At 36.5% G+C, this 72,089-nt stretch overlaps 2 protein-coding genes and 1 non-coding gene across 4 annotated transcripts; 1 reads left to right on the top strand and 2 right to left on the bottom strand.

The window, feature by feature from the left end:
* The first annotated feature begins 19,425 nt into the window (after nucleotides 1-19,425).
* LOC141603049 (small nucleolar RNA R71) lies at nucleotides 19,426-19,532 on the top strand. The gene has a single exon (XR_012524947.1). It is a non-coding gene; the product is annotated as a small nucleolar RNA R71 (small nucleolar RNA).
* A 3,557-nt stretch (nucleotides 19,533-23,089) lies between these two features.
* LOC141601207 (uncharacterized) lies at nucleotides 23,090-23,662 on the bottom strand. Its single transcript, XM_074421471.1, has one exon. It carries the CDS (start codon nucleotides 23,660-23,662, stop codon nucleotides 23,090-23,092), a length of 573 nt encoding a protein of 190 aa, XP_074277572.1.
* A 13,985-nt stretch (nucleotides 23,663-37,647) lies between these two features.
* On the bottom strand, nucleotides 37,648-51,132 carry LOC141599926 (protein ZINC INDUCED FACILITATOR-LIKE 1-like). Of its 2 annotated transcripts, none has more exons than XM_074420052.1 (17): nucleotides 50,418-51,132; nucleotides 48,491-48,531; nucleotides 48,291-48,351; nucleotides 48,097-48,199; nucleotides 47,886-47,988; nucleotides 47,557-47,610; nucleotides 47,423-47,485; nucleotides 47,157-47,206; nucleotides 46,952-47,027; nucleotides 46,699-46,881; nucleotides 46,246-46,333; nucleotides 45,595-45,680; nucleotides 45,365-45,472; nucleotides 45,104-45,148; nucleotides 44,938-45,026; nucleotides 38,291-38,334; nucleotides 37,648-38,191 (listed from the first exon to the last, which is right to left on the bottom strand). In XM_074420052.1, exons 1-17 carry the CDS (start codon nucleotides 50,566-50,568, stop codon nucleotides 38,091-38,093), a joined length of 1,446 nt encoding a protein of 481 aa, XP_074276153.1. In that variant the 5' UTR covers nucleotides 50,569-51,132; the 3' UTR covers nucleotides 37,648-38,090. The 2 variants fall into 2 exon arrangements, with proteins under 2 accessions (XP_074276153.1, XP_074276154.1); XM_074420053.1 differs by lacking the exon at nucleotides 50,418-51,132 and adding an exon at nucleotides 49,735-49,770.
* Between the last annotated feature and the right edge of the window lie 20,957 nt (nucleotides 51,133-72,089).

Here is a 72,089-nt window from a genome sequence, read left to right as displayed (position 1 = left end):
GAGGATCGCTGTGTTGGGCACAAAGTTGATGGCCTGGTATAACTCGTTCAGGTGCCGTTTGTGCCCATGAGCGGACCCTCCGTTCTCGTTGCCCCCGATGACGACATGGATCACTCATATCCGTTCGAAGACGGATTTCTTTCCTGAACTGTCGGCGTCAGTCTTTTGGCTTTTGGCAACGTACTTGCCGAGGCTCCCCTTCCGGATCAGCTCTTCAATGGCATTCTTTAGATGTCGGCAGTCGTTGGTTAGATGGCCGGTGTGGCCGTGGTACTCACAGTACTGGCTCGTGTCACCGTCGCTTTTTGGCTTGGGGGGTCTCTCCCATTTCTGGCCCTCGTTTTTGCTCAGGGCGAAGACCTTGGCGGCTGATACGACGAGAGGGGTTTTATCACTATACCGCCTCTGGTGGTACGTTCCTGAACTCCACCCGGCGCCCGCCGAGTCCTGTTTCCTGTTGGATCTGTCCGATCGTGACCTATTATTCTCACGGCGTCTTTCATCGGACCGTGACCCGTTGTCGTCACGGCGTCTTTCATCCGGGTTATCCTCCCGGCGACTCCTCTTTTCTGAGTGCTCGACCTCGCTGGGGCCTACCCAGGTCTTGTGATAGTCTTCTACCTTGATGGCTTGGTCAGCCAACTTTCTGGCGGCGTCCAAACCCAGGCCTCCGCACTTGATGAGCTCATTTTTCAAATCTCCCCTTGGGAGGCCCTTCATCAGCGCGAAGGCCGCCAGTTCGGGATTGATTTCTCGAATCTGCTGGACCTTTCCGTCGAACCTCTTCACATAGCTTCGTAGAGACTCGCCTCCCTCCTGTTTGATAGTTAGGAGGTCCGATGTCTCCACGGTCCTTCTCTTGTTGCAAGAGTACTGGGCCAGAAAGGCGTCCCTTATGTCGGCGTAATAGTATACCGAGCCGTCGGGAAGCCCCTTGTACCAACTTTTAGCCATTCCATGTAGAGTTGTTGGGAAAACTCGGCACCAGACCTCATCGGGCTGCTCCCATACCGACATGTAAGACTCGAAAGCCTCAGCGTGGTCGGCTGGATCGCTATCTCCCTTGTATGACAGAGGTGGCAACTTGAGCTTAGTTGGCACCTGAACTTCAAGGACGTAGGCGCTGAGAGGCTGTCTGACCACGTGCCGAACGACACGCGGCGATCGGCTCCTCGCATTCCTAGTCCGGCTCCTCTCCTTGTAGCGGGAAGGACTCCTTCTTCGGCTTGGACTTCTCCTCCAACTCTGTTGAGTCGGGCTCCTCTGGCTCCTTTGGAGTGAGCCTCGTTCGTGCGGCGGGGACGCTGTCCTCCCACGAGTGCGGGAAAGACTTAGGTCTACCGCGCCCACTTTGTGCTCCCCTGGCGTCTTGACTGGGTCGGCTTCTCCCAGTGCTCCGTTCAAATTTCTCGGAGTCACGTTTTGGGCCCTGGTCTCCTGGACGATTTCCGCCGCTCTTGTCGGCGTGACAGTGTGAGCGGGCGTATTACTGATTAGGTCCAGGAGCATTTTCAGTTTTGCTACGTCAACCACATGTCCCATGATGGTGACCTGGTTGGCTGGCAGCGGCGTGTCGGGTATTATTGGCATCCCGAACTCTGGTTGGATTACTCCGCCGGTGGAGGGCTGCACGACTCCAGAATTGTTGAAAGTATCATCTTGGTAGAAAGCGGTTTCATCGGTCACGACTGCGTCTTGTTGTTTCGACATTTTCTTAGCTTTTTGGGTGGGTTTTTTGTTGTTTTTTTTTTGTTTGGGAATGAATGTGACTAGCTTCTAGTGTCTTTCCCCACAGACGGCGCCAATTGTTCCGGGTGTAATTCCAGAGCAAGTATCGTTACCACCCGTGGCTTGTAGAATAATGTCTTGAGTTGAACCCCTCTTGCCCTTATCGCTCCTCTCGGCCTCTCCTGCAACAATGAACGAACTGAGGGCTTGGCTTTGTGCCAAGCGTACTCACTCCGACGCTCAAGTCAGTAAACTTAAAGGATTAAGCTGTGTTACTTGGCTAGGTATGTATTGTAGAGAGATAAGGGAGATGTTACCAGATGAATAGTGTATTTAGGCTAAGTTGTGGGATCCTTTCCTCAATGAAGGTTGAGGAGTATTTATAGGCTTTCACCTTTTGTCACGTAGTGGCCAAGTGGCCAAGTGGCTAGCAGGTGGAAAGACTGATCTAACCCTCGGCCGAGGGACCTATGGCAGGCCGGCGGGCCATGTTGACTCACCGCCGAGGGGTCTTGGATATGAGTACGCGGGTATGTGTCCCGGCTGGCAGGTTGTCATGCCGAGACCCGGGCTAACAGGCCGATGGGCTGCATCGGCTAGTCTGTCTAAGTCGTTGACTTGCTGTGGATATCTTTGACCTTGTTCAATATGTTGACTTGGTCAGCGGTGCAGAATATGCCCCATCAGTTTGATTTCACCTTTTCAGGTGGATACGTAGGCAGTCCTTTCTTACACAAGAAGGATTAAACCACAACACCCAAACAAAATTAACCAAACCTCAGAACTACGATCTGGTTTGATTTCACTTCACATGAATACGTAGGCAGTCCTCAAGAACACAACCATCCCTACTTCCAACTTTCAATCTCAATTATCAACCACCTCAACCATCAACTTTCAACCTCTATTTCAACCTTCCAGCCTCAATTAACATCCCTTCCACAACCAACACCTCTATACTGGCCTGGGGGCTCCTTATTGTCGCCCAGCTTCTCTTTTACCAAAATTCTAGAGTCATATTCTCATCCTGGGGGCTTCTCTTCCAAGATGCCACCCCCTCTTTATTCCTTTAAGTCTAGCTAGTACTCGGTCCGGACAATGACAAAGATCTTAGATCAATTCTCCAAGTCATAGTGCCTCAAGAGGGGTCTCTTTTACAGCAAACAGTGGTGAAAGAAGTCCTAGTAGACAGATAATCCATGGCTCATGCCTTGCCTTTATATGCCTTCATCATTCTTTCAATTCTTCTACCATTGGAACCGATACGCATTGTCACCCACACTTGGCTAGGGGTTGCGCATACTTAAACAAAGTCTGTCAAAGTCATCCCTGTGTTGCTTCAAATCTAAGTTAGTGTCGCGTCAGTCAAACCGAAGTCTACATTTCGCATCGCGTCCTAGTAGATCTGTGTCATGTCAAGTCCTATGTCTAAAGCCCATTTGAATATGCATAACGCATTACAAACGACAAATTTCTTTGAACAAGTTTTAAACAACTTTTATAAAGAAACAAGTTTTGCAAAACCTATGTGTTTCCTCATTCGAGGTCCATGTAATAATCGCTTACGTGCATATATTAGATTGCATTCTTGTGCGGCTACTAACCATGCAGGTAAGTATCAGAAGCAGTACTTTATCAAGACCTCGCTTGCCACAACGAGCGAATATTCTTTGACAAGTGTTTCGACACACCTCTATTCTGTTCCCCCAGCGAGAGTACACAGACAGATATTTCCTCTCAAGACATGGAGATCAGTTCCGATCATGTTCCCCCAGCGAGAGTACACGGACAGACAATCATCCCTCTCAATACGTGGAGATCAACATCAACCCCAAGACTTGTCGAAGTTTGTTTGAAGACGACCCAAGCAGATTTCTCCCAGCAGTTCTCGCTTACGTCCTGCTACCCTTGACATTTTTTGTTTCCTCACAGAGTTCGGCAAAGGTGTCGCTCTCCAGAAGTTCCCAAACCAGAGCCTCCTTCCTTAGATTCGTAAACCCAAAGTTAGGATTCTTACCCCCTAGATTCTTAGATCCCAAAATGGCTTCCTTCAGGTTCATAATCCTTTAAGATCCCACACCAATACCAGCCTTTCCTTTTAGGTTCATATACCCATGTTCATACACCTAGCTCTTTAGGTTCCCAAACTCCCTAGATTTCATATACTTATACCCTTTAGGATCGTATTCCTTTAGAATCACCTTTTCCTTTTAGGATCATAAGCCACTAGAATCACCTCCCTTAGAGTTCCTACACCCAAACCTTGGTTACCCCTTAGGTTGAACTTATATTTGACCTCCTTCCCGTCGATGTTTTCCTTTAGGGTCCCACACCCTAGCACAATCCTTATATATCTTTTAGGTCTTACCCTTAGCTCATATGCTTACCCTTAGCTCCTACGCTTAACCTTAGCTCCTACGCTTAACTTTAGCTCCTACGCAACTCCGGAAACGTCTCGAGGAAGAAGTCTCAGGTATGGTCTCTTCTTATGGCTGGCGAGCTTCCTTACGTAGTCTAATGGACTTTAAACGACCCTCCCTGATAGTCGACAGACTCTAAAATGTTCCCGACGACAGGTCCTTAGTTCAGACCCCTTGAACCGCCTCGCGTCGCCATAGTCGTCAGGTTGTAATCTTCGATTGACCTGATGGCTATACTTTGACTTTTACCTTGTCCAAGCCTCAGTCAAAGTGGGGGCTCTGTAGATACCTCATTTCCGCACCTCCCGCCAACCACCCAGTGATGATTGGGCCGCATGTTTAGCATATGTCGCGATTTTATAACGTTTCGTAAATCGGTTAATAAAAGGTAACTCAAACACTTGTGTCTACCTCATGGTTGTCATCTAGGTGTCATTACGGTCGTTTTGGCAGTAATTAGAGTACATTTGGAGTCTGGGTCAAAAACCGTCTTCATTTTCTATAAACCGTCAAATCCCGAGTCAAAAGCAATGTGCTTGTCTACCTAAGGTTAGGATGTCATAAAATGTAGAGAATATACCTCATTTTGAGTCCCATGTCACTTCATTAGGCTAAACTAAAAGTTTACATTACAAAATGTGCATTTTATTTAGTTAAAATGACAACCCGATCTTTAGGCCCGCTTTACGAGGTGATAACGACTTTTTTGGGTCTAGCCTATTTCACAGAATGTTCTAGATCTCTTGCTTAGCTTTCCAACGCCACCGAAATCACCTTATTCCGAGTCTTGTAGAGAACGTTATGCATAAAATACGACAGGCTGTCAAACGCGCTTTCTTGCACGGGAAGAACCCGCTGAGGAAAGGACGCAGCATGTGCTGCGCCTCTTCCAAGGGACGCAGCAGTTGCTGCGCCTTTTCCTCAAGGTTTTCTTTTTGTCCAAGTTTCCGTATTTAACCTAAGTCGGTTGTTTCCGGATCTTTCCTTCCGTATCCTAGTCTTACCATAATTCCCGTCGTGTGATTAGTATAAATAGAGACCTTCGTTCCACATATTTCTCACGCGAGTGTCCGCCCTTCTCTTCTCCCTTTGCATTCTAAGACCACGCTCTTGCTTATTGGTGCCTACGTGCTTGAACTTTCGACCACGTAAGCTCGGATCCTTCCGAGTACCAGCATCGTTTTGGATGACCGATCAATTTGACCAACTCCACTACACCATAATCAATTAATCAATTCAATTTGCTTTTAAATCCTTCTTCAAGGGCACTTTCATATTTGCATTATAGATCGAGTCGAGTTACCACTAAAAAACCGATTTAGTTAAATCTCGCGACGCTAACATGTAAGTCTGAGGGTGTAAAATCCCAATTTTATTTAATGTATTTTATTTAATGTATTTATTTTCTGTATTATAATTAATGTAAGAATTTATGTCATAAGCATGCTCGAAACCGTCTTTTAAAACCCTTTTTAACGGAAGTAACACAGATCTGACGTGGGGAAGAATCGCATCAACTGATGCGCCTTCTGGAAAGGGCGCAACATCTGCTGCGCCTCTTCCAGGGGCTGCTTTCAGTTGATGCACTTCTTCTTCTTCTTCTTCCTCGGGTTTTTGTTTCTTTGGTCTTTTATTTTTCTTTCTTCGTTCTTTCCCTTATTTCACCTAGTAATTTTCAAATTAGTTTTTATGAATCCATTTCAATAATTTTCGACTTAAATCCCTTATAATTAATATTTGCGGGTTTTCGTCACAAATTCAAACTCGGATTTTAGAGACTCGATTCGTTCATATCAAGTCCCTTGATTTCGTCTTTGATACATGTTTTAAATCAGTTTTCTTCATCAATTCGTAATCTTTTGTTTCCACCATTAACTTCAAGTTTGTAAATAAATCAATTACAACATCGCAAATAATATCTAACTTATAATAATTCGTTTTAAATTATTTTCTTTCACTTCATGACCATCCCAGATGCATGTAAATCAATTAATCACTTCTACTCGAGTTACCAATCAATAAATCAATGTAAATTAACCAACGAACATTAAAAAACCGCGAGTCTGCTTTTCACAGTTAGAACCCAACACAAGAACAGACGCAGGAAGTGTTGCGCTTCTTCCAGAGGACGCGGCAGATGTTGCACCTGTTCTGAGGTGGTTTCTGCCTCTGAACTCTTCTCGTTTTGACGTAGGGTTTCTAATTAGGATTTTAATTAACCATTATTCTTATTATTTTCCAAATTTCCATATTTTCCATATTTTCCTTATTTTCCATATTTTCCTTATTTCCATATTTTCCTTTTCTTCATATTTTCCTTATTTTGCCAAATTTTCTTTTTCTTCAAATTTCCTTATTTTCCAATTTTCCTAATTCAAATCAATTTCCAATTTCCTTATTTTTTCCAATTTTCTGATTTTCATTTATTTTATTTCTAAAACTCTTTTGGGCATGTTTATGACGTAAATTCAAGTTTATCAATTGTAATTTATTTCTTTATTTCGTATTCGTATTTATTATGTATGATTTATTTACTTGGCATTCACATGTAATTAATCTAACATTCACTTCGACCCCAATTTATGTGCTAAATTAATTGTTAACCGACTTAGTTAATTCGCACATGTTAGGATTAATCTAATGGATGTTGGATTGCATGCATATAATCGACAACATATCGAGTATGGACGATTTTCCCTAATCATTAGTAGAGGCCGCTATCGAGGCGGGCGGGATTAGGTGTTCGATCAAAAGAGCTTCCTAATACGTACCCTTACCCCTTAATCTAGATCTCTGTGAACATCCGTGTTCATTGGCATCCACGAGAGTCATTCTAGACATAGAATGCTAAGGGTAACGAGTTCTTGGTGTTCATGTCACTACTTTGTGTCTTGACATGGCACGAGGTATTCGAACGGTTTCCAATTTTCCACAATAAATTGGTGGTGACTCCACAAATGCAAAAGCTTGTTTCCCAAGTGCCCCAGTGGCCCGTGTCCACACTAGGTTGCTTCTAGAGTGTGTCGTGGTGGCCGGTGATGGAGTTCTATGGCAGTGGTGGTCGAAAAAACGGTAAAACAGGGAAGTGTGTTGTCGGGGTGATTCTTGTGGTTAGTTGTTATTGTTGAGTCAAGTACCGGTGTTGTGGGCCGTTAGGGAGGTTTCATGGATGGTTGTTGGGTACGGTGGGTACGGTGGTGGCCACGGGTGGTCATGGTGGCGGTCGGGTGGCGAATGGGTTGAGTGAGCTGTTTTCGTGTCGGGTTTTCGGGGGCTGGTTAGGGCGTGTGCATGGGTTTGGAGGGAGAGCTTTAGCCGGTGATAGGTGGTTGAAGGGGTTGTTCATGGTGCAGGCAAGGGTTTGGTTGTATTGGGTGGTACCGACGGTGGCTGGGGGTGTCGTGGGAAGCGGCTTAAGGTGTGGTGTTGGACACGAGTTTTGCCTTGTACAATGGGTGTATGGGGGTTCGTTTTCATGTGTTTTGATCATAGGTGGTTTGTATTTCTGTCACGTGTTCCTTGTGGTTGGGTTGAGGTTGACTTATTTGTTTTAAGACGGGTTTTACTTGAATGACTCGGGATTGAATTTGAATCGGGTTTTAATATCGTAGACCTTTAATAATAATAATTAATTAATTTGAATAAAGAATATAATTTATAATTAAATAATAATAATGGAAGGTAATAATTAATACTTGGAAATTATAATATTTTGTATAGGTGACGGAATTGGTTGAACGGATTTATTGAAGATTAATAATTCCAGTTGATTGCTTTTATTGGATTGCTGATCAGATAGGATAACTACTCAACTTGTCTTGCTAATTATTTGATAAGGGGAATTGTGAAACTGTGTGGATAATTGCCATTGGATGAATTGTCGGATGTGAATTATATGTCATGGAATTATATTTTGGTTATTGGTTTATTCATATTGTTTATTGGATACCTCAGATTTGGTCTGAGACGAGTTATGGTTATTGTTAGTATTACATATCTTTGAGTGGATACCTCAGCCTCGTGTTGAGATGGGTTATTGTTATTGTATTGTTATTGCTATATATCGTAATTGTTGGATACCTCAGTTTTATACTGGGATGGTGGATACCTCAACTTCGGTTGGGATGATGGATACTTCAACTTCGGTTGGAATGATGGATACCCCGGGCCAGGGATTGGCGGGATGAATGGGTGTTTCGGGTGTTACAAGTATAGTATTTGCTTATTATTAAATCAGGTTGGATGTCAAAGCAGGTGCGAAAAATATGGTGTATTTCTATGTATATTATTCGTTCCACATTGAAAAATAACGGAGGTGTTATGAATATAATATGTACAAAACAAATAATATTTCATAAAGTATCATAAATAATATTTTTTTGATATAAAAAATAAAGTAAAAAATCTTTTAATTATTATAATATACATTTCGTAAATTATATTCAAGTTATTTTTCTAATTTTTATATAAAAACTTTTTACATTTCATTTGAAGAAAAAAGTATCGTTAAAAAAATTATGAAAATAGTATAATTCGTGGTAAAAAAATGTTATCATTAGAGTATAGATTTCATATTATTTGCACATAGTGAAGATGATATACTTCTTAGTATTTTATTATTCCACATTGAACATATATAAATCATAAAATTGTCCCACATCGAAAGATTAGAATAAGGTGAGGTGATCCTATGATTATAAATAGAAGGCATCCTTGGAATTTATTTATCAACTCAAAATCTATCTCAAGTATTGTCTTAGATAGTTCTTAAGAGTTTGCATCATTATCTTCACAATATGATATAAAAAATAATGTGGAGGATGTTTTAATTATTATAATAATATTTCCTATATTAAAATGGGTTATAATGTTTATAATATTTTAATTATTCAATTTAATGATAATGAGAATATAAAAATGAGTTAGGTATGATTTCATTACAATGTGACCAACTCATTGAATATTAGTCAAATAATTAAGAAGAAAACAGTTGAAGAAATCCAAGTATAGCAAAGAGCTCATGGTTCAGCTACCATCTTAGCTCTAGGAACTACCAACACACTCATAATAAAATGCTACAAAAACATTTCCTAAAAGACCCATAAGCCATAACGGCTTAAGTAGTCTTAATACAAAATTTATTTGTATTTTATTATCACGAATTTTTAATTGAGACGGAATTATTCGTCTTCAATCTTTTTTTGTTTAAATAGTTACTTAAATTAAAAGACTTATAAACAGAGTTCATACATCAATTAAGGGGGAGTAGGAGGCCAGACTCCAAAGAACAAATCGTTATTAAATCGAGTTGGATGTCGAACTAGGTGCGAAAAAGATGATATACTTTTTAGTATGTTATATGTCACACATTGAAAAATAATGTAGATGTGGTGAACATACTATGTATAAATAGTAGAAAAGGTGGGGTCATCCTATTATAAATAGTAGAATTGTCCCACATCGAAAGATTAACATAAGGTGTGTTGATCCTATTATTATAAATAGTAGAATTGTCCCACAGCGAAAGATTAACATAATGTGTGGTGATCCTATGATTATAAATATGAGTCATCCTTGGAGCTTAAATGTCAACCCAAAATCTTTCGAGTCTCTTAAGTATTGTCTTAGATAGCTCTTATAAGAGTTTGTATTATTACCTCCACAATAGTGAAATTTATTTGTATTATACTTTTGATTTTGGTGGTTTCAGAATTATATAATTATATATAGTTATATCATCTCGTTTTCTACTCAAATTTAGTAGTTTAGCAATAAGTTATTTACTTTTAAATTTTTAAGCTGAATTTTTAAATAATGAACATATATCAGTAGTATAATTATTATATAAGATACTTTAAAAGTAACATTACATAATGTTAATTTTTCATGTTAAGTTTTCAAGTTTTAACATTTTTTTGCATCTAGAGAGTCCAACCCTTAAAAACTACTTAATATTTATAAGAAAAAAAATGTTAATTTTATACGTAAGAAAAACTTTGGACTTTAAATAAGATTAGTTTGTTAGCAATAAGATAAAATCGCATGAATGTTACCTATATACGTGCGAAAAACTTTAGACTCTAGATAAGATTAGTTTGTTAGTATTTGCTCATTATTAATCAGATTGAATGTTGAACATACGAATATTAACATATTGTATTTGCTTATATTATTAAATATAATAACTATTCGATATAATGAGTAGCAATTGTCCGTATTTCGGGATTCGGGTTGGATGTCGAGCTAGGTGTGAAAAAGATGGTGTATTTTTTAGTATGTTATTTGTCCCACATTGAAAAATAATGGAGATGTTGTGAATATACTACGTATAAATAGTAGAAGTGTCCACATTGAAAGATTAGCATAAGTAGGGTGATCTTATGATTATAAATAGAAGTCATCCTTGAAACTTGGAGTTCAACCCAAAATCTTTTGAGTCACTTAACTATTGTGAAAGAGAGCTCTTAAGAATTTCTATTATTAACGGTTAAAATTAAAATTTAACAAACTATAATTTTGTTGTCACTAAATTGTATGTTTGCTTATAGTGGCCAAAAACATAGATTGGTTTATCTTTTACGCCTTTACGGTGGAATGATAGCAATAAGATGAACATAGGAATATACATTACATGTGCCTTGTGAAAGAAAGAACATAAAAATGAACTCTGTGTATCAATAATTAGAAGATTAATCATAAAGGCTATCAAAGCGCTCCGATTCCCTTACACTTATGAGGATTAGTACTTAATAAATTTTGCTAGAATTTGAGATAACAAAGCTTTAGAGGCTATCTAATGCTTAGAATCAAGTACGTATCAAGAGACCATAAAGGATTAGGATATTTTATTTTATTTAGAATTATGTGACTCCCGGATTTGAACTTCGAAACACCTGTTCAATAATGTTCTATAACTTAGTTTTAGAATAATTAAGGTCATTAACCCGTACGAAGTACATGCTTTCAAACTAGTATATAGTATTAGGATCACATGAGTCCGCCACCTAAGTGTGGGTCCATAAGTCCTCTTTAAGACCATTGGATGAGGGAGTTGGAGGTTGGAGGGTTGAGATTGAAAGCAAAAAAAGAGGGGATTAATGCCTAATTAAACACTCCCCTTCTCTACTTTACTAATTCACATTAATTAAATATTAATCCACTATATAACATTAATTTTTCCACCCACTTCTCTCTCATTCACACAATTCATTTCTCTACTCCCTCTCTAAAACCCAAATTAATTCAAAACCCAAATAAATACTCCCATCCTAACAAAAAAAAAACAAATTAATTCACACACCACTACCACCGACCTACGCATCACCGGCCACCACCTCCGCACAACCACACACCCTCTGCTCATCACCACCCGACACCAACACCACCCACAAACCACCCGCCACCCCCACGACCAGCACCACCCGACACCACCTCACGTCACCCCTACACTTACTGACCATCACGACAACCCCACAACCACCACCATCGCTGATCTCACTCCCGCGCCCCCAACCACCCTCTTTCTCTTGGCCACCAACCCAGATCTGCACCTCCCACCAACAGCCTCCTCCATATCCCGCCAACACCACCAACAACGAACATCAAACACCAGTCGCCACCTTTTCCAATTTTTTTTTAAAATAACCTAGATCTACTAATTGACGATGGTGAGGGCGGTGGTGTTGGTGTGCGTGATTGGCGTCATTGAGGGATAAGTGCGGTGATGGGCGGCTGTAGGTGGCGACGCACGAGAGTGAGAGAGGAGGGAGTAGATCTGAGTTTTTGTACAATAATACAAGATTATTTTTTTAAAAACAAATGTGTGGAAGGTGTTTTAAAAAAAAACAAAAAACGATTACAATATTTGAGTCTTGATTTCAGATCTACTTTTCGTCCTTTTTTTTTTAATCTAGTTACGAAATTTTTTAGATCTTGTTTATATTTTATGACATCTTTTTATTCTAGTCCTAGATCTACTAAATAGATCTCATTTAATTTGTTTGTCAGTGGTCGGACTACGGTTACACTCATAAAGGACCAAAGTTACACTCGTAAAGGACCAAAGTTACACTTGTAAAACATGAAATTTACACTCGTAAAACTTCAAATTTACACTCGTAGACCTTCAAATTTAAACTTAAAATACTACATTTACACTCGTAAAGCATCAAATTTACACTCGTAGCATGTTAAGATTATATAAATTCCAATTTTTATATAGAAATTGCTTAAAAAATCAAATTTACATCTTAAAATATAACATTTACACTCGTAAAACATGAAAGTTACACTTGTAAAATGTTAAAATTATATAAATTGGCTTTCACCGGACGAGAAGCAAAGCATAACCTCTCAAATTTTCCGTCATAAAAAAACAATCAAAATTACACTCATAAAACATCAAAGTTACCCTTGTAAAATGTTAAAATTATATAAATTCAAAATTTCCGTCACAACAAAATCAAAATTACACTCGAAAAACATCAAAGTTACACTCGTAAAATGTTAGAGTTACACTTGTAAAATTTTAAATTTGTATAAATTCAAAAATTTTATATACAAAAACCGCATTAAAAGATCACATTTACACTCTTACAACTTACATTTACACTCATAAAACTCCTACAATATCTGAGTTACAAAAAACAGCCTTAAAAGATCACATTTACATTTCTACAGTTACACTCATAAAACTCCTACAATATCACATTTACACTCATTAATCACTCAAACTCAAAAGTGATTAAATTAGTGATTAGAGAGTGAAAAAGCAATTAATTATATGATAGAAATTGATTAGTGAGATTATTTTTTTGTTTCCTTTAATCTCAACCATCCATTTCAATCCAACTAATAACAATCTAAGAAAATCGAATCAAGTTAACACCGTCCCCGGCAACGGCGCCATTTTTGGTCGGACTCACTTGGAGCTTAATTTTCGGTTACTTGTCGTTAGGAGCACCTAGACCAAAACAATATTTATAACTTCACAAACAACTCTACTATTAGTAAAGAGGCAAGTAAAGGTCGGATCCCAAGGGACGGGTATTGATGTAGGATTTTCGATTGCAAGTAGCGGTGTCTAGGGGTGTCACGATTTGGGTTGAGATAAGAAGATCACTAAACTAAATAGCCATAAAAGTAAACAAGCAAGATGATTAAAATGAGATGTAAACAATTGATTAAAAGCACTAGGGTGTCATGGGGTCATAGGGGATTCATAGGAATTGATCATACAAACATATTCTCAAATTATAAGCAAGCAATTATTGTTGTGATGGATCGAGTTGGTTTATATTTTACAATCCTAGGAAGGTTTGGGTCCCGGAGCCGAATCGATTAGATTGTACAACACCTACAAGTCGACTTAATCATCCCTACTCAACTATATGCATGGTCTAATGAGACTCGAGTTGGTTTATGTCTTACAAGTCTCATTGAAAAGGTAAGTGATGGGTAAAAAATGTAAGGATTCATAGGCTCGCATTTCATCAAACATAACATGTGCATAAGTTGAGATCACAACAAGCAAGCAAATAGATTATGAAAACATATTAAATTAAGCATGAATCATCCCCCATGTTGGTTTCCCCTAATTACCCATTAACCCTAGTTAAGAAAACTACTCACTCATTATCAAGTTTGATATGTTAACAGGGTTGTCAATCATATTAACAAAGCAAAACATGATGAATAAATGAAGATGATTAACAATAATTAAAAAGGGATTAAGAGAATTATACCTACTAATGATTCCAAAATAAAGCAAATGCAATCCTAAATTCGCATTGTTTTTACCCCATAAATCAAAATAAAGCCACATAGTCATTAACATAAAGAGAAAAAAGGAGATTGGAAAGATCATACCATGCGGTCTTCAATATCCTCATGTCTCGGATGTGGCGTAGTCAATCAATGTGAACAAGGATGAACAAACACAATATATACAAGACTACACTATAAAGGAAATGAACATGTTTTTGGAATTTTTAAATTTTTCAATTTTTTGGATTTTTCGAAAAAAAAATTTGATTTTTTTTGGATTTTTGAATAAAAGTCAAGTTAGAATTTCCCATCCCCACACTAGTATGGGCATTGTCCTCAATGGCCAATACGATAAGAAATTATGCAAGCATGATGCATGATTTCTAAAGTAAATGCAAACTATACTAAGCTACACTACATGATGCATGGGTTTTTGCTATGGCGGAGAGCATAATTTAACTTAGCTCCCGATGCATATGCTTGGACTTCCCCAAACCAAAATAGACACTATTTCTAATGTCTTGAATTTCGGGGTAGTTCATGCACATGGAATTCAATGCATGAAACTACAAATTGTCATTTTGGATTTTACAAGTTGGGAACAATGAAAAGAACACCTTAATGAAGCCAAGGTTTTAGTCCTCCATGTTGCTAGGACTCCACAAACAAATGATCAAAATAAAATAAAGAAAACAAAAAAAGTAGACAAACCATAAGAGGGGTGAAAGAATGTAGGAGCCTCCAAGGTTTGCTAATCCTCCATCATATCATCATTATCATCATTTTCCTCCATAGATGTGGAATCATCTCCACTCCCACTTTCACTTCCTTGCTCTTCCTCACTTTCTTCTTCCTCTTCTTGAGCTTCTTCTTCTTGAACATTCTCTTGAACCTCTTCTTTTTCACCTTCTTCATCAACACCCTCACCATGAACATTCTCCTCTCCACCCGGTCTTCCACCACTAAAGGTGCTAGGAAAGAAAACTTCCCTATCCGCCCAACTAGGCAAAGGACATGATGGATCAAGAAGTCCTTGCCTAGCTAGATGTAGTAGGGGAGGATATTGGGCCTTGTAAGCATCCACTCTATCATTGTAAGCTTGCTTGTGCATTTCCCTCATGAGTAGAGTCATGTAATCATTTCCTACCTCGACATCCTTGGGTTTGAACTCGTGATACTCAAATGGTTAGGGTGGTGTGACAATGGAGGAGGAGGGCTCGTCAATCTCGCCTCTTTGTTGTTGAATAATGTACTCGGTCTCCTCGGAGAGTGGAAGAAGGTAGTTTGGTCGGTGAACACTCATTCGGCAAATCTTTGAAGGCAAAGTGAAGGATCTAGCTTCATTGGTTAACCACCCATATTTGGTGTCAAAAGAATCATGCTTGACCCACTTAAACTTGTGAATCATGGTGTCCATGTCGATGAGATGACCTCCTTTAACCGCCACATAAGTGTTGTTTTTGTTGAAATTTGGGTTAAAGTGCTTGGCCAAATGGGTAAATAGTCCTCCATTTACAATGAAAGCGGTGCCTTCTTTACCACAATTGACATTAAGTCATCGTTCAACCAAAAGCCTTAGAGCATTATATGGCTTAGTATATTCCCTTCCTATGTTCAAGGCCGATTCAAGAAGAACACAATCGAGCTTGATAAGATGATTAGTGCCATTTCTTGCTATCAAAGTATTCCCAATGACCTTATGCCACACTCTAATGCCCGGATGGTGGATTAATAGAGCACGACAATCATGAAAGCGCACAAATTTCTTTCCGGAAATTGCCTCCCAAAGAGGAGTGGGTTCATACTTGTCGGGGATCTTTGTATATTTCGGGGTATCGCTAAGGCCTAAAATCTTACTCAATTCGCCATAAGTGATGCGTCTATCAATATTTTCAAGACGAAACTCGATGTGGGTTCTAGTCTCCACCCTTGTGACTTTCAAGGAACTCAAAAATTCCAAGGTGAGGGAAGGATAAGTCAATTCTTTCATGGTAAAAAATTTACCCAATCCCATAGCCTCAAAGAAGGTTTTGGTTTGTTCAAGAACACCCAACTTTGTCAAAGCATCTTCACAAATAAATTTTGTAGGCATAATGGTCTTCTTAGCAAAGAGAACAAATTTATCCCTATGAGAGTCGGAAGTGAAAATTACCTCCGGATAATTGGATAATTGCTCAATGACCGGAGTTGTTGATGTTGTAGCTTCCATAGGGGGACCTTGTTGAACCTCCAACCTTGCCTCATGGACTACCAATGCCTTTGACAATTGTTTTGCTTGAAGAGTTTGTTGCCTTTTTGAAAGTTTCTTCTTTGGGGGTGCCTTGTTACCTCCTTTAGTTCTTGCCATTCTTGATTACACCAAAGAAAGATTAAAATCTTCAATTTTTAGTTAGGCCCAAATCGATTTAAGATGAAAGAATGTTGCTTTGTACCTTAAAAATCGACTCAAATGTTGAAGATTTTGGTGTTTGAATCAATTGTTGTTGCAAAAGGAGTGATTAATTTTTGTTGTAAGGAAGTTTGGATTTGATTTTGTTGAATTTGGTTGAGGAAATTTGGTTTTGTTGATGTAGATGATGAGGGTTTTTGGGGTTTTTGGGTTTTGGGTAGTGTTTGAATGTAGAAGAAATGAAAATGAATGAGGAAAAGGGGTTTAATAGACCCTTTATATTTGAAATAGCAGCAGGGGACGAGCGGACCAAGGTTGGGACGCTCGGATTCTTCGCGTTTTGCCTCAGGAAAGGACGCCACAGGACGAGCGTCTTTCAGCAAAGACGAGCGGATTCTTCAATTTGGGACGAGCGTCTTCCTGGACGGACGCGCGGATTCTGTTACAGGGTGATTTTTTAAAAATTACAACAGCAGAAAGACGAGCGTCTTCTCGGTAAGACGAGCGTCCAAAATCAGACGAGCGGATTCCCATTTGAGACGCTCGGATTCTGTGACAGACCATTTTTTGAATTCTATAGCTTTGCCAGACGAGCGGATTGTATCCTGGACAATCAGATTCCCTAACGACGAGCGGATTCCCTTTTTGGCCGCTCGGATTCTTCCTTGTGCATACGGATTCAAGTCCATCCGTGGGTACTGCATAACCCGTAACATTTTCATTCTTCAATTCCCGTGTTCTTCATTGTGGGGGCACTACAAAGGCATGAATAGCCTAGGCAATTGCTATCCCCACACTAAGTCAAAGCACTACATATTAATAAAATCATAAGTCCCTCCCTCACTTCTCTCAAAATGATGAATATCTTGATCAAGGCACAAAAATATAAATCCAAAAATGACAAAAATTAAATGTAAAAATTGAAATGCAAGTTAGGGAGTTAGAATATTTATAAATGGTGGTTTAGGGAAGACTCCACCAAACTCTCATCTAATGTGAGATGTCAAGGGGGCATGTTCAAGGTATTGTTGATGTTACTCAACACCTTGAAGAAGTAGTCAAAAGCTTGTTCATTGTCATGATAGAGGTCCTCAATAGATCTTTGCACTTGTTGTTCTCCGTGATGATCTTGGTTCATAGCATTACCAATGTAGGGATTGAATATCCCTTCGAACTCATCATCCCAAAGACCACAAACTTCGTCTACTTGATAATTGAAAATTTCTTGAGTTGATAGAGACAACTCTCCTTCTTTCTTGTTTTGGCCAATGAGGCCATCCTCTTCACTTGTCATTAGTGAGCTTTTCAAGCTCTCTTTGTTGCTATTTCCTTGCTCTTTTGATGGAGCATCATCAACTTTCTTTTTCCATTGGAATTCCGACTTCTTCCTATCATCCTTCCGGCTATAGTGATCAACCATAAAGCATGGTTCATGCAAACGTGGAGCTCTCATGGTTTTGTCAAGATTGAAAGTTATGGTCTCGTCTCCCACTTCTAGAGTAAGCTCTCCGTGTTTCACATCTATCACCGCACCCGCGGTGTGCAAGAAAGGTCAACCGAGGATGATCGGAATATTGGAGTCTTCTTCCATGTCAACAATGACAAAGTCCACCGAGATGAAGAATTTGCCGATTCTCACGGGAACATCTTCCCATATCCCTAACGGTGTCTTCGTCGATCTATCGGCCATTTGGAGTGTGATGTTGGTACATTTAAGCTCTCCCATCCCTAGCCTTTTACTAACCTAATACGGCATAACGCTCACGCTTGCTCCTAGATCACACAAAGCCTTGTTGATCGTGGTATCGCCAATGGTACACTGTATTGAGAAGCTTCCCGGGTCTTTAAGTTTTATAGGTGAACTCCCTTGAAGGATTGCACTACTCACCTTAGTGAAGGCGATAGTTTCAAGCTTCCGGATCGACTTCTTTTTCGTAAGGATGTCCTTCATGTACTTTGCATAGGTCGGCACGTGATTGATTAATTCCGTAAAAGGAATCCAGACTTCCAAATTCTTCACAATTTCCATGAATTTTCCAAGTTGGTCATCAAACTTAGGCTTACCTTGACGACTTGGTAATGGAAGTCTAATCACAATGGGCTCCTTCTTCTTGGCCTTTTCTTGACTTTTCTTTGAAACTTCTTCTTTTGTTGGTTCTCCTTCCTTAGAGTTTTGCACAACTTCTTCTTTGTCACTAGCTTCCACAACTTCATCCTCAACTTGCTTCTTTGGTCCTTCATATCTCGTACCACTCCTCAAGTGAATGCCACTAACCGTTTCATGTCTTGGGGGATTACCTTGAGGTGGTAATTGCCCCTTTTGTCTTTGAGAGTTTGAAGATGCTAGTTGGGTCAATTAAGTTTCCAACATTTTTGTGTGGGCTAGGATGTTGTTGATGGTGATGTCCTTTGCTTGACTATCTTTTTTCATTTGAGTGAAAAACTCTTGTTGATTCTTTTGCATTTGGAGGACCGCTTTTTGAACATCAAAACCTTGGTCATTTTGTTGATTGTATGGAGTTTGATTTTGGTAACCTTGGTTTTGGTTGAAAAAAGGTCTTTGATTTTGGTTTCTCATGGGAGGTGGGGTGTATGTTTGTTGAGGGTCTTGAACATTTTGGCTTTTGTATGAGAGATTTGGTGGAATTTGGTGTTTTCATTGTAATAATTGGAATAAGGGGTAACACTCTTGTATGCTTGAAAAGCATTCACTTGTTCATTTGTTCCCCTACATTCACTTTGGTCATGTCCCAAATTTCCACAATTCTCACATATCCCACTTGGGATTGATGAAGATGCTACCATGGCATTAACATGATGCTTTGATGATTTTGAGGCTTCTTCAAGTTTAGCCATAGCCTTTTCAAACTTCAAGTTAATGGTATCAATATGAGCACTAAGTTGAGCACCCAATTGAGTAATAGAGTCCACTTCATGCTTTCCTCCTCTAGTAGCCTTGCGAGGTCTACTATATTGTGAATTATGGACCGCCATTTCCTCAATCTTGTTCCAATTTGATTATCGTCAACTTCGGTGAACATACCATTTGATCCCATGTTGAGAATGTTTCTTGAGTCTTCATAAAGACCATTCCAAAATTGTTGTACCAAGAACCACTCGCTAAGTCCATGATGAGGACATGAGCGACAAATTTCTTTGAACTGCTCCCAAGCTTCATACAAAGATTCTTCATCCCTTTGCTTAAAACCCGTAATTTGAGCTCTTAGCATGTTAGTCTTTTCCGGAGGGTAGAATTTTTTGTAGAAAGCTAGAGCCAACTTCATCCAAGATTCAATTCCAAGAGTAGCCTTATCGAGGCTTTTTAACCATTGTTTTGCGGTGCCGATTAGAGAAAAAGGAAATAAGACCCATCGAATTTGGTCTTGAGTCACACCGGTTTGTGAAATCGCATCACAATAGTCACAAAAAGTTTCCATGTGGGAGTGAGGGTCTTCACTAGGCATCCCCCCAAATTGGCTTCTTTCAACTAATTGGATAAATGTGGATTTTGCAATAAAGTTTCCGGTTAAGTGTTGTGGTGTGGGAGTACCATTGGGTAGGTTCTCCTCGGTTGGTACGGAATGTGATGAAAATTTAGGCATTGTGGGTTGATTTTGTGATTGATTTGGTGTTGGGTTCTCCTCACCTTATCTTGCAAAAGGGTTGATGAACTCAATAGTATTTGTTTGAATATCTACAACCTCGCCAATACCTCTCAAAGTACCTCTAGCAAGTCTTCTATTGGTTGTCAAAGTCCTTTCAATTTCGTGATCAATGGGTAACAAGTTACCTTGTGATCTTCTAGACATGCAAAATATCAAATAACTTGAAAACAATTAGAACAAACCTTGAGGAGTTTTACTTCCCCAAGGCAAAGAAAGACACAACTAATAATAATCTAAGAAAATCAAATCAAGTTAACACCGTCCCCGGCAACGGCGCCATTTTTGGTCGGACTCACTTGGAGCTTAATTTTCGGTTACTTGTCGTTAGGAGCACCTAGACCAAAACAATATTTATAACTTCACAAACAACTCTACTATTAGTAAAGAGGTAAGTAAAGGTCGGATCCCAAGGGACGGGTATTGATGTAGGATTTTCGATTGCAAGTAGCGGTGTCTAGGGGTGTCACGATTTGGGTTGAGATAAGAAGATCACTAAACTAAATAGCAATAAAAGTAAACAATCAAGAAGATTAAAATGAGATGTAAATAATTGATTAAAAGCACTAGGGTGTCATGGGGTCATAGGGGATTCATAGGAATTGATCATACAAACATATTCTCAAATTATAAGTAAGCAATTATTGTTGTGATGGATCGAGTTGGTTTATATCTTACAATCCTAGGAAGGTTTGGGTCCCGGAGCCGAATCGATTAGATTGTACAACACCTACAAGTCGACTTAATCCTCCCTACTCAACTATATGCATGGTCTAATGAGACTCGAGTTGGTTTATGTCTTACAAGTCTCATTGAAAAGGTAAGTGATGGGTAAAAAATGCAAGGATTCATAGGCTCGCATTTCATCAAACATAACATGTGCATAAGTTGAGATCACAACAAGCAAGCAAATAGATTATGAAAACGTATTAAATTAAGCATGAATCATCCCCCGTGTTGGTTTCCCCTAATTACCCATTAACCCTAGTTAAGGAAACTACTCACTCATTATCAAGTTTGATATGTTAACAAGGTTGTCAATCATATTAACAAAGCAAAACACGATGAATAAATGAAGATGATTAACAATAATTAAAAAGGGATTAAGAGAATTATACCTACTAATGATTCCAAAATAAAGCAAAGAATAATAGAAGTACTTGATGAATGATTGGAAGGTTGTCAATCTCCCAACAATAACCCAAATAATCTTCAATTACCCAAAATAAAAGATGAACAAAAGAGAGATTAAGGAAATGAGATTTGTATTAAGACTTGATTAGAAGTTGATTACAAGATTAAGAAGAGATTAGAATGATATAAACTATACTAAAGATTAATAAGAAGAACATGATTAATCTAATTAGACTAATGGGGTATTTATAGTGGGGATTAGGTACACAAATTAGGGTTTACTAAGGGCTTAAATGATGATTAAGTCCTTGAGGAATCACTCCTCTCAGAAAAGATGCGAGTCTCCATTTTGCTAGTCTTCCGAAAATATCCGCATCTTTAATGGAGGGGAGAAGAGGACGTATGGGCCTGTAAGACAATCCGAGCGTCCGAGGGTCGGGACGGGCGGATTCTGGGTTGGCTGGACGGACGTCTTGATGGCTAGACGAGCGGATTGGGGCGTGGTCGGACGGGCGTCCCTATGGCAAAGACGCTCGGATCTTTGGAGTCCTGGACGGGCGTCTTGCTATGCTGGACGAGCGGATCTCGTCACAGCTTTTCTTTTCTTCTTTTCTTCTTTTCTTCCTCTCTTCTTCCAATAATCCTCCGGGATTTAGTCGGGGATGTAAGGATTTCTTCATCATTGCCCATCTACTATAATATATACAAAGGCCTTCTAGTCTTGTCTTCCCTTTGATGCTTGGTCATTAGATTCGATAAATTTAGCTCTATTTTGCCATGAAAATGCAAGGTTTGCACTCCTCTCCTACCAAGGAAACAAAACCTCAAAGAATATGCAAAACAAAGGACTAAAGATAGTAGATGACCCAAATATGCACTAAAAAGCATAGGAACGAGGCTAATTCGGGGACTAAATATGCTCAAATAATGGTCACATCAAAACTAATAAGTGATAATTAATTATGCTGATCAACATTTTATAAATTATTTTGTTACTGATCAAATATCATCTTAATTAAAATAAAATTTATTTGAATAATGCAACAATCAGCATTAAGTTCTCAAATTATATCATTTCACAATACGTTAGGTTCCAAATAAATTAATTTTTGTTCAAAATGATGTGAATATAATTTTATGTAATTTTAATTTTTTTTATATATAACGTATGATATTTATGTATCAAACATATAGAGTTCGAACTCAACTTATTCAAATATTTTGATTGTATTTTGCATCTGTTATGTGTGAAACTATAAAAATTGCACCTTTTGTATTTTTAAACAACTATATATAAATAATGTTTAAGAGTTTCCTATAAATAAAATAGGTTAACTTTCTCAAATAATATTTTTTGAGGTTTAACTTCAAAGTATTTAAAATATAACATATAAAATATTTAAATAAAATTAATATTTAGCTAGTCATAATCAATATTTATACTTGACGGATACGTATTTTAAATGAAAATATTAAAGAGAAATGTAAAGTTTTTTTCTACTTTTTCATGTCTTTTATAATACTATATTATTTAATAATCATTACTTTTGTTTTGATTATTCAAATGCATTCGCGATCACTGTGTACATACATACTCGTACACATACTCGTTATCACACTATTTAAACCTATCAAAATCTCATATGTATTCAATTTCTCGCAATATAATTTTTTTAATTCCCACATAAAAACTTATCTCTTAGTAGTTTTTTTTAAGTTATGTTTTTAAATTTTTTTTTTTGTTAAAATGTAAGTATATTAATGAAAAATATATCAAGTAGCCTAGTGGTCCAAGAGACCCAACCCAAGATACTCGACCCGAAAAAACAAAACTCAAAAACAAACAAGGCCTAAATCAATCTGGCCCGACTACACTCAAACGACAACAAAACCAAATGAACAAAATCAGATATTGCATCTTCAATGTTGTCGCTCGTCATCTTCCCCAAAATCACCCCCAAATTCCTTCATCTCTTTCCTGAACATCATCATTAGCAATTGCGCATCCGATCAAGCAAATATCTATCCCGGGCCCCCATTTGGTTAGGCAAACTCATGATTCTTTGGGTTACCTCTTTAATGAGCAAAGTTACCAGTTTGTTGGGATGGAGGAGTGTCAATTCATGCTTACACAAGTTGCGTTGTCTCCAGATGTAGTAAATACAAGCATTGTAGAGTGCATTGATTATCCCCTTCCTCGTTCCATAACCAGTCAACTTCTTTCGCCATTCAATTGTGCCATGGTAAGGAAAAGTCTCCCCAATACGAGATCCAAGGAGGGAGATGACCCTGGAGATGTACTCACAATCAAAGAACAAATGAGTAAAACTCTCAGATCCAGTTCCGCATATACCACAGGTATCGACATCACTAATCCCCAATTTGTGCAATTTTTCATTGGTGTTTAAACCTTTATGAAAATAAATCCATGTTAAGAACCCATGCTTAGGAATAGTGAACTTGTCCCATACCAGTCCCTTCCACTGTATCCTTTCCCCTTTGTTTCTGAGCATATCATAGCCTTTGGCTACAGTGTATTCGTGCCCCTTATCCGTTGTCCACATATTCTGCTGGTGGGACTCTTGAAACACAGTTTTAATTTGGCAGATTTTTCTCCAGGACCAACTGCAATTATGTTTTTAAGAAATACAATGACTCTTCCAAATATATTTTTCTTAGGATTTAATGGTCTAAGTTTTATAACTTTCTCAAAATGTCTTTTTACGTAAACATATAATATTATGAGACACTCACTTTAATCATCTCTACAAATCAAAATATTTCAATAAATATAATGAAAATTATACTCAATTTGAAGCATTTTTCGCAATAAACGTAATTATTTACATTTTAGGATTTTTATCAAAATAATATTTTAATAAATTTAGAATAAAATCACCATAATTATTTAATGTAATTTTATAATAAAATTTATTAAGCTATAATTAATATTTTGCTGAGATTTATACAGAATTTTTATGTTTATATTTAATGTTCATCTGTAATTAATACTTGTATTTAAAGCTGGGTTGACACGTGACGCATCCAAAGCGGTTCAACCCAATTTTATATATATACTAGGTAGTATCCCACGCTTGGCGCGGCCTGCTTGAAAATTGTATTATTTTAATTGAAGAAAAATAATATAATTCATATATGACATTTAATATCTTTACTTATAAATAAAAATAAATTAACTTTCTCAGCTCTTATTTTCTCAGGTTTAACTTCAATATTTGAAAATAAAATACATACAGTTTTAATTATAACCAATGAGTAATAGTTAGCTATTCATGATAAACGTTACTCCCTCTGTCCCGGTCATTTGTTGTCATTTTTCATTTTGGGGTGTCTCCGTTAATTGTTGTCCTTTCTATTTTCAGAATGAACTTGATAAGCAATTTGATTATTCACCTTCAAATTGTTCCCCTTGTCATTTAGTAATTGATCTCCTTCTCTTTCTTTGGTCTTTGTGCTAAAACCAAAAGACAGCAATTGACCGGGACGGAGGGATTAGTATATAAATAATTTTGCGACTTATCAAATATCATATTAATTAAAATAAATGTATTCGAATAATGCAACGATCAACATTACGTTCTTAAGTTAGATCATTTCACGATAAGTTATGTTCGAAATCAATTAATATATGTTCAAAACGATGTGAATACCATTTGATGCATTTTTCAATTTTCAATGTATAACGTGTGGTGTTTATGTATCAAACATATAGATCAAATTTCAACTTATTCGAATGTTTTGGTTGTGTAAATCTTGCATATGCTATGTGTCAAACATCATATTTATAAGAAATTTGCACCTTTTTTTTTCAAAGAACTATATATAAAATAGGGTTTATTGATAAACAATACCAATATAAGAACCCTTTTTCATAATCAGTACCAACATAATCAATAATTAGTAATCAGTGCCAAAATATTAACTTTTTTCTACGATAGGTTCAAGTCGCATGCAAACCCCATCTTAACCTACTCGAAAAAGTCCAAAAAGCCACCATTCAAGTACAAATCTCCACTCGTTATCACATTATTTAATACCTCTTAAATCTCAAATGTATTTAATTTGTCCAATATAGTTTTTTCATTATCACATCATAAAAACTTATCTCTTAGTAATTATCTTTAAGTTTTGTTTTTAATAAATATAATGAATCTTTCAAATATTTTTTTTGATGGATTTAATAGTCTAAGTATTTTAACTTTCTCAAAATGTTTTTCTTTAGTAAATGTAACGCATGGTGAGACACCAACTTTAATCATCTATACAAATCAAAATATTTCAATAAATATAATGAAAGTATACTCAATTTAAAGCATTTTTCGCAATAAAGGTAATGATTTACATTGTAGAATTTATTAAACTTTAATTAATATTTTGCTGAGATTTATGTACATTTATTACGTTTATATTTAATGTTCAGCTGTAATTAATGCTTGTATTTAAAGCTGGGTTGACACGTGGCGCATTCACAACATATATATATATATATATATATATATATATATATATATATATATAGAGAGAGAGAGAGAGAGAGAGAGAGAGATAGGATCTTGTGAGTTTGGTTTCTTATGGTGAGTTGTGAGTTTGTGCTTGGAAAGCTCAGCCACTAGATTATATTAGAGATGAATGGCCAAGATCTAATCTTACATGTCATATAAAATCACTGTCATTTACTTATTTTCTCTTTTTTTCTAGTGCTACTCTTTTTTTTTTTTTACTTTAATTTTTTTTCTTTTTTTTTACCTCGTGTTATTATGTTTTTTTTACAACTTTGTTTTTTTTTCCTCTTATGTTTTTCTCTAATTTTCTCATTATGTTACCTTTTTTTTCTTTTTCTTTTTGTAACAGATTTTTTTTACATGAACTTTTTTTTACTCTTATTTTTTTTTATCTCGTGTTATTATGCTGTTATTGTGCTTTTTTTTACTTTGATTTTTTAACGACTTTGATTTTTACCTTTTTCTCTTTTTTTTATCACATGTTATTGTGCTGTTATTGTGCTCTTATTGTTATTCCGCTGTTATTGTGATGTTATTCTGTTGTTACTTTGATTTTTTTTTTCTTTTTTTTACCACGTGTTATTGTGCTGTTATTCTACTGTTATTCTGGTGTTATTGTGATGTTATTCCGGTGCCACTTTGATTTTTTTACGACTTTGAATTTTTTTTCTTTTTTTTTTACCACGTGTTATTGTGCTGTTATTCTACTGTTATTCTGTTGTTATTCGACTGTTATTCTACTATTATTGTTATTGTGGTGTTATTCTGCTGTTATTGTGATATTATTCCGGTGTCACTTTGATTTTCAGTCTGCATTCGCGAAAACTGATCCTCAACAACAGAACACATCTTACTAATCGCCATCTCCCACAAATTCTCCACCTTCCATTTTTAAATCAACCCTCCTCCCGTCCTAAAAACTCGATCCTTCACCTATCAACTTTGAATTCCTTATCAACTGATGAGTTGAGCAGCTCGAAATCCGCGTTTGACATCATTCCTTGTAATTTCTCCACAACATTATTCTCAAATTAAGCATTCCTATAATTCAACTACTTGAATTCACCTCAATTTTGTCCAATTCAATCCAAATTTAAATAAAACTCATTTAAATCCACATTTTGCTGAATTCCTTCTTCGGATCAGTTTCCGAAATATAATACATCGGCCTGCACACGAATGACATCAATGTATTGTCTGCTGTACAGTAAACAGAAGTTAAAAATGATCTGTCAAAATCTGAGCAGAAGATGTGGCTGGTGCATCACTGCATCTACCAAATAATAATTTAGATAATAAATCATAAATGCACGAATGACATTGACATTAATTGATTTTTTATTAAGAGAAATTATTGTTTATAGGTCCTGTAAGTTGAATGCCTGGCATTTAAAGTCCAGTCAAGATTTTCTAGATGCACATGGTTGTTACTGAGAATTGACAGGTTTATCCTACATAAATGACTTATGATTAACTTATTTTATCACTTATTGCGTTGTTTTAGTTGAATTATGTACCGAGAAATTGGAACTCCCTTGTATTCTTCCCTCCGCATTCCACGTGCTTTGCCCGTCACTCTCTTCACAGCCTTTATTGCCGGAAATTCAACCATTATTTTCACCGCCGTCAATGTAATCGGCGTCAGGCGACATGTCGAAGAGCGGAGTCCACCATTTGCAATTGACGGTGGTTCTAATGGCGAATTTGCGACGATTGATGTCAGAATGTTTAATGTCGACGGCGGTGGAGGTGGTGGTGAGTGAGGTGAGTGGGAGGAGATTGGAAGCCATTGATGAAGGTTTGAAAACAGAGAAAAAAAATTGATTTGGGGATTTTTGTGTTTTTTAGAGTAGTGAAAACTGAAGTGTGATGCGTGTGTTTTTTTTTTGTTTTAAAATATTAAGATATCTAAATTTCAGCCCTTTATTTTTGTTTATCTAGTGGCTAAGATTTTCCAAACTCACAACTCACCGTAAGAACCAAACTCACGAGATCCCGCCTCTATATATATATAGGCGGATCTTGTAAGTTTTGTTTCTTATGGTGAGTTTGTACTTGCAAATCTCAGCCACATGATTATATTAGAGATGAATGGCCAAGATCTAATTTTACTTGTGAATTATTCTTAAGTTCTTATGTTTTTCTCTAATTTTCTCATTATGTTACTTTTTTTTTCCCTTTTTGTACCACTTGTTTTTCTGGTGTTACTCTTATTTTTTTTTACACTCTTTTTTTTTTACCTCGTGTTATTATGATGTTATTGTGTTTTTTTTAACTTTGGTTTTTTTTACGACTTTGATTTTTTTTTCTCTTTTTTTAACCAAGTGTTATTGTGATGTTATTCCAGCGTCACTTAGATTTTTTTTACTACTTTGATTTTTTTACTCTTTTTTTTTACCACATGTTATTGTGTTGTTATTATGTTATTATTGTTATTCTGGTGTTATTGTGATGTTATTGTGATGTTATTCCGGTGTCACTTAGAATTTTTTACTACTATGATTTTTTTACTCTTTTTTTTTACCACATGTTATTGTGCTGTTATTCTGATGTTATTGTTATTCTGGTGTTATTGTGATGTTATTCCGGTGTCACTTAGATTTTTTTTACTACTTTGATTTTTTTTACTCTTTTTTTTTACCACGTGTTATTGTGCTGTTATTCTGGTGTTATTGTGATGTTATTCCGGTGTCACTTTGATTTTTTTACTCTCTTTTACCACTGGTTATTGTACTATTATTCTGGTGTTATTGTGATGTTATTACCGTGTCACTTTGATGTTTTTTACTACTTTGATTTTTTTACTCTTTTTTTCCCGTGTTATTGTGCTGTTATTCTGGTGTTATTGAGATGTTATTCCGGTGTAACTTTGATATTTTTTTACTACTTTGATTTTTTTTTACTTTTTTTTACCCGTGTTATTGTAGTGAGAGAAGCTCAGAAATCGCAGGTTAGGCACTGAAGTAGATAATGCCTTGCACCATTCGGCCCCACTAGCCGAAATTACCACACCATTTAGATATAGTCCTTTACGGTTTGTCATGTTTCAAATTAGCCCGAAACCCAACATAGAACCCGCCAGTTCATCCCCATCGCGCGCCGTCATCAAACTTCCTTACCGTCTCAGATCCAAACCATCACAGCTTTAGCTCTTTTATTTCAAACTTGAAGTGATGGGGCGAAATTTTCGACTTCCTCATCCTCTGCATCTCAGACAACCGCCAATTTCGAGCCCAGAATTAAGGTTTTCATTATGTAATCAATGGCGGAAGCTCGGATAAAATCCATCAACGGCAGCGCAGATCAACTACGCCCGCTCTCAACAACCGATCTTCATTATCTCTCCACGAGATCACCACCGCAAAAGCCTCCATGTCTAAGCGAATCTCCATCTCAATTATTCAAAACGAATTATACTTCTTTTGAAACATAGAGTAATCCTCGAGATCTGGTTTTGGAACTGAATATAACGCAGTTAGGTAATTGATTGAGGAAAGAAGAATAAAAAAGACCTGCTTTTGGAACACAGGGGAATCAATGATTTCAATTTGGGATTTTTTTGGATATAAACCGAGGAGGATGAAGAAAGATGACGTTTGATACAGAGTTTGTTTTATTTTGTTATTTAATCTCGGTTGTTGGTTTCTTTTATCTAATGGTTGAGATTTCCAAGCACAAACTCACCGTAAGAACCAAACTCACGAGATCCCGCATATATATATATATATATATATATATATATATATATATATATATATATATATATATATATATATATATATTGTATTATGCAAGAAACATCAAGTGTTTAAGTGGTAAAGGCGTTGGTTATTTACCTATGGGTCCTAGGTATTATATACATATTCTTCTCTCCTTAAATGCATTTTACATAATGCTTATGTGAAAAATTAGTAATAAATAAAAAATGAAAATTGAAATTTTAGATTAGTAATAAATACAAAATGGAAAATTTTAGGTGGGAAATAACAAAATTTTAGGTTAGTAATAAATACTCGATATTTATTTATGAATTAGATTTAACTAGATTTGGTGCTCGGCTTCGCCCGGGCTACCTCTATTTACCGTTAAATTTTATTTTCAATGAAATAAACTATGTTGGAGTTGTCTAACTCACACGCTTACTATTTGTAATATATTTTTCTACGGCATATCTTGTAATTATGATGAAATGTAAAATTTATTTTCAAATTATGAGACACGTTCACCACCCTACTATTAATATTATTACTTTCACGACATTCTTTCTTAATATCATTACGTTCACTACTCCCGTGGTTACTATTGTTTCCTTTACTAATTCCTCTATTTTTTCTGTTAAATTCAGTATTCCCGTTAATTTTATCCGGCCTATATTTAAATAAATAAAATATTTCATTGAATCGATTGGTTATTTAATTGTTCATACTTTTTCTCATTGTTACCACTATTACTTTCACTACATTAGTAGTTACTTTCACTGCTCCCACTATCATTATTATAACTGTCACTACTCCCACATTAATACCGTTAATTTTATTAATCTCGTTGCTGCTACTATTACTTTTACTACATTTAATTTAATAAATAATTCTATGATGATACTAATTAATTACATAAGTCGGGCATATTAATTTTAAGGAAAATCACTATATTCTTGTGTTTTCTAAATTTAATTACTTTAATTTAATGTAATTTCCATAAATATTCTTCATCAAGGCATCTTTATATTATACTTTTAACCAAAAATATATAATATTTACATTGAGGTCCCTTTATCAGGTCCATCACACGGTGCTATCGATTTAAAACTATATAGTATAATTAATTTGTATAGATTTCTTTAATTACATTGAAATCCCTTGGTTTCTGGAATTAATATATAGTATTGACAAATTATGTATATTTTTTTCGATTCTAAAATTTATTGATATATATGGGCTAATTTTTTTTTTTTTGCTACCTCACATTTTAAATCCTGTTCCCCACCTATGCTTGTGTACATCAATACATGTTAACAATGAATAATGAATAGTTGTACAGGACACTCACGAGTAACGTAGTTTCTATATAAGTGACTTCGTAATTAGCACTAAAAAGAAAAACTTTTCTTATATCGGAGAATAATAGATGATAACTTGAAATCAGCAAATCAAGGCTTTAGTCCTCATAATGTTATTAATACGGAGTATTAAATATTGACGAATCAAGTTTGAACAGATCCGAGTTCCTTGCCAAGCGCTTTTTTGCCCATGACAATCTCATAATATGTCACTTGTACAAAATAGTACTCCCTCCGTTTCGATCAATAATTATATATTGCTTTTGGCACAAACATTAAGGAAAGAGAAATGAGTGAATTTGAACCACACAAAACCTATAACCCCACATCCTATTCATTAAAAGAACAACCACAGTGCTGAGTTGTCAGCACGTGGTTGTCTTTTGACTTTTCAAAGCAACATTTATCTTCCTTATTTTCAGGAACCACTAGCTCTTCCTGAATTAATTACACAGCCCCGATTTAATTTACCTAATGTACAATGGTCTATTAAATACAAAAATACAAATACCACGTCTACAATACAAATTGTGAAGAGATGAATCTGAACTACAATTAATGTAATTACACAGCAATGTAAAATTTTTAAGTGCACAGCAATATTTTTTTTTTTTTGTAATGTTCAATATTCAATTTAAATAATAAAAATTACAGCAGCATGATTAAATACTATTACAAATTACAAATTCATAACCATTCACACTAAATAGATAATTTCGAATTCTAATTTCAGCATGTATCATCCAAAACACGTCTCAGCCGTATAATCCATAATTATAAATTTGAAAACAATTAATGTAAATACCATAATATAAATTTAAAAAATTATAAATTAATAGATACTAGGCCTTAAATTTTAGTATGCAATATAATTTAAGTCTGAATAATATTACATTAAATTCCGATAAACTCAATATAATATATATAATAATAATATAATATTACATAATATATAATATAATAATAAAATAAATGTCCCCTCAGATCTGGATAGAGAGTCAATCATCATCGGGGTAATACTTGGAGCAAAACATACGGCAACTACTATCAAACAACAACTATCAAACAACAACCCGCTTTCGAATTGTAGCAATGATAGGCTACCCGGTATTCTCTACTACTACAAGTAAAAGTTTATGGCCCAATGTCATACAAAAAATTAGACCCAAATCCGAGTATGCAAATTAGTTTAAGTCCAATTTAGAATCAGAATGGACCCAAATCCAACTATGGTTAACAAACTAAAATATCCACCCCATAGATCCATTACCAATGAACCCTAATCAACCCTCATGTTTTAGGCAGTTGAACATAGGAATCCATAACTCCTAAAACTGCCTCCATAACTCTTCACCACTTTCTTTTCAACCAATGTTTATATATTATTTTAAATATTATAGATATTATATCATGTTTCTTCATTTCATCTGCCAAAACAACAAAAACGTAAAATTTGTCAAAAAAAAAAAAGTAAAATACAATGGCAACAATATATTATGGTACCAACAACAGTGAAAACGATGGAAGCATACAAAAAGAAAGACATATGAAGTCACGGTTCGAGTTCTTAGAAAATGGATTCGGGATTCGGATGAAAAAAATGTTACAATAAGAACATTGTACGGAATGGAGTTCATTTGTATCGACAATGAGGTAAATTTCTTTTGCAATTCCAATATTTTCGTTTCCACAATATAATATGACTACTCTTTAAAGTTAACAAATTTATATCGTGTAGGGTGAGTTAATTCAAGCAACTGTAGCAAACACACTTGTGCGGATTTTCAAACCACTTATGCACGAAGGAAAAATTTACACCATTTCTAAGTTTCTGTCGGAAAAAAATCTAGGCAAAGATAGAGCAACATTTCACAAATGCAGGATTGCAATGAAATTTACAACAAGAGTGAAAGAAGTTGATGGCCACGCAATACCATATCAAGTATTTACATTCGTAAGCATTGAAGATATTATTCATGGAAATGTCGAAAATGAATACTACATAGATGAACAAACTCACTACTTTTTTATTTATGCCATCAAAATAATTACTCTAACAAGAATAACAAATGTAAATAAGATAAATATTTAATAGAAGGATTTTTAAGACTAAAACTGACCACTACTGCCAAAACGGGCAGCAGTTAACAAGATAAATATAAAATAGTCTGCCTATTTAAGTTTTGACTGGAAATGTTAGTAGACAAAACTGATTGCAGTTACAAAACAGCTATATAAATTGAAGCATCACAGCTAAACATAATTTATAGATGCTAAAAATTCAACTACAAATTTGTTATTTACCCAATTTCAATGTTCTTTTTTTTTTTTTTTTTTTTTGGTGTAATGTGAGCTTTTTATATATCAATTAACAAGAGCATACATCAGTTCAGCATACATTTTCCATCAACTACAAAAACTACTACTAGTGCCAAAGACAAATTATGAAACAATAACCCCTATTCTTTGTAACCACTCCTTATCTGACCTACTTGCTCGGTCTAAATTGCAACCTCTTAATCTATTTATCACCAGCTTCTTAACAGCTTCCCCAAGGCACTCTGGTTTATGCAAATTCAACTCTAACCTGCACCTATTTCGTTCCTGCCAGAGATGGTACCAGCAGGCAGCTAAGGCCACTCTTCCTATTCTTCTCTGCTGCTCAGTATAATGCAGTCCATCAGAAGGCAACTTCATCTGCAACCATTTCTCAATGCAACCTATCATCCTGATACTGTAAGGACAGTCCTTAAATAAATGAGTATGAGATTCAGGTCCCCCTTCACAAAGAACACAGCTATCAGTATTACAAACTCCAATATGCTTCAACTTCAGACGAGTATTGAGAGCTTCTTTCTTAATAAGCCAACCAATAAAGGCATGCTTAGGAACACACCAACTGTCCCAAACATCCTTATACCATTGCACAGGGGGGTGTGTACCCTGCAACCAACAGTACCCAGAGCTTACAGAATAGCCTTTGGCATCAGAAACCCAGACACCATTCTGAAACCCTGCAGCCAATCTACTCTTCACCTTACATATATTCCTCCAATTCCAATTAACATCAGCTGGAGGAGTGTAAGAATGCCAATCACCTCCTTTCAATGTTCATTATATATTCATGTTACTCAATGCCTAAAACATAAATCATTACCAAACAAAATTAAGATAGAACAAGGTTTAATAGGATGGAAAACAATGCAAGTTCGAGTTCAAACAACAAATGTACAAGGCAGACAAGAAGAAGCAGTAGTACAGGTAAGTTATTCCCGATTGTTGTTTAAAATTGTCAATATTAATGGAAGACGAGATAAGGTACTCATCTGTATTGAGAAGAAAATACTAGCTTTAAATAATGGATCCAATTCATTTGGTTTATATAAAAACCTGTACAACAACAATGTTTATTGTTAGAAACTCCTCTCTATAATAATACTAATATAAAAGCAGTAGCGTTGAAACATAAAATAAAAATCTGGACTGTTTTAGAAAATACAACGATAATAAAGGCATAGCTTCTGGCAGACAGTCATCTTTGCCAGTTCAATCTGAATGTTATATGTATTATTAAGATTGGGTTGTATTGGGTGGAAAATTAAGTTGGCCCGTATCTGACAAAGAAACCAAGAAAAGAATCAACACACATAAATCTGATACTTATCTTTATTGGGTTGTATTCAGGTGGGATGCATACAATGGCTGTCGAAAGATCACTGCACACGGATGTATATTGTTAGAAAATTTTCATTATACGATTATTTTACCAAGCCTCAAAACATGTAAAAAATAAGAAATAAAAAATTTTAAGGAGTTCATCAGAAAAATAAATAAGAGGGTACCTGAGACAAGTAGGAGTTCTGCTAATATAAGGATTCAGATAATTTTTTGAAGCCAAATAATCTACCTATAAAATACATAAAAAACATATTAAACCAATATAAAAAAAATTATGTAGCGAAATAAATTATAAAGCATTAACATCGACAATGTCCGTATAAATTGGGGAAAACAAACATGAATAATGCAATAATAATAATCTGATTATTGGTTCAGTAAAATATAATTTCCAAAAGATTTAAAATTTTCGGCTCAGAAAAACAAACGGCTCAAATCAAATTGGATTTACACCCTTATTAACAAATAAGCAACTTTGACTTCTTTCTCTAAGTAATCAAATTGGGTTATCAACCTTCAACATAGATCAACATATTTGACAATTTTGAAACGCAGAAAGAGAAAATTTTATTACATAGAGTGTTGACCATCTATGTTGATTTATAGTCAGTCACAGTAGAAGCAAAATTGATTTTTAGAAAACCATACTCGAAAAATTGACTTCTTACTCTATGTAATCAGGTCACATTAGAAGCAAAGGTAAACAATTGATTTTTAGCAAACCATTCAACTAAATACATACATATTATACGATCCCACCGCCGTAAGTGTTGACAAAAATGATTGTTAAAAAAATATAATCACCTTCATAATGGGATGTAGTATATGATGATACTTGAATTCGACAAGAGCATTGCTTAGTCTCAGCCTGTTCAAAATAACATTATTCATTTATACTAGAATAATTAAAGAAAAAAAACATCAAAAATGTAAAACAATTAACCAGAATAATTAATCATCTATTTACCTAAAGAACTCGACTAAGGAGAGGAAAGCAACTACCGGAGACGGACGACCACGGTCCCGACCTTACCAGAAGCCAATGTGTATAAATTAACTTTCGAAACCTACTTTTACAAATTTTCAGATCTGTGAAAAATATAATTACAAAATAAGTTTATATTCAATAGATCTAACAGTTTAAGAAGAAATGAACATGAAAACCAAAGTAACAATCTATAAAAAATTTACTTTCTCAAAAAAATGGGTGAAATACTTGAATAAATACCGAAAAAACAAGGAAACTCATTTGTTTCGTGATGAATACATATGCAATACTCCAAAAAATGAGTACTTTTTCTATGAAATCAAATGGGTTAACACCCTTATTAACAAATCAGTAACTTTGAGCACTTAAAAATGAAAAAAAAATTGAAAAATAAATCGCCTGAGATTTAATACTCATTAGATCTAATACTTTAAGATCAAATGAACATGAAAACAAAAGTAACAGTCTAGAAAAAAATTATTTTCTCAAAAAATGATCGAAATACTTGATTTATAACCGAAAAAACTAATGAAAATCACATTTTTAGAGATTAATACATATGCATTTCTCCAAAAATGAGTACTTTTTCTATTTAATCAAATGGATTAAGACCATTATTAACAAATAAGGAATTTTTAGCAGTTAAAAACGCAAAATTTGAAACAAATCGCCTTAGATTCGGCAACTTTGTTATATTAAACATTGTTAGTATAAGAACTATTAAAAGTTTGATGCTAACCTCAATAAAATCAGCCTATAACAATGACCCAGCAAGGGAAATGATGATCGGAATGTTAGAGGAGGACGGAAAGAGTTGTTTATAAGAGAGGAGTATAGTGAGAGCAGCGGCGGTGAGAGTTTAGAGGGAGAGAGTGAGTGAATGAAATGTGTAATAATTTTAGGGTTTGAGAGAGGAGTATATGAGAGCGGCGGTAAGAGCTTAGAGTGAGAGAGTGAGTGAGTGAACTGTGGGTAATAATTTTAGGGTTTTCTATTCTCACTTTATTTATAGGTTGACCGGATAGGTTTACTTCATTAGTTTTGGGCCGTAATTTTTGTTGTTAAAGAGTCCGTCTATTTGGGTCAAACTATGCCTGAAGCTTTGGGCCGCATATTAGTTAATTTGTGGGTCATTTATTTGGGTCCGTACATGTAGCTAATAACAATCGGTCGGAACATGTATCTAATTCAACAACGCAAGATTCAAGATACCGTAATCGTGTTCCATTGCCCGATATCACTAATGGCAATTTCTTTTACGTTAATCGTATATTACTTTTGTTATTTAGTGGCACAATTTCAAATAATATGCTTTAATTTTCATTTGTATTTTTGTACATTTAGTTCAATATGATTTTTTACTTTTCAATAATAATTGGTAATTTTCTAAGTAATTTTACCATATATGTTATTTCCATATTTATTAAAAAATTTAAAAATTTTAATTTTCCCAATTTAATTTAGTCACATGTTATATAATCCCGTTTTCGTTTAAGTCACCCGTGTCACAGGAGAAGGTAGCGACTCAAACCACAGTAACAAAAGGGCATGTCAAACTACATTGACAACCCGACCAGTTATCCCCTCTACACCATCTACGGAAAATGATAACAACTTACTTGCGTCATTACGTTCAAAGATGGCAAGAGTTAACAGATAAGAATTACATGACAATAAGAAATTTAGGAATGGTTCATTCGATACTCCGACTACATCGTCAAGTTGTAGAGCCGCAGGTTATTTACGTTATTCTTAACGATTTTGGAATATTTTCAACAATTAGGTACGTTTATATTAAGTAATGTTTGTTGTCATATTTCGTAGGTAGCAGCAGTAGTTCTCGACCAAGTTGTACGAGTTAAAAAGAACCTGACCCCGTAACAAGATTAGTCAATGAGTTGATCAGAGACTTAAGTCCAACCAACGAAGGTTCATCGAGTTGGGTTAATCCACAAGAAGGTTTAACTTCTTATATTATTTATGTTATTTGATTGAAGGGATGCTTTAGTTCTTAAATAGGTATGTGATATTGTCAAAGTGTTTGTCAATGTTGTTGATTTTTTAGGTACCAGTTCCCGACCAAGCTCTTCAGGTCAACAAGCTCTCGATAATGATAAACGCGTGTCCAATAGAACAAATAACGTAGTGTGTAAAGAAGTTTTTGAGAAGTTATAGTTCAATTAACTTATGATTGTACCCCGTAACAACTTTTTGTTGTACTTATTTCTTTCCAATTTGTCTACTTTTGTTAAGTCTTGTAATTTTGAGACTTTTTTTTTTTTTCTGTTTTTGTAGAATTCCGAAATTAATACTACCATGAAAGAGCATCCCCTATTAACAACCCTACTTCTCAACCCCAAACGACAACCCCGTGCAATTTGCACAGGCATAAAACTAGTGTATATGAAAAATGCCCACAAAAGATCACCAAATAAGAAAATAAATAACTATAACACTCCAAAATAGAGATAGATAACTATTGACCATGACGGAGGAGTGAGTGTGTAAAGGACCCTCCAAAGAAGCTTGGTATTGGAGAATGGAGCTTATAAATTCGCAATGCAATTTCAGCTCTTCTTATTGGGTGTTAAGTTCTAGATCACATGTACTGGGTTAGGGAGAATGCTCCCATAATCTCTGCTATTAAAATGAGGCCCAAATATGACTGATTAATGACTTGAAGCACCAGCCTCGAGCTTACTGGAGAAGAACAGTGTTTAGTCTCAATTGAATTTGAAGCCAAGTTAGCAGAACTCCTGAGCAGGTTCAGCAAGGAAAGGCTTGAAAGTCATCAGAAACCCGATGAGTTCAATCACATTTAGTATGAAGAAAACCATGTGACTCCCTACAACAAACATTATGCACTAGTGGCTAAGCATCATCTTATTAGAACAATAAATTACAGAGAATGACATGAAAGCTTGAGTTGTTTTGCGCAAAATACCTGGAAGAAAACTGGCATTCTGGCGCGATTGAGCCCAAGAAAGACTGCAAAAAGCAAAGGTGGCGATTAAAGCAATTTGACATCCAAGGCGTGTAACAGAAGAAAAAACAAAGATCGATCACCATTCTATTTTTTTGGGCAATCACCGTTCTATCTAAAATTTGTCCCAAAATGATTGGTCATGATCATCTACTTACTTGGAAAGATAGTGATAATCTTTTCAATTTGCACTAAATGAGTCCAAAGAGTGTCGGGTACATTCTAATTAAGCAGTCCGGATTCTCTCCATTACATGAAAAGAAATGGACATCCATTACTTCTCAATGGTCGGGATTAATTCTAGGCACAATCGGATGGTTGTAAATTTATTTGAGAAAGAAAAGGTAAATGGGTGAGTGTGAAATATATAATAGAATAATCCTTGTGAGAGGAAAATGGATCAAAAGGTAATGGAGAGGATCCTTTTTCCTAATTAAGTATACAATAAAAGCCTATTTTATATCCGAAATAAACTGAATTTTTTTATTAGCAAAATGGAATTAAACACTCCTATTCTTTGGGTTTGAAATATCAATACTATATATTAAATCAACAAACCAAGAAACTTCAATTTAATTAAAGAAAGTTATACAAATTAATTATACTATATAGTTTTAAATCAATAGCACTGTGTGATGGACCCGATTAAGAGATCTCAATGCAAATATTATAAAGTTTGGGTTAAAATTAAATTAATAGAAGCTTGGTAATTTTTCTTAAACATTGTCAATTTCCTTAAAATAAAATAATTAATTAAGATGGTCAATTTCATTAAAATAAAATAATTAATTAAGATGGTCACTTTCAAGGAGACTAAAAGAAAGAAGATGGTCAATTTCCTTAAAATAAAATAATTAATTAGTATAAACATGCATACTTATGATATTAATTATTTAAAATCTATGCAATTTTATTAAACTTTATAGTTTATTAGATATATAGAGATGTTAATTATTTAACATACAAAAATATAATAAGTAGGTTATAAATAATTCACATTAGATTCCATTAAATATAATATTGTATAATTCTTTCGATTTGATTAAATGCATATATGTAATATATTTATATAAATATATAATCTTCTTAAAATTGCATGCCTAATTAAAGAATTGTAGTAACATTGGATATAGTTATATGATAGTAATCACTCATTTGAATAGTAAAAGTAACAATATTATCAACGAGATTAGTAAGAGTGGTAGAAAACTAGAAACAACAACGGGAGTAGTGAAATAATCAATATTAATGCGGTAATAGTGAAAGTAACAATAATTACGACGAGAGTAATAAAATTATCAATATTAATGCGGCAGTAGTGACAGTAACAATAATTACGGCGGGAGTAGTGAAAGTAACCATGATTATGGGCAAGTAGTGAAATGTTATTACTATTGTTTCATTAATAAGAGTAAAATATTAATAGCGGGAGTAGTGAATTTGTCTCAAAATTTATTTCATCGTAATTTTAAGATATGTTATGAAAAATATATTAATGATAAATTTAAGGCTTATGCAACTTTAAGTAATTTTAATTAATGAAAAAAAAATTAATGATAAGTAGAGGTAGCCCGGGCGAAGCCGGGCACCAATACTAGTTATACAATAAAAACAAAACCACATCTACAGTTCTACACGCAACATTGTGTATGAGACTCTTAATTAGAAGTAAATCAATGAACTTGCAATGCAATTTCCACAATGAACATTTGGAAGGGTAATGTTATCAAAAGTAAGCTCTAAACCCTAAAATGGCTCCTTAAACTGGCCACACTTTTTAGATTGTGAGGTAGGAATTGGTCTATACGCGACGCAATTTTCATTAAAGGTCATCCGGGGCTCTGTCTGGAGGTTTTTTACCACAGGCCACAGGTAAGTGTTAAAGACCCTTCGTAATCTTTTGTAATTATTTTATATTCACCGTATCATTGTAATTATAGTAATACTAGGATTGTTACCTTGATCGTCAAGTTCTTCTAATTGTATATATACCCACCTATTGTACTCATACGAATTATTCAATGCAAATATTACTTTCATCCTATTCTTTACATGGTATCAGAATACTACGATCCTAAAGCCTCAAAACCCTAATTTTTCCACCCATGGGCACCTCCGCTGCCACCCTACCCAATCCCAATGAACCTCTCGTTCCTCTTCTCCTTGTCAACCTCTCTATGGTTGACAAACTCACACCTTTAACCTACATGTCATGGCACGATCAAATCGAGTCACTTCTATTTGGTTACGACCTTCTAAAATTCCTTGATGGAACCCACTTATGCCCCTCGGCCACCATTCCCGACCCCACCGACACCACAAAAGCCAAAACCATCCCTAACCCCACTTACACCACTTGGAAACGCCAAGACCACCTTCTCAAAGGTGCTCTACTTGGCACCCTCGACCCTACCATTCACTCCCTCGTCATGCGAGCCCCCACCACACGTGATGTTTGGACCACCCTTGCCTCCACCTATGCCAATCCATCTCGAGCCCACATCCTCCAAATAAAAGATCGTCTCAATTCCATTCGCAAAACAACCCAAAGCATTACCGAGTATATGCACGCTATAAAATCTTGTGCCGACAAATTAGCCGTTCTTGGCAAACCCATGGACCACGAAGACCGTTGCCAAAATCATTCGTGGTCTTGACTACTCCATCTATCACTCCGTCATCGATGCAGTTCAAGCTCGTGACGAACCTATCTCTTTCGAGTCACTTCATGAAAAACTCCTCAATTTTGAACTAACCAATTCCCATCACACCAACTCAACACCCTTTCCTGCCACGGTCCATGCCGCCTCCTACAACACCCGACCCAACACTCACTACACTCGACCCTCGACCTATGCCAATCCACCTCCAATTGATGCAAACCAACCGAAACAAGACCCCCCATTCAAAGGCTTTTGCCAATACTGCGGTGCAAAGGGTCACGTGTTGTTCTTTTGCTTTAAATTCAAGCGTGATTACCCCAACGTGGTCTTACCCACTCGCACCTTGAACCGCCAGCCACGCCCTAACCCACAAGCTCACACCGCTGCCACTGGTCCTCCACCCGTCCCTCCCTCGTCCTCTGGCTACCTCTATCTCCTTGATAGTGGTGCCTCTCACCACCTCACTCGGGACCTCGACACTCTTGCTCTTCACTCTCCCTATGATGGTGGTGACGAGATTGTCATCGCTGATGGTTCCTCTTTACCCATAACCCACATAGGTTCGTTCATTTTTTCGCATTCCTCGTCTATTTTAAACTTCAATAATGTCTTGTGTGTGCCTCGTCTTTCTCGTAATATTATTTCAATCTCCAAACTTTGTCGTGACAATAATATCGTCTGTGAATTCACCTCTAATTTTTGTTTTATAAAGGACAAAACCTCGGGCCGCACTCTTCTCCACGGACAGCTTAAGGATGGAGTCTATGAATGCATTCTTTCTGTCCCTCGTCTACATGCCTGTCAAGCCTCTTCAACCCCGGATTGGCATCACAAATTCGGCCATCCGTCTATCCAAATTTTGAAGTTTTTACGTACTCATTTTAATTTACCTATTCCGTCTTCATTCACCAATAATTGTAATTCTTGTGATATACACAAGAGTCATAAGTTAGCTTTTCATCAAAATACAACTCGTTCTAATGCCCCTTTGGATTTAATCTTTTCGGATGTTTGGTCGTCTCCTATTATGTCATATGACGGGTTTAAGTATTACATTATCTTTGTTGATCACTTTACTAAATTTATCTGGCTCTATCCCATGAAACTCAAATCTGATTCCACACAAATTTTTAATCGCTTCCGCACTCTCGTTGAAAAACAATTTAAACGACCCATCCTACAACTCTACTCCGACAATGGCGGTGAGTATATAAAATTGTCTCATTCTCTCGCTACCCACGGTATTGGTCACCTCACCACTCCGCCCCACACACCCGAATTAAACGGGTACTCTGAACGGCGTCACCGTCATATTGTCGAAACTGGTCTAGCTCTTCTTACCTATGCCTCCATGCCAACTACTTACTGGGCTCACGCCTTTACAACAGCTGCTTATCTCATCAATCGTCTCCCAACTCCCACATTGAAACATGTCTCTCCTTTTGCTCGCCTCTTTGGTTACGTTCCTAACTACACCAAACTACGCTGTTTTGGTTGTCTCTGCTACCCCTGGCTTCGCCCATACACACAACATAAATTAGACCCTCGTTCTACCCCCGTATCTTTGTCGGATACTCTCCAACGCAGAGTGCTTACTACTGCCTTGATCCCATCACCTCGAAAATATATGTCTCTCGACATGTTAAATTCATCGAGTCTGACTTCCCGTATCCACGTCTCACCTCCTCTCCCATTCCCGTTCTGAGCTCTCCCCACTCCATCACCGACTGGACTGTTACACGTATTACTCCCCCCACGGCTACCCTGCCTCCTCCCTCAACCCCGTCCTCCTCATCCCCTTCTAACCTATCACTGACCCACCCACTCCCTCGACTATCACCACTCCCGCAACACCCACTGTCCCAACTCCCGTTCCCTCACCCAATCCCTCAACAAGTCCACGCACTCCCACACACCCCTCCCCCCTCCACCACCTCCACCACCTCCACCTCCTCCTACTGATGGCCATGGCACTCGCCTTCCGCACAACATTGTTAAACCCAACCCGAAATACGCCAAGTTAGCCACGGTTTCCTCCCTTCTCGCCTTCCCAAAACAGTCAAACAAGCATTGATCGATCCCTTATGGCGTGAGGCAATGCAACTTGAATATAATGCTCTCATTCGCAACCAAACATGGACTCTTGTCCCTTCCCAACCCACCATGAATGTAATAGGATGTAAGTGGATATTTCGCATAAAATACGACAATACCATTGATAAATATAAGGCTCGTCTTGTAGCCAAAGGCTTTCTTCAACGACCCGACATTGACTACTCAGACACGTTCAGTCCAGTAGTTAAGCCTGCAACGGTCCGTCTGATTCTCTCCATTGCACTCACTAATGGTTGGTGTCTTCGCCAACTGGATGTCAATAACGCCTTTCTTCAAGGCAACTTAACTGATGAAGTTTACATGTCTCAACCACCGGGTTCCTTCATCCCGACACACCCGATTATGTTTGCAAATTATCGAAAGCAATTTATGGTTTGAAGCAAGCTCCTCGAGCGTGGTACACCACTCTTAAGGACTTTCTCATTGCCTCGGGTTTTCGTGGCTCTTTATCTGACCCATCGTTATTTTATTTGCACGCTTCTACTCACACTTTGTTTCTCTTAGTCTATGTCGATGACATTGTTATGACAGGTTCCGATGTAACCCATGTCAATGCCTTTATTGACCTATTGTCCAGGAAGTTCTCGCTAAAAGACTTGGGCACTCTCTCCTATTTTTTGGGTGTCGAAGTCACCCCCAATGCCGCAGGTTTGCTCCTCACACAATCCAAATATATTTATGATGTTCTTGAGAGGTTTAAAATGGTTGATGCTAAGCCATATCCCACACCCATGGTACCGTCCCCATCCCTTACTCGTGACGTTAGTTCTCAATCTGCTAATGCTACTGAATATCGAGCAGTGCTCGGCTCCCTATAGTACTTGTCATTCACGCGTTCTGACATCGCTTTTAGTGTGAATCGTTTGTCTCAATTCATGCAAGCTCCGTCTGATCTTCATTGGGCTGCCCTAAAGCGTGTCCTACGCTACCTAAATGGTACTTGCAACGTTGGTTTGCAGCTATATCGTGCATCTCCTCATTGTCTTCATGCGTTTTATGATGCCGACTGGGGAGGTGACAAAGACATTTACACTTCCACTTCTGATTACGTTACCTATTTGGGTCGGAATGCGATCTCTTGGTCTTTTAGAAAGCAACGAGCTCTTGCCTTATCTTCAACTGAAGCGGAATTTCGAGTAGTGGCTGATACCACCTCCGAACTCACATGGGTTAAGTCCCTTCTCTCTGAGCTTCGTGTGCTTCCATCCGGTACTCCCGTCATTTATTGTGATAATCTAAGTGCCACTCACTATGCGGCTAACCCGGTTTTTCACTCACGAATGAAACACGTAGCGTTAGCCTTTCACTTTGTTCGTGAGCAAGTTCAAAAAGGCACTCTTCGAGTGCAACATATCTCATGTGATGATCAACTAGCTCACATTCTCACTAAGCCTTTACTACGCTATCGACATCGGTTTCTGTTATCCAAGCTTGGTCTCGCTTTTAGCTCGTCCATCTTGCGGGAGGCTGTTAAAGATCCTTCGTAATCTTTTGTAATTATTTTATATTCACCGTATCTTTGTAATTATAGTAATACTAGGATTGTTACCTTGATCGTCAAGTTCTTCTAATTGTATATATGGGACCTATTGTACTCATACGAATTATTCAATGCAAATATTACTTTCATCCTATTCTTTACAGTAAGTTGGGTAAAGTTGCTAACAGCTGACCAGTGACCACCTCTCCCTCATCCAACCATTAGCGAGGGATTTTTCGAGGCACTTGGGATGCTACTTTTGTTATACATCAACTTAAATCAAAAGTCACTGATCTCTTTGGGATGGAGACTTTGGAGAGAGTAGTCTAGGGAGCAAGGAATGCACTTACAGGGAGCCAGCTGCAGCAGGGCCAGCAGCTTTGCATAGAGACATCATACACAGAGAAAGTCCATTGGCCGCTCCCCTTTGTCGTTGACTCTGATATAAGAATTCAAAGTAAATTATTCCAGGTAGCTCACTGATAAGAAAACTAACCATATAGAAAGAATACTTACCACAGCTCTATTTTGTAGGAGAAAAAGCCCCGTTGTGATTGATATCTGTTGCCAAAAAATACAGATTTTGAATTCAAATGAAATTTAAACAATCCCAAAAACTTAACTTTGTAGGTAGTGTTGGGAAAATTGACCAATATCACTCAATATTTGACAAGTTTTAGGTAATATATGACCAAAAAAACTACACTTTTTATTAACATATAAACGGACAAATCAATGGAAAAGTGATTAATATCATTGACAAATGAAAATACATACCGAAAGCACATTTTTGAGAGCAGAAACAAGATCAATCACAAGTGTCTGACTTCTGCCAGATAATTTAGCAATGAAAGGATAACATGACAGCAAAGCGATGCTAAGAACCTTCACATTAAAGAATTCAGTAATCAGTACGACGACATCACAGACTGCTATCCCATCTTCCCCAAATTATCGATACCAAAGAGTCTTCCCCGAATTATCGATAACAAAGAGTCAAGACATACCGCTCCAGTACGCGAAACTGTGATTGGGCCGAAAGCCCTCTCCAAGACGGGGTACAGAAGCAGTTGACAGAGTAACAGGCCAACACCTACAGTCATTGAGTAAAGAATGCTTCAGAAGAAAGCTATTTCCAAAGCAGATCATCAGATGATTGATACATTGTGAATTGTCTTACAAAGGGGTTTATTCTAACAAGATTGTCTCAATAATTTAGAGCATGTTCATTATCGATAAAGACACTCAAGAATGAGTATCCACATTCCACATTCCACACTTGTCCACCATTTTGATAAAATGTTGAAGGTAAAATGCTCAAGGTAAACTCTCCTTCTGGTCCCTCGTTTCTTTAGCAGCGTGTCTTGCATGAAATATCTGAGCCCATATACGTGTGTATTCCTTCTTCAGTTAAATGGTTAATAGGTTGGTGTTACTAGATGTACAACCCTCGAAAGTTTGCGTTTCTTCCGCATATAGCCATATATGCTTAGTAGCTGATTAAGCTATTAATTTAAAGATATAGAAAAGTATTTGAGTGTGGTTGTAGCCCTTGTAGGTACAATATGAGGTTTATAGCCAGATAAGTCTACAGGTTTCTCGAGTTCTCGACTTCAAAATTGACTGAACGATTGACATAAAACAAATGATATGAATACCTGCTACTGCAAGAGCTTGACCAACATCTTCTGTTGCCAAACTCAATCCTCCAAAAGACTTGGGACTGACAGCCCACAATGAGAATATCTGATAGAAAGAAAATATCCACAATCCACATTCAATTTTCATTCTGAATCATAAAAGAACTGACATGTTCAAGTAACACAGGATAAAACTGTCAGTCAGGGAATTTGAAAAAAAATACATCTAAATACCTAATAGTTGTATATGTCAGATAGCATAACCAAGCATCTTATTTAATACGTGAGTTCGAAACTGTCAGGATCAGAATTACCCCTTGGCTCAAAAAAAAAAAAAAAAAGGACAACTACTTCATAAGCGATGCAAATATCACACTATATTTTGTGGCGTTACTTTATTGTAAGGGCACATATTTTTTCTATAATGGTCGTACAAGAATAGGTTAACGAGTTGGACACTCCATGTCACACCTCAATGTATGCCATATCATGCAGCTGGAAGACACAGTATAATATGACAACTGACATCAAAGGCCAGTTTCTCAGAAGGCTGAGCCACGTATTTGATGCCCGTCCTTCAGTACTTTGTGATTTTTCAAGGTCATCCGATGCAATAAAATCAGCATCTTCTAAATCGTGTGAGTGCAAAGTTTCCTGCATCGACATTTTATCAGTCAGCAGATCAACAGCACAAGCGACAAATAGTGAATGACAGGGAACCTACCGGGAGCCAAAAGCATATAATAAACACAATGAGTGCAAAGATTGATATCACCAAAGATACTAAGAAGTAGGGAAACCTGCATTTAACCATTCGAATGAAAGATCAATAGAGGATTCATGGTACATTGCAGGCTTGAAGCAAGGAAACGTGAAGTAATCACTACATGGAACAACAGAAGAGTACAAAATACTAGTCCTGTAATTACCTCCCAAAAATTGATTCCTGTGAAAATATGTGTGGAAACTTTTCTGCAGGCTGTGGAGATGTCAGTTGAAGAGTCAAAATACTAGTTCAAAAAATGGGAAGTGATAGAGCGCCAACACGGTTAGTTTAGTATAACGTCAGGATCACATTATATTAATATAATATTCTATGTATGTATGGTACCAATACCATTAAGTGTCGAAAACTCATTCCCTTCAAAAGATTTTCATAAGAAGTTCTCTATGAAAACAGAAGATGAAAGCACACCTGTGCAAGATAACCACCAAGTGCTGGGCCTATGACCAAACCAATGCCCCAAGCTGAGCTCAACTAAAATGAATAAAAATGCTTATTAGCTCTCATACGGAATAGCTTTGCTCAGAGAAAGGTTGTACGCATACCATTGCAACTCCCAGAGCTTGATGCTCCCTACGACTAACTTCAGTGGCATAAGCCTGGTCAATTAAAAGTAAGAGGGAGATTGTCATGTCATGGAAAATGCTACGGAACACGAGCATTAAAAAAATTCATCAGGCAAAACCATAAGAATGGTCGAGGAAGATTAAGATTACTCTTACTAGAAACTTAGACAATAGACACTAAAGCACATCTAAAACTATGACTTAACTGATAAGAATATTTGTTCGAGTACTTATCACCCAATTTAGAACTCAAAAGGTAGAAGAAGGGAATACGGTAATAAAGAGCCATAATGTTCATAAAAGCTCACCCTCATTGGTCCTAGTACTCCACAAAAAGCTCCAAGAAGAAATCTCATAGTAAGTGCCATCCAGTAGCTTGTGCTTAAGCCAAATAGCGTGTTGAAAATAACTCTACAGTGAAAGAAAATGTAAACTCAGAGATGAAACCTAACAACAGTGACACGAAGAAGCCCAACATCTATTAAACATGAACAGGAAAGAACAAATCTGAGTACTGACACTGCCATGGTGCTTAATATCATGACAGTCTTTCGACCATAACAATCAGCCACCATACCCCACAGAAGAGCAGTCAAAAATCTTCCAACCATAAATGCAGACCCTTCAACAAAGACGAAATTATCACAAGTCAGAACAATGCAACTGCTTAGATTATCGTGTTCAACATGTCAAGGAACGATAGCTCTACTTACCCTCAAAGCCAGCATAGAAACTAACATCTTCTTCATGTTCTGCGATATGGAAATCTCGGACCTAAATGCAACAGTACAATAATTTCAGATGCACAATGCAGGAATAACATAGAATAAGAAACTACAATGATTAATGCATAAATATGGAGTAAGAAGGCCTATTTTGAAAGAGTTGCTTCAACGGAAATATATATATATACCATGTAATATAGGAATGGAAAGATGGATGATATAGGCAAACCTGTACGAAGATTCACAGGAAAGACACGTCAGAATTAAAATAGCAAGTTATGAATACTTAGAAAAATGATCCATATAAAACCAAAACTTAGTGTTTTATTCCGTGGAATTATGCTGCTGATCAGTGGCGGATCTTGAAAATGTTTTCTAGGGGGGCCGAAAAGTAAATAACCGAAATTTTAATTACGATTAAAAAGACAACCATTTACATAGTTTAAAGAGAGGCGTTATAAACACAGTTTCTTATATAAACACATCTTTACACACGCACACAAAAGTCACACAAGTAAGATAAAATAAAATATTAAAATTTTAACTCAAAATCTCCATTATAGTAATGATTAGTTCAATAAAAATATACTTTGGACACAAATAAATAAAATAGAAATTATATTAGTGGCAAAAAAAAGTATTGCACTATCAAAACGAAATCCATAGCTAGCTTTTAATTTGTAATCCCTCCCGTTCTGGTCATTTGTTTTACATTTTTATTGTAGGGTGTCTCATTCATTTGTTTACCTTTCTATATTAGACATGTATTTGATGAGTTATTTGATCACCCAATTTGATTAGGCATTGTCATCTAATAACATTACCCTTAAATAGTCCCATATCGTTTCCTTAATCTTGTGTCAAAAGTAAAGTTAAACAAATAACTGGGACAAAAGGAGTAATGAAAATTGACGATAATTGATCATATATTTCCTTAAACATTGTGAGAAGTGTTTTCAAGTGCTTAAAAATTCAAAAGTCACTAATAATTACAGCAAATAAATTGTGAATTGTGATTCCCAATCACTAATCAAGTTTTAGGAAAGATAATTATGGTCATTGATTTTGTAATTTTGGAATCAAAGAATCATAATTAATCATTATGCAAGGGAATGTTTCCTTTTTTTTTTTATACTTTTTTTCATATTCCGAGTAAATTCTAGAGTATGGTCTTACTTTGGGCTTTTATTGAGGGGGCCAGCCTTTAAAATACAAAAATTCTCATATACGTCTTTTGATATTTAGTAGTTGGGCCATAATCCCAGGGGGGGGCTGGCCCCTGCGCATAATAAGAGAGATCCGCCCCTGCTGCTGATTGTATATTAAGCTTAGTCGGTGGAATTATGGCCAGTTATATATTAAGGATGTAGCGAAGCAATTGATTATAAGTTGCTGATTGTATGAATCTCATGAATGAAATCTGAATACATACGTGGATTATCGTATCAACAGGATACATTGAAAAACTGAACCTTTAAACGATGTTACAAACATGTGTGGATGTGTGGATCCTACCAAGAGAAGGCATCACAAAACTGAATTTTACCTCTTAAATTCATTAATTAAATATCTTTCAAAGGTTCAATGATGATAAATAAAGTTATATTCCGAGATATTCATAGCCACACAAAAGAAAAGGTCGTCAATCATCCTTTCAAGACTCAATTGTATGATCAGCACTTGTTTCAACTTTCATCATCCCAAAACCAGGAAAAAAAAAACTTGAAAAATTGAAGAGCACCAAATCCAGTAAATCAAGAAATGAGTCCAATGATTACTCCCTTGTTAAACACTAAAATATGTTGCGATGTGTAACTAACGACGACGACTAGGACAACAACAACAACAACAACAACAATGTGATGTGTACTAGTCTCTTACCGGACACTACCTTTTTTCTACGAAACGTCATCAACAACAATCAATGAAGTATAAAAGAGCAGTTGTAAGATAGCCTAAAAAAAAGTGTTTGTATACGTGAATGTGCATAAAAAAGCTCCAAATTTTCATGAAAGCAGCTAACTGATTTTTGAGAAAACATAATCATAATCAACAGAGAGGTTCATCAGATTAAAACCGACATAAAACGAAACATAATCATAAAGGAAGACATACAAGAACAGAGGGTAATAATCCAAATGAAGAAGAAGTGAAGCCATGGAATATTTGGATTCTCTGCTTTTCTTCTATCAACTTTGCAACCTGGACAATTCTCATCATACTTTACTTGTTGCTTCAACAACAATGCTTGTTTGTTTTCTGCCATTCTTGTCTTGCAATTGAAATCACCACTAAAATATAATGAACCTTGTTAAAACCCTCTTAATGATTTTATCCTATAATTCTCAATGTATTAATGGTAAATGGTCAGAATTTGTTAGAAATAAATCCAAAACTTGAAGCGTTACTGTAAGGGTGGCATGACAGCAATCAAATTGTATTCATTTCCAAATATATATTTAGTTGTACAGGGTAATTGAAATAGGTAAACAAACACACAAGATATTTATCCAAAAAAAAAAAAACACACAAGATAATTACGGTGGAATATTTATTAATGTTGTTTTAGGAAAAGGACAGTGTTTTAAATAAAATATACGACTACTTAGGATTGAGGGAATATAGATTTGTTTTGTATATAAGAGGACTAGACACAGTCTACACAGATCTTGGTTGTTTCCTTCGGACTTTGGAGAGACTAGAGAGTATCGTCTTTATCTCTAACACAACTCAAATATGACCAAATATGACAACCGTCTTTACAACTTTACTACTTTGAAGTTTGAACGTGCCGTATTCTACTTCTCTCTTTAACATCTATCTGCCCTTTGGCCTTTCCCAACACACCTATGCGGCTATAATCTCATTTTATTTATCTTTGCTCACTTACCCGTCGCCTTCCGTGCAAAATTTGTGATTAAACATCATTACTTTAATTAATGGTGAAATTAAATTCCTTATATTTAAAATTTATTAATTAGACCCATAACTTTCAACACAAATATCCTACAACCAATTGTATATGAGAATTATACAATTGGCCCAATTATCCATCTCAATATTTAAAAAAAAAAAACCTAAATCCCTCAAAAAAAACAATCGCTCACCTCTCAACTCCACACTTCTCTGGAAAACTCCATTGCTCTCATTCTCTAATGGAAAAACATCAATCAACAATATCAGCAAGAAGAAAAAATGCATCAAACAACATTCCGAGTGCATCTAACAACATTCCGAGGTAATTTTGTGTTAAATTCAACAACGGTCCTGGGCCGCATACAAACGGAGGAGAAAGAGTCTACAACGTAGGCCCAAGAGGGTTCCACTCTAAAACCAATTGGCTTTAGAGTGGAACTCTCTTGGGCCCTGTTGTGGACTCTTTCTCCTCCGCTTGGGTGCGGCCTAGACCCGTTGTTGAATTTAACATGGTATCGTGAGCAAGGTTGATCCAAATTTTTTTTTTTTTTTACAAACCACAAAACGAAAATCCAAAAATCGTCTAATTACACCATGCCTGGTGATGAAGAGAAATTTAAAGGCCATGGGAGCGGTCCAAAGACAATTCCCATGACATCAGCACTATACCTTCATCCTTCGGACAATCCGAATTTAAGTGTTACGCAAATCATCTTCAACGGCAGCAATTATGAGATCTGGGCAGAGGCCGTGAAGAATGGTCTAGATGCGAAAAATAAATTGGCATTTATCGAAGGGAAGGTTAAGAAACCCGTGTGTGATGAGGGAGACGAGAGTCTCGAATTGGTAGCATGGCGACAATGCAACGCCATGTTAAGGGCATGGCTTCGGAACGTAATCGATCCGAAATTACATCCTAGTATCACGTTCTCTCAACCAATCGAAGATGTTTGGGAGGAGTTGCGGGGACGATACTCAGCAGGGAACGCACCTAGGGTGCACCAATTGAAGAACGAGTTGAACGAGTGTAAACAAGGCAAAGATTCCGTGGTGGAGTATTACACTCGATTAAAGACCATTTGAGATGAATTAGCAAACTATAGCAAAATCAAAGGTTGTACTTGTGGCGCGGCAGCATCCATAACAAAGGAGCGAGAGGAAGAGAAAGTACATCAATTCCTCATGGGTTTGGATTCGAAGTTATACGGAAACATACGAACCAACCTACTGATGGAGGATCCAATTGCTCCATTAAATCGTGCCTATGCCCTAATTCTTAGGGAGGAACGACATGCTTCCCTTACCAAAGTAAAGGAGGAGCGTAATGATGCTGCTATGTCGGTGAAAGCACATGGTGGAAAGAATCGAAGCACATATAACAGAGGCGAAACAGAGGAGTCTGACTTACCACCTCAGTGCACTCACTGTGGAAAGTTATACCACATGGAGGAGAACTGTTTTGACAAGCACGGGTATGAGGAAGTAAAGGCAAGAGAAAGAGGAAAAGGTCGACGAGGAAGCAGTCGATACCGTGGGACTGGTAGTCGAGGAAGAGGAGGGGGCCGTGGTAATCATCAAGCCAATGCAATGACAGGTACTTCAGGCGTAAAAGGAACAGACTCAGAGAAACAAAACATTCCTTTCACAAATGAAGAAATTGAGCGGCTGCGGATTCTTCTAAGTGCTAGTCCAGAGGGTAATGGAAAACAACAAGGTATGAAATTAACCGTAAATGTTGAATGGTTGATTGACAGCGGAGCCTCGCATCATATGACGGGAAGACGAGAATGCTTGGCAAATACATGGAAGGAAGATTCTTCCACTGTTAGTCTACCTGATGGTAGACGTGTTGAAGCCACTGTCCACGATGAAGTCAGATTAAGCGATAATTTTACATTAAAAGATGTTCTATTTGTGCCTTCGCTTACTTGTGATCTCATTTCCGTTCAACAACTAATCCATGAAAATAATTTTGTAATAACTTTCTATCCTGATTATTGTGAAATGCAGGACCGGACTAAGAAGATGATGATTGGACGGGGTGAGCATCGACAAGGGGTGTATTATTATCAACCGAGCAAGACTAAACTGGCGGGTCGAGTAACGGTTGCAAAGGAAAGTCGATTGTGGCATAGAAGGCTGGGACATCCTTATCAAAGTATTCTTTCTCGTTTTTCTAATTTGGTTGGGCACAATTTACATTGGAATTCCGATGAGGTTTGTGATTCGTGTTGTAGGGCAAAGAAAACTCGTACTCCTTTTAAGACTAATAATAATAGATGTGATGTTTTATTTGGCCTTATACATTGCGATATTTGGGGACAGTATACGGTGGCAAGTTTAACTCGTGCTCATTATTTTCTAACCATAGTCGATGACCATAGTCGGGGAGTGTGGGTTTACCTCAAGAAAAAAGCGAGGCAGGCGATTACATGAAATTTTTTTGTCAAATGGTAAAAACACGATTTGAACAAAATGTGAAAGTAATTCAAAGCGATAATGGAATTGAATTATTATCTGGGTCTATGCAACGATATTATGAAGAGAATGGTATTTTATTTCGCACTAGCAATGTAGATACACCCCAACAAAATGGTCGGGTAGAAAGAAAACACCGTCACATACTTGAAAAGGCACGAGCTTTGTGATTTCAAGGGGGACTACCTTTGGAATTTTGGGGGGAATGTATCATGACAACAGCTTATTTAATAAATCGAACACCCACACCTTTGCTAGGCGGGAAAAATCCCTTCGAAATCTTGTACCATAAGCAGCCTAACCTCGACAATTTGAAAGTTTTTGGATGTTTATGTTACGTCCATAACAAAGATAAAACACGGGATAAATTTGGGGAACGAGGCAAGAGGTGCATTTTCATTGGGTATCCTAATAGCAAAAAAGGGTGGAAAGTTTATGACTTGAAAGAAAAACGGGTGTTTGTCTCGCGTGATGTCATGTTTTACGAAAATGTTTATCCATATTCTGTTTCAAATGACGAAATTCCTTCACAACAAGAACATCATGAAAGCACTGAGAGTCCCATTCGAAATAAATTCTGTGTTGACAGCAGTAGCGACCTTGAGATGGTTTCTGTTGTAAGGGGGAGTGATGAAATGGAGGAGGCTTGTGAAGAAGCTACAGTGGGTAATGACAGGGAAGATGTAACAGGCGAAGAAGGTACTGAAACATGTGATAGTAGTGAAACACGGTCTGGTTTGGATCAAGATAATGGAGGTGAGCCTGATGATGAGAGATTACATAATGATGGGGAAGAAGAACAGGATGTATAGACAGGTACACGGTCTAGACAGGAAGTTTTAGGACGTGGAGCGAGAGAGAAATTTGAGCCCGTGTGGAAGAAAGATTACTATTGCAAGTCGACAAGAATAATTGCCCCAAACTCGGATGCTCATCACATTCAATCAAAGTCTTCAAAGTCAGGTACACGCTATCCTTTAGTCGATTATGTTGTTACCAATTCATTTTCACAATCTCATAGAGCTTTTCTAGCCATTATTGATGAAGGGCGTGAGCCTAACTACTATTATGAGGCAGCGAAAGATAGGAGATGGAGAGAAGCTATGAGCAAAGAGATTGAAGCGTTAGAGAAGAATGAGACCTGGAAAATAGTCACATTGCCGGAAGGAAAGAAACCCATTGGCTGCAAATGGGTATACAAGATCAAATATCAAGCGGATGGCATGATAAAGCGACATAAAGCGAGATTGGTAGCACAAGGTTTCACACAGGTGGAGGGAATAGATTTCCACGAAACTTATGCACCGGTGGCTAAGATGACGAGTGTGAGGTGTATGCTTGCAGTAGCCGTGTCAAAGGGTTGGTACATTGAACAGCTAGATGTGAATAAGGCGTTTCTGCACGGTGATCTCGAAGAAGAAGTGTATATGAAAATTCCTCAAGGATTCGAAAGGAAAGGGGAAAATAAAGTATGCAAATTGTGGAAATCAATTTATGGGTTAAAACAAGCTTCCCGAAATTGGTTTGCAAAGTTAACCCTTTCAATGAAGGATTACGGGTTCACGCAGTCAATGGCAGATTACTCGCTATTCACGCTCATTCGAAATGGGTGCTTTGATGGAGTGCTTGTTTATGTGGATGACATGATCGTGGTGAGCAGTGATAAAGAGGCTTGTACACAGTTCAAGGAGTTCTTAAATAAAAGCTTTGGAATCAAGGATTTGGGGCGACTTAAATACTTCTTGAGCATAGAAGTAGCTCGTGGAAAGAATGGTTTATTTCTAAATCAACGGAAATATGCTATGAACATTATTGAGGAAACGGGAATGGGAGGAGCAAAGACAATGTACACCCCCATTCGACAAAGGCACAATTTGGCATTGGCAAAAGAGTATGTGTTGAAAGATATTATGAAGTATCGACGTTTAGTTGGAAGGTTAGTATATCTAACAATTACGAGGCTTGATCTTGTTTATGCCGTGCATATACTATCGCAATTTGTGAATGAGCTGAGGAAAGAACACTGGGAGGCAGCGCTTAGAGTGGTACGTTATGTGAAACGTAACCCAAGCAAGGGAATTACATTGAAAAAGGATTCAGACCTGCAAATTCGAGGGTATTGTGACTTTTTCTCCTCCGTTCGGGTGCGGCCCAGGCCCGTTGTTGAATTTAACATGGTATCAGAGCCCATGGCTAAAGACCTGGGTTTCATGGGCCAAAAGTTTGCAGTCAGACGAGCAAAGTTGCTCAGTTGAATTTGTCTGATCTGAGTTAATACTGGGCCATGTTTACAGCTGGACGAGCAAAGTTGCTCAGTTGAATTTGTCCAGACTGTGTGAAAAGTGGGCCTCACATGTGAGGGGGAGTGTGAAGAAACCCAAGAGTCTCACATGTGAGGGTTGTCCCACATTGATAAAAGAGGAGAAGAATTACCACTTTATAAGGCAAGGAGCTATTCCCTATATTGCCAATCGGTTTTAGAGTGGAACTCTCTTGGGCCTCTGTTTTGGTCTCTTTCTCCTCCATTTGGGTGCAGCCCAGACCTGTTGTTGAATTTAACATTTTGTCTATCACTTTGTTTATTTACATGTATTTTATATTTTTAGGTAAACCACCACCATAACCCTAATTTTTGTTCATTATGCATCACGAAATTACAGTTGGTTATTCTGATGTGCTAGATTGAAATATAGTTAGGGTTTTATCTTCTTGATGATTTTATTTTTCACTTAAATAATAAAACAAGTTACCATGATATTGAATTTAATCTTCTCAACGAAACAACTCGGGTTGTGCTAAACACTTTTGGAGCTTTTGTCATTTACTTATCGAGCTCAGAAAACGACTCGAGCTATGCTAATAACTTTTGGAGCTTTTGTCATATACTTATCAAGCTTTAAAAACGACTCGAGCCGTGCTAAAAACTCTTGGAGCTTTTGTCATATACTTGTCGAACCCTAAAATTTATTAAGATCTCAATAAGTATCATGAACACACTACACACGACACTATATTCATATTCATAATTTTATTAATACTAACTCTATTTTTGTTGAAACAATCCAAAATATTCAATGATGATGATAATGAAACATCGTACTCGGGTTTCAAAAGTGACTTGGACATGTACCTTCAATCGTGGAGTGCCTTCAAGAATGTAGACCATATTCAACTCTTCTTCTTTCCCATGTTCTTATATGAACACTTTTCCGTCGCATGCTTCAATCTTTCAGCAAAGATGGAAAGATACGAATTCTTAGACAATAAGACCGAGGGACGGACATCTTTGGAAAAATATGGAAGTATCCCATCAAAAGTGGTATGCAATATATGTTAATAAATTACTTACTGTTGATGCTTTACGGAAAACTTTAGTGTGTTTAATATTAAACTTAAATGTTTTTGTTTTACATATGTGTATCAACATTTAGTAAGAATTCCTTGGGAAGTGGTTAACTAGTAAACAGTTGCCCCATAAAGCAATCTGTGTCCGTACCCTCAAGCCTATAAGGCTTCAAATGAAATGGCGTGATCAGTCAAATCATAATGATTCTGCTATATATACAATGCGGCATGTGGAGATATACAAAGGAAATTGCTTGGAGGGATGAGACGTAGGACTTGAGAAAGGAAAGGTAACACCGTTGTTTTTTTTACAGAATGCATACTTATTTTTGGTCTTATTTTAAAATTACTTCTTGATTTTTTTTTTTTTTGGGTTGCAACAGTTCAAGCCGCTGCATAACTTGAGAATCAAATACGCCTTCGAGATTGTCAACTATGTGGGAAATGAAGTTAAATCAAAAGCATGTTCTTTGGCCGAGGAGCTAGTTCAAAAAGTCTCCAAGTGATTTATTATACGAAATTTTCTTATAGATCGTAACTATGTATGTTATTTTTTAAGATAATAACTATTTCATGTTCGAGGTACACGATTGGAATAACATGACTGTATTTTTTGGGCATATTCTAAGATTTCAAGTTTTGTATGATACAATTTGAGCTTTCTTTTCGAGCTCCGTAATAAAGGTTTCGAGCTTCGTAAGAAATGTTTCGAGCTCTGTAATTTTATACGCTAAAATTGCAATAAACAATAACTATATACAAATTTTCTAAAGAAAGGTTTCGAGCTTCGTAAGTAAGGTTTCGAACTCTGTAATTTTATACGTTAAAAATTGCAATAAACCATGACTATGTACAAATTTTTGCAAGAAAGGTTTCGAGCTCTTAAGAGACCCAATTTGATTAGTTATTGTTGATGATGCCTTAAGATAAATTAATCTCATTGTTATTTAATCGTGTGCCTCTTAAGTTTTAACCATTTAGCTTGAAACTCCAATTGTCAATTCAAGGTTATCAAGAATGTCATCATGAAGATCAAAGATGAAGATTGTCATTAGTGCTAAAGTCATGTGTTGTAAGGAGATCCTTAACTCGAATTTACGTTTAGGTGCAAAAACAACAGTTCAGTCAAATGTTAATTAAGGCTCGTTTTTGAAAGAAATATTTCGAAATTATTTGAATCTTTGTTAAAATGCTTTCAAGTATCACAAATGATTTCTGAAAATGTTTTGAAGTCTTTTAAAGAAAATAAAGCTTTCAATGTCTTGCTAAGGAGTTTGCTTGCACAATAAGACACTTTCTATAAATGAGTTGTTTGCGTTTTACATTTATGGAAATGTTTATGCTTCCCATAAAAACAACCATTTATGCTTGTTTCTTGTTGAAAAACCCAACCGATATTTGTGTGTGCGCACAATCTGATTTCTTGCAATCTTAGGCACCGATTTCTTAAGGAAGAATACTTGGTTGCTTGGAGAAGATTTCGGTTGCCTTGCGCATGTTGCCCAAGCAAACTGCTTACATTATTTTATTCACTTGTGCTTATGAGTGTAAGATATTTTAATGTGTAAAGTATACTACTTGAACATTATAAATAGCTTGCTTAATTCATTTTTACAAGTGTACAATAACGAGTTTTAAACTGAAAAAGACTTAAGCTTTCAATCGAGTAAATTAACTTTGCAAAACCGTTTTTCATTTCAAATCTTTGAATCATTTTGCAAGTTTGTTTATTTATCTTTTGAGTCTTTTATTGAGTTATTATATTGAACCTAGTCGTTTAGTCGTGTTCAAGGATCCCGTGTTTTGTACTTAAACTTTATCTCCTCCGTTCAATTAAGTGAACAACATTGAGATAAGTGGAGTCTTGTAACAACCGGATAGAACCAAAACAAGTCTTAGGATAGAGTTATGCTTAAGCATGAAGTCTTCGAAGCGGAGTAACTTTTGAGCATGAAGTCTTTCGGCTGAGTAGCCCAAAGCAAAAGCCTTATTGCGGAGTAGCTTTAAGCAAGGAGTCTTTCGGCGGAGTAGCCCAAAGCAAAAGTCTTGGAAGCGGAGTAGCTTTTAAGCATTAGCAACCGGAGTAGGTTGGGGAGTTATTTTATTATTCAGGGTGGTCTTAGTTTGTATGAGTTTACTTCTGAGACGTTTAATAAAATAGCGCTGGACGTAGGTCGCGGAGTAGTGACCGAACCAGTTTTAAAAACATCGTTTATCTTGTCTATTTCGTTTTATTTCCGTTGCACACTCTACTCACGTTTTTATCTACAGAATCAACTGCTGAGTACACTGTAACTTCTGCTTGCTGAATTGTTGTTTATTACTTCTAACTCTCTAGTTTTAAGTATCGACTTCTCCTTTCATCTAAGCATTGTTTAAAGTGTTTAAGAGTTTTAAAAGAAGCTTTCATTAAGCTTAAATTTTAAATAGACACCTAATTCACTCCCTCCCCCTCTTAGGGGCTCTCGCCCGTGAGTCTTCAATTGGTATCAGAGCCTTGTGATCTTGATAGCTGGTTAATTACCAGAGAGTTGATCTTATAGTCATGGACGGGAAACATACTAAGTACCCTATCTTCAAAGGGGATAACTACTCCTGGTGGAAGCACCGTATGGAACACTACGTCAAAAGTACGGATTATGAGTGTTGGGTCATTATTCAAAAGGGTCCCCTTGCTATAACGGTTACTGACTCTAATGGGAACAGTGTCGTAAAAATTGAGGACAGTTATGTCGAGGCTGACTATCGTAAAGTCGAGAAAAATTCTAAAGCCATGTCCGTTCTTCAATATGGCATCGGTGAACAAGGTATCAACCGCATCTCCGGATGTACCTCGGCTAAAGAGATTTGGGACACCTTAAACCTTGCATACGAAGGAACGTCTCAAGTCAAGAAGCATCGTATTGACCTTCTCATGCAACAATATGAGATGTTCAATATGATGAAAGATGAGTCAATCAATTGTCTTTCTTCTCGCGTTTCTAGTATTGTCAATGAACTTAAGGGTCTAGGTAGAGAGTTCGAATCCAAGGATATAGTCCGAAAGATCCTTCGTAGCCTAAGTGATAAATGGCAACCGAAGGTGACGACTATTGAGGAGGCTAAAGATTTGTCCAAATTGTCCCTCAATGAACTAATGGGTTCACTCATGGCACAAGAGTTAAGTCTCGTAAAGCGCTCAGGTGAAAGTTCCAAAGTTAGAGGTTTCGCTCTCAAATCAACCTCAAGTGATGAGAAAGATGATGGATATGACAAACAAGCCATGTACTCACGTAACATGGCGGATATAATCAATAGTCACAATCCTAAGAAGTTCAACAATGCTAATAGAAAACGTTTTCAAAAGAAGAGATCTTATTCCACGGTGGCTTGTTTCAAATGTGGTGAGAAAGGTCACCTTATCAAATATTGCCCTAAGTGGAATGAGTTCAAATCTAGAGAAAAACGATATTTTGCAAAGAAAGATTTTAAGTATAAAGTCATGTCTGCAATATGGGTTGTATCTGATTCTGATGAGGATGAAGTCCTTGAGGAAGAATTAGATGCCAAAGTTTGTATGACAACTCGTCTTGATCTTGAAGGACCCAATTCTTCACATAAAGAATCTGCACTCTGCCTTATGGCTCATTCCAACGACTCCAGCGATGACTCCGACACCGAGGTAATTAATCTCAAGAACAAGGTGAGAAATCTTTCTAAAGATAAGCTTTGTTTGATGTTTGATGACGTACTTGACAAGAGTCTAGCTAAAAAAGATAAACTCTATGACTTGCAAACTCAAATTGAGGAAATTGCTGAAGAAAATGTTGGTCTTAGAGAGTGTCTAGACGAGATAAAAGAAAGTAACATTATTCCATCACTCAGAAAAGAAATTAAGAAATTGAGGAAATAAAACCTTGCTCTCACGAATATTGCTAGCTCGTCAAAATCAACTGTAACCTCTACTGTTGTTTCTGATGTTGAAAAAGAAAACGAGTCTTTAATTATTCAAGTTGATATTTTGATTAAAGAACGAGACTCACTGCTAGCTGACCTTACCTCGTGTCGAGATGATAATAAGCAACTTGAACAAATTGCTATGTTGCTTAGTGATGAATGTAGTCATGCTAAATCTGCTTTCGACAAAGTAGGCAAACTAAATCTTGACCATCTTGCTAAAATTGAAACATTGACAAAAGAGTTGCATGATGCTAAAGAGTTTTACAGGAAATGGTAAGGTAGCCAAAACATTTTAGACTCCCTCATAAATCAGTCCCAAAAATCTGAAGAGAAAGCTGGACTTGGTTTCAAAAGCAACAATTCAGTGAACTGTAACTTCCGAAACCAGGAACCAAGTAAGACTGATTTTCGAAGGAGAAAATATGCAGGCCTTCCTGAGTATATTGTTTGCAACTTTTGTGGTAAGACAGGTCATGAATTTAATGATTGTCCTGACAGATTAAACGACTTAAACAAGAACATCAAGGTTACCAAAAAGGAGTGGGTTCGCAAAGATTTGATTAATAATGCAACTCACAAAAAGGGATCCAAATTCGTTTGGATTCCTAAACTAACCTCTTGATTTCTTATAGGCATTAGTGAGAGGCAGCAACAAATGGTACTTGGACAGTGGATGTTCACGTCATATGACGGGAAGTAGTAACCAATTTCTCTCACTAGAAGCCTACAATGGTGGCATCGTGACGTTTGGTGACAATAAGAAAGGTGAAATTATTGCAATTGGTAAGGTTGGTAAGTCATCGTCACAATGTGTCGACAAAGTGTTGCTTGTCAAAGGTTTGAAGCATAATCTCCTTAGCATATCTCAATTGTGTTATAATGGTAATATCGTTGAATTTTTTACTAGTGAATGTCGTGTCTTAGATGGTAATACAAGGGAAGTTGTTCTAGAAGGAAAACGTGTTAAAGATGTTTATTTGACTAATCTTTTTGCATTGTCTAGTCGTACCATGTCTTGTATGCGTGCTTTGAAAAAGAATGACCCATGGCTTTGGCATAAGAGATTAGGTCACGTAAATGCTAGAACATTGAACACCCTTAAGCGACTTGACTTAGTCGACGACATTACTAATATAAAATTTGACTTTAATAGTTTGTGTGATGATTGTGCTAAGGGGAAACAAGTAAGAAGCTCCTTTAAATCCAAAAAGTTCGTTAGTACATCTAAACCTCTTGAGTTACTTCATATTGATCTATGTGCTCCTATGCGTGTTAGAAGTAAAGGAGGTAGTCGTTTCTTATGTGTGATTGTTGATGGTTTTTCACGATTTGTTTGGCTTCTCTACTTGAGTTCTAAAGATGAAGTATTTGATGAATTTTTAATTTGGTTGAAAAAGGTCCAAACAAGTTTGATAAAAAGCTCATATCTTTGATATCCGACCATGGAACCGAATTTGAAAATTCCTCATTTATTTCTTATTGTGATGAGCACGGTATTAGCTATAACTTTTCCGAGCGTGCTACACCTCAACAAAACGGGGTTGTAGAGCGTATGAACCGTACACTTGAAAACATGGCTAGGACTATGCTCATTACTAGTAAGTTGCCAAAGAATTTTTGGGCCGAAGCCGTCAACACATCATGTCACATTTATAACCGTGTTATGATCCGAAAAATGCTTAACAAAACACCCTACGAGTTGCTTAAAGGAAGAAAGCCTAATTTATCCTATTTGAAATGCTTTGAAAGCAAATGTTTTGTTCACAATAATGGAAAGGATAATTTGGGTAAATTCGATGCTCGTAGTGATGAGGCCGTATTTGTCGGTTATTCGGATCGTAGCAAGGCTTATAAAGTGTATAATAAACGAACCATGAAAATGGAAGAAAGTGTGCATGTCATATTTGATGAGTCTAGTCTTTTTCATTTTAATACACATGAAGAGGATGATGAGGACTATGAGCTTGGAATGATCCGATATGATATGGATGATGTACATGAGTAGAACGAACAAGAGGAGCTGAATCAACAGTCGGATCACTTGTTGATTGAAGGAACTAGCCAAGAGACAGGGGGAACAGAACCACTTAAACCACAAAATGAGGCTAAGACATCCAGGGGGAATGAGGGTACACTTGAACAAAATGAACAAACAGAAATAAACCCTCAAACACAAAATGAACCAGAACCAATAGTTGAGTTAACTGTTGAGTCAGAACCCCAAGAAGCCTCACCATCCTTAATCGTACCAAAGAAGTGGAAACACCAAAAATCTCACCCCCTTTCTAATTTGACCAGTGACTTGAATTCGGGAAGGAAAACAAGATCATCCCTCAATGATTTCTTTGCATCTCATGCGTTCCTCTCACAAATTGAACCGACAAACATCACCATGGCACTTGAAGATCCGAGTTGGGTGATGGAAATGCAAGAGGAACTTAATCAATTCAAAAGGAATGAGGTATGGCATCTTGTCCCTAGACCTACTGGTTGTAGCGTAATTGGTACCAAATGGGTCTTTCGCAATAAGCTAGATGATTTGGGCAATATCGTAAGGAATAAAGCTAGACTAGTGGTGCAAGGATTTAAACAACAAGAAGGTATTGATTACAATGAAACCTTCGTACCAGTAGCTAGGCTTGAAGCCATACATATGCTTATAGCTTTTATTGCTCACAAAGGCATCAAACGTTTTCAAATGGATGTCAAAACGACTTTTCTAAATGGTTATTTAGAAGAGGAAGTCTTTGTGGAGCAACCACCGGGTTTTATGAACAATGAATTTCCAAACCATGTTTTTAAATTGGACAAGGCGCTTTATGGTTTAAAACAGGCTCCAAGAGCTTGGTATGATCGCTTGTCAAAGTTTCTTTTGGAAAATGGTTTTGTGCGTGGATCGGTGGGTAAGACATTGTTCATAAAGTCACAGTGTGGTGAACTGTTGATTGTACAGATTTATGTCGATGACATAATATTTGGTGCAACGAATGAACTCCTTTATTTGTACTTTTCGGAACTAATAAAATCTGAGTTTGAAATGAGTATGATGGGAGAACTAGGGTTCTTCCATGGGCTTCAAATCAAGAAAACTCAAGATGGTGTGATGATTCATCAACAAAAGTACATAAAAGAGATGCTATGTAAGTTCGGTATGACTAATTCTAAACCTTTCTCTACACCTATGGTTTCGTCCACAAAGCTTGACAAAGATGAGAATGTTAAGAAAGTTGATGAAACGATGTATCGAGGTATGATTGGTTCATTACTTTATTTAACCGCTAGTCGACCGATATTTTATATAGTGTATGTCTATGTGCTCGTTTCCAAGCTAGTCCTAGAGAATCGCATTTCATTGTCGTAAAACGTATTCTTAGGTACTTGGTTGGAACGTCTAATTTGTATCTTTGGTATCCCTCACATTGTCCTTTTGAGCTTTTAGGATACTCGGATGCAGATTATGCCGGAAGCGTTATTGATCGAAAGAGTACCTCGGGGATGGCTACTTTCTTAGGTCCGTGTTTGATCTCATGGGCGTCTAAGAAACAAAACACCGTTGCTCTTTCCACCGCCGAAAGCGAGTACGTAAGTGCCGCATTATGTTGCGCGCAAGTTCTTTGGGTTCGACAACAACTAAGGGACTATGGTATTATCTTTGATTCAACTCCAATTTTATGTGATAATACTAGTGCCATTAACATTTCAAAGAACCCTATACAACACTCAAGGACTAAGCATATTGACATAAGACATCATTTTTTGCGTGATCATGTGGAAAAAGGTCAAATTCGTCTTAAATTTTGTAGAACGGAAAATCAAATAGCCGACATTTTTACAAAATCGCTTGAAAGAGAATTCGTAAAATTTCGGTTGGAAATTGGTTTATTGGATTCCGCGTAAAATTTTATGATGACTTGCCCTCGATGATTGACTAGAGTAGTTGTTTACATGTTTTTATAAGTGATTATGTGTTAATTTTACTCAATTAATTAAATGATTAATTTGCATGTAAATCCAATGGGTAAAGATATTGTTCACATGGAGCCACTCAATTACCATCTAACCATCAAATCTCACTTTCCCCATTACCAATGTACCTAGCCGCTTAAACCCATAAAACCGGCTACACTCACCCTTCCTCTCAACCAATCAAATAAAAAAGCTAAACACTATTCACCCACCTCATTTACTACATGCACATTTTTCAACTGTTAAATGATGACCTCCCTTCTCACTTTCAAAATTTTCAAAAAACTACATCTTCCCCAAATATTCTCCAAAACCGTCAAAAGCATCCCTCTTCCAACCGTTACTTTTACATTCACTATAAAAGTAATGCCTCTAAAATCAACTAAACCTAAACTTTGAAGGAAATCTGAGACTCCTAGAAGCCGAAAACTTCTTCGGTTGAACCTCAATCCGAGAGTCTTGGTTCAAAAACTGTCCAAAATCAAAAACTACCAAAGAAACCTAGATTCTTTGTGCCAAACGCCCCAATGACAAGAACGAAATCAGTTGCAAATCGTCCTAAAACAGCGGCCGAAGCTAGGATATTCTCAAGTCGGATTTTCAATCAAAAATTCGATTTGAATATGCCGCATGCAACCGAAACCGAGGGTAAAGAAGGAAGCTCACGGTTTGTTGGTGAAGTTGATGATGATGGTACTCCAATTATTCAAGAAGTTGAGGAAGTTGATGGTGTTGGTAAGGAAAATGAAAAAGAAAAGGAGATTGGTGATGAGGATGTCGAAAAAGAAGGAGAGAAAACAGTGAGGAAAAGAAAGATGAAGGAGAAGAGGAGAATGAGAAAAACAATGAAAAAGAGAAAGAAAAGAGTGTTGAAAAATCAATTGAAAAAGGTGAGGATAAAGAAAAGAGTGTTGAGAAAAGTGTGGAGGAATCGGTTGAAAAGAGTAATGGGAAATCGAAATCGAAATCAAAATAAAAATAAAAATCGAAAGAGAGTGTGGGTAGTGATGAGATGTTGAAGGATACGGTTGGTAGTAAGAGGCGAAAAAGGAGAGGCAAAACCGTGAGTGAGGCAAAGGTTGTGGAAACGAAAATTGATAAGGAGAAATTGAATGCCGTCTTTGATGATGACGAGTTGTTCAAGGAGGAAACCGTTCCCAAACCAAAAGGAGAGGCGAAAAAGGAGAGGCAAAACCGTGAGTGAGGCAAAGGTTGTGGAAACGAAAATTGATAAGGAGAAATTGAATGCCGTCTTTGATGATGACGAGTTGTTCAAGGAGGAAACCGTTCCCAAACCAAAAGGCAAAGCTAAGAGAGTGTCCACTCGATTGATCTCAAAGAAAAGGAAAGTGGAGGAAATGGCTAAGGAAGTTGATGATGAATCGAATAGTGCTATGATTGCTATTGAGCAACCTCTCGATGAGAACAAGTCCAAGGCACTCGAGATTCTTCATGGGTATCGCTTTCCAAAGGAAATCTTTGATTGTTGCAAGCATGTCATTCAAGGAAACTTTAAGTCGGGCCGTCGCTATGAACTCGAATGGTATGATTTGTCCCCCGCTTTTACATTGTTTAAAGATGCAATTCATACACAAAAGTCGGAGAATCTTCTTAATCTTTATAACCGAGTTTATTTAGCGGAGATTGTTCAATTTTATACCACGGTCAAAGTCGATGTCCAATCGGGTAGTCTTACCGCCGTTATCAATAACAAACCCTTGTGTCTTAATGTCGAAACTGTCGGGAAGTTACTCGGTATTCCTACAACCGGATTTTCCTCATTTCATAAGGGTGGTTGGCCGACTATAGATGGTATAAGTTCCTTGACCGTCACAAAATTTCTAAGTCCCAAAGCATCATCCCCTATCACACTTAAGCCACGAGAAATCAAAATTAACCATCGGTTCTTTTTCAATTTCATTTATCGAACCTTGATACCTTGCAATGAGAGCCTTGGTGTGTGTGGTGTGCTAGACATATGGTTGATCTTTTATCTTGCTAAACACATTCAAATTAAACTACTCGCTTTGATGTTCTTTCACACTGATCATCTTGCTAAGATAGTAGAGAAGCGTAAGGTTGATAGTTCCACCGTGTTAGCATATGGGATGTGGTTGTCGGTCATTTTCGAGAAAATGGACATTGTGGACTCAACTAGTTTCGGTGTGGATCACATGTGTGACACTATGACCTCGGGAGTTTTATCACAAATGTACTTGAAAATTGAAGATGATAAACTTTCTCGTATTTGGTCGGGTATGAAGGCTACGGATGTTGCCTCCTCCTCTATGCAATCGTCTTCCTTGACACATCTCATCATGGATGTTAAATCCTTGTTGGATCTCCAACATGCTCAAATGGGTGAGATTGCGGGTCTTCGTTTAGAAGTGATGGGTTTGCGTAAGAAACTCAAGGAGGTTAAGGGTCAAAACGAAGAGCTTATGGAGATGGTTCACGGGTTGGTTGAAGAAGACGTGGAAGATTGATCTCTTGCTCAAAGCCGTGCCTAGCCTATGCCGTACCAAGCCTTTTGCCATAACCGTGCCTAATGCCTAATCAAAACAGAAGCCTTTCTAATCCTTTTTGCCTTGGCTTTATGTTTGTGATATTTTGCTAATCATTGGTTATGTTGTTAGTTGTTGAACAATTTGTTTTGTATAACTCTAATCCTTATTTAGACTATGTGTTCTTCCTACTTGATGGTGTCAAGAGAAGGAAGTTGTTTAAAATTGCAGGTGGTGAGTCAATGACTCTTAGGCTTGCGTACACCGTATCTATGTTAAATTGGCGATTAAATGTTCTACTTAGGCTAACGAAAAATTTGATTAATTTTCAATGACCATGTATTTATGCATCTTATTTTGATCATGTTTTGACTTGTTAACCTTGACCATGGATTAAGGGAGAATTGCACACTCAATTTTATTTGTCTTGCCATCATCAAAGGGGAAAATTGAAGAGACCCAATTTGATTAGTGATTGTTGATGATGCCTTAAGACAAATTAATCTCATTGTTATTTAATCGTGTGCCTCTTAAGTTTTAACCATGTAGCTTGAAGCTCCAATTGTCAATTCAAGGTTATCAAGAATGTCATCATGAAGATCAAAGATGAAGATTGTCATTAGTGCTAAAATCATGTGTTGTAAGGAGATCCTTAACTCGAATTTACGTTTAGGTGCAAAAACAATAGTTCAGTCAACTGTTAATTAAGGCTCGTCTTTGAAAGAAATATTTTGGAATTATTTGAATCTTTGTTAAAATGCTTTCAAGCAACACAAATGATTTCTGGAAATGTTTGAAGTCTTTTAAAGAAAATAAAGCTTTCAATGTCTTGCTAAGGAGTTAACTTGCACAATAAGACACTTTCTATAAATGGGTTGTTTGCTTTTTACATTTATGGAAATGTTTATGGTTCCCATAAACACAACCATTTATGCTTGTTTCTTGTTGAAAAACCCAACCCATATTGTGTGTGTGCATAATCTGATTTCTTGCAATCTTAGGCACCGATTTCTTGAGGAAGAATACTCGGTTGCTTGGAGAAGATTTCGGTTGTCTTGTGCATGTTGCCCAAGCAAACTGCTTACATTATTTTATTCACTTGTGCTTATGAGTGTAAGATATTTTAATGTGTAAAGTATACTACTTGAACATTATAAATAACTTGCTTAATTCATTTTTACAAGTGTGCAATAACGAGTTTTAAACTACAAAAGACTTCAGCTTTCAATCGAGTAAGTTAACTTTGCAAAACCGTTTTTCATTTCAAATATTTGAATCATTTTGCAAGTTTGTTTATTTATCTTTTGAGTCTTTTATTGAGTTATTGTATTGCACCTAGTCGTTTAGTCGTGTTCAAGGATCCCGTGTTTTGTACTTAAACTTTATCTCCTCCGTTCAATTAAGTGAACAACATTGAGATAAGTGGAGTCTTATAACAACCGGGTAGAACCAAAACAAGTCTTAGGATAGAGTTATCCTTAAGCATGAAGTCTTCGAAGCGGAGTAGCTTTTGAGCATGAAGTCTTTCGGTGTAGTAGCCGAAAGCAAAAGCCTTATTGCGGAGTAGCTTTAAGCAAGGAATCTTTCGGCGGAGTAGCCCAAAGCAAAAGTCTTGGAAGCGGAGTAGCTTTTAAGCATTAGCAACCGGAGTAGGTTGGGGAGTTGTTTTATGATTAGGGGTGGTCTTAGTTTGTATGAGTTTACTTTTCAGATGTTTAATAAAATAGCGCTGGACGTAGGTCGCGGATTAGTGACTGAACTAGTTTTAAAAACATCGTTTGTCGCGTCTATTTCGTTTTATTTCTGCTGCACACTCTACTCACGTTTTTATCTACAGAATCAACCGTTGAGTACACTGTAATTTCTGCTTGCTGAATCGTTGTTGATTACTTCTAACTCTCTAGTTTGAAGTATCGACTTCTCCTTTCATCTAAGCATTGTTTAAAGTGTTTAAGAGTTTTAAAAGAAGCTTTCATTAAGCTTAAATTTAAATAGACACCTAATTCACCCCCTCCCTCTCTTAGGTGCTCTCGCCCGTGACTCTTCAAGCTCCATATGTAACTATTAGAGCTACAAAAAAAAGGTTTCAAGCTCTGTCATTTTATACGCTAAATTGAAATAAACATGACTACGTACAAATTTTTGTAATAAAGGTTTCGAGCTACGTATGTAACTATTCGAGCTACTTAAGAAAGATGTCGAGCTATGTATGTAACTATTCGAGCTACTTAAGAAAGATGTCGAGCTCTGTAATTATATACACTAGATTGCATAAACCATGACTACTTTTCGAGTTCCGCAAGACCGCAAGAAAGAATTTGAGATGCGTAAGAAAGATTTCGAGCTCGGTAATTTAATACGCTAAATTGCAATAAACCATGACTATGACACATATTTTAAATCTCGTCATAAATACATCCATAAACTAATAGAATTTGTGTCCATATGAAACAAACACACTGAATTAAACGACTACAACTACTACTAAATAAGTAGAAACAAAGCTAAATTACAAGTTTTAAAAACTATAAATGATAATCCTTCGACGACATCAGAATATCGTGAAGATCGACGTGGCTATTACCATGATTATTAGTAGGAGGCACAAATCCAGCTCTATCTCCCCCTTTCTCTGCACGAGTCTTAGCGGCTTTGAATAAGCTTCATAAGCATCAGCGTCTGAATCAAATAGACGCCCAATCAATTCCGATTGCTCAACTTCCACACAAGAAAAAGAACTGTTGGCACCTGAAAAAAATATATCAATGACGTATTACATTTAGATTTAATTACCGTTCAACGTCTATTTATGATATTAACAAATTATGATTTAATGAGCTATCATATAAATTTTCCGAGTTAAGTTAATAATGTATTATACGCAAAACATATCGAGCAATACAATTAACTTACTGAGCTATTCAATAAAAGTATTGAGTAAACAAACAATTATTGACTATTACCTTTACGAGGAGATATAGCTTCATGTTGTTTCTCCGAATCCGTTGATATTAACTTCAATAATACTATTTCCATTGAAGTATCAATTTCCTTAGAAGTCTGACTGACCATTGGTGATGATAAATCTATTGTTTTATCTACCAAAATACCTTCGTCCACAACTGATTCTTGAGGATACAATATGCAAAAAAAAAAGAGAATTACTAGCATCTTATACAACGTATGATGCCAAAACTATGAAACCAATTGCAAAAACCACCGACCCACTGAGTTATCATGTAAATTTACCAAGCAAATGTAAAATCATCATGTATATCAAACAATCATGAGAAATACTAGTAACCTATTGAGCTGTCATGTAATTTTCCCGAACAAAATTAAAATTTTAATATATATCAAACAAACAGAGCAAAACTCACAACCTATACGACCTATTCAACAAACTTATCGAGCCGAACATATATTCAAAGTCGAAAAATTAACGAGCTATTAAACAGACTTATCGAGCTATTAAAATTTTAATATATATCAAACAAACAGAGCAAAACTCACAACCTATACGAGTTATTCAACAGACTTATCCAGCCGAACATATATTTAAAGTCGAAAAATTAATGAGCTATTCAACAGACTTATCGAGCTATTAAAATTTTAATATATATCAAACAAACAGAGCAAAACTCACAACCTATACGAGCTATTCAACAGACTTATCGAGCCGAACATATATTCAAAGTCGAAAAATTAACGAGCTATTTAACAGACTTATCGAGCTAGTTTAGCCTTGTAAAATTGACACAAATCGTATCTTCTATGAGATACCATTGCAAAAATTCATGGATTTAATGACGAAAATTCTAAGTTTCAGTACAAATATATTGACGTAACACATAAAACTAACGATTATTACCTTGACAAGGAGATTTTTCATCTAGTTGTCTTTCCAAATTCACTGATACTTGATTAAAAGCAGCAATTTCCATTGACATTCCAAATTCCTTAGAAACTCCGTTCTCTATTGCTGGTGATAAATTTGAATCATCCATCATAAAAGCTTCATCATCTATAGATTGTAACTCTTGTATAGATCTTTGATTTGATTAAAGATTGTGAATTACTATAGATAAAAAAATAATATTGATCGAATAGATAATTGAGTAACTGCATAATTGAAATTAACTAGAAAAATATGGAGAGAGAGAGGGAGAAAATTTTGGACTGCGTTGAACATTCAGTTGCAAAATTTTTGATTTAGTTTTACAAAAATTAGGAAAATAAAAATTAGGGATGGAAAAGACTAAACTAGCCTTGGTTGTATATTAACACTATACCACATGAGGTATAGTCTATTAACTGTAACTTTCAATAAAAGTGAATTTCAATCCAATTTTTTATATTTTTAAACAAAACGCAATATTCACAACATAAAAAATTCATTTGATACTCATTTATAGAATTTATTAATAAATTTATGAGTTTTATTTTACATTTAATAACAAACAATTGCATGAATTACTTCAAATTAGAATCCTAAAAATTTATGAGTTTTATTCTCACATGTATATAGATTATATTAAAATTGGTATAAAGTAGTAAACATATTCTAAAAATTATTTTAATAAGTTATATAGAAAAATTCAAATTGTAATAATTATTTAGTGTAGGATAAACATAAATT

The sequence above is a fragment of the Silene latifolia genome, chromosome 9 (genome assembly GCF_048544455.1).
Source record: "Silene latifolia isolate original U9 population chromosome 9, ASM4854445v1, whole genome shotgun sequence".
NCBI lineage: Eukaryota > Viridiplantae > Streptophyta > Magnoliopsida > Caryophyllales > Caryophyllaceae > Silene > Silene latifolia.
This window is presented reverse-complemented; position numbering and strand designations above follow the sequence as displayed.

What these genes read in the sequence shown, in the direction of transcription:
- LOC141601207 (XM_074421471.1), bottom strand. Translation starts at nt 23,662, where the DNA reads ATGTGGACAACGGATAAGGGGCACGAATACACTGTAGCCAAAGGCTAT.
- LOC141599926 (XM_074420052.1), bottom strand. Translation starts at nt 50,568, where the DNA reads ATGGCAGAAAACAAACAAGCATTGTTGTTGAAGCAACAAGTAAAGTAT. An exon ending in TTTCTATGCTGGCTTTGAGG is followed by an intron (nt 48,200 to 48,290) that starts GTAAGTAGAGCT and finishes TCTTTGTTGAAG; the next exon opens with GGTCTGCATTTATGGTTGGA. An exon ending in GAGTACTAGGACCAATGAGG is followed by an intron (nt 47,611 to 47,885) that starts GTGAGCTTTTAT and finishes TTAATTGACCAG; the next exon opens with GCTTATGCCACTGAAGTTAG.